The sequence below is a fragment of the Tenrec ecaudatus genome, chromosome 1, assembly GCF_050624435.1.
Source record: "Tenrec ecaudatus isolate mTenEca1 chromosome 1, mTenEca1.hap1, whole genome shotgun sequence".
NCBI lineage: Eukaryota > Metazoa > Chordata > Mammalia > Afrosoricida > Tenrecidae > Tenrec > Tenrec ecaudatus.
In genome coordinates, this window is record NC_134530.1 from 111,984,538 (window position 1) to 112,056,626 (window position 72,089).

General features: G+C 42.8%; 1 pseudogene; it reads right to left on the reverse strand.

Annotated features, from left to right (window-relative positions):
* Positions 1-6,534: 6,534 nt before the first annotated feature.
* Positions 6,535-52,035, reverse strand: LOC142433597 (AP-3 complex subunit sigma-1 pseudogene; annotated as a pseudogene).
* Positions 52,036-72,089: the final 20,054 nt, after the last annotated feature.

The window sequence follows — 72,089 nt, forward strand, 5'->3', positions numbered from 1 at the left end:
TGCTCATGAGTCTAGTCTCTCCCAGAGTATGATTTTTATTTATGTTTTTGCTCCCTTTGTCTTGTCCCAGCATCTCCCATGTTCTATTCGAGCTAACCCCTTCTTTAAATATGCCTACTCTGTGTATCATCTATATTTGAGTTAATTTGAAACCAATCTATATAATCTTGGTTGCCTAGTAAAGAATTACTTCTCAAGAGACTCAATTACGCTAAAAAGTCTCCACAATTTTAGTTCATTTACTCTTTGGGGGACATCCAATCTAATTTTGATCATCATCGAATTGCTTTCATTTATACTTTTTTTTTAGTTTTATCAAAGATGATAGACACCTGATGCAACCTAATGATATTCAGACCAGCAGAATATCAAAAATGACTCCCACATAAACAGAGGCTTCAGTTTCACTCGGATCCATCAAACGTCTGCTTGTACTGTTTTATTAATGACTTACATCAAGACACTGGAATTTGGCGGTGGAGTCTATTTTTCCTGTGTATATCTTTACTTTCTGCTGTTTCCATTGCATCTTCTGTCCTTCCTTTCACTGCCCCCTGTTTCTCCTACACACACACTCAAACATACACCTACAGTCATATAAGTACAAATAAACAATTCCTCAGGGAAACAAAGTTTTGAAAATGTGTGTGTGTAGGCAGACTCTCATTTATTTGCTTATTCCTTCATTGGTGGCTTTCACATAGTTGGCCTCAACGATTCTGTAACTCGAAACCACAAAGCTAACTTTTAGATACTGCTATAAACCAAACATCTTAAACAAAGAAAACTATCTCACAATCATCTTACTTTGATAGCCAAGTGCAATGCTTTCAGGAAGTGCATCATTCATTTTTATGGACTTGCAAAACTCAAGATTACTTCACCAGCACCATCACTTATCTCTTTATTTTCCAATTTTCAAAATTAAGTTATATTTCTATTTTGGTATTCTGATTAGCTTACTCTGAAGCCAATGGCCATGCTAGCATAGCTTTCTCCACATGCAACTTTGGATATCAGAAAGTAAGTTGTACTTGACCTAAATCAAAACAATATTGAAATGGACGCTTCCCCAAATGATGAAGCATCAGTTATTGGCTGGCCATTGTGATAGGTGCATTGCCAGTCAGTAAGAAGCATGTAGTCCCTGTCCCCAGAGTGTCCATACTCAAGTGCAAAGGGGGCGTCCCGTGGGCAGCCACAGATGATAAAGTCAGTTGCTATGGGGACACAGTTGTTTAGGAAGGTAGTTCTGGGATAGTCTGCCAAAAGATATGCCACTTAAAGTGAGGTTGGAAAGATGAATGGCAATTGGTAAGACAAAGATGAGACCAAAGAAGTTCAAAGAAGAAAGAGTTGCACATACAATGGTTTGGGGATGACACAGCACGTTTCCACGGTGGTGGTTTTTTATTTTTGTTTAACCTTTGCATATATTCATATCCCCTCTATGTTATGCAACATTCAGTAATATAATTGTATGTATATTTTACAAATCTCCCCCCAGATGTGTTTGCCCAATGTGGTTGCATGATTTGATTTTCAGTGAACTAAGAACAATGAAAGCAGAAAATCATCGTCTCCCTTCGACTCTTGCTGAGTATAGAAAATGGAACTCATTCAGATGTGCTAGGGGCAGTGTTATGGGAAGGAGCTGTAGACAAAATCCATTAAAAGTGGCTTCTCTTTTCTCTAACTGAATCCCTAGAGTTTATTCTCAAAGGTATTCCCAAGGCCATAAACTCATGAACCTTACTACAGGGAAACACCTTCCTAATACTTCTCGGAAGGCCAAGGAAAGAAGCATTGTGCATGTGCGCGCGTTCGGCTGCTCTTTAAAAGGATGTAGTAAGTGGGTTTCACTGTACTAGGAACTCTCCTGGGTTCGTTTTTTCTGCTACACTGGAGCTCACGCTCATATCCGATTTTCAGTGCATGATTGCTCCTAGTTATCTCTCAGTATTCCTGCTTCCAAGGTTCATCTGTTCAGTCCATCTTCCTTTCTCTGGGTTAAGGCTGGGTCAGAAGATAGATGCAGACTGTGAGTCGCTTCCTGAGTGCTTCAGAGCCCAGGCTCTGGTGCCCCGTGTGCATGAGACACACGGGCAGAAAAGGTTAGACCCAGACTAGCTTCGCAGGCTAATGAAACCACTGATATTTTCTTTGCCAGGTTCCTATTCGCATCCTTTTTGCGCTCCTAAAGCCTTTCCAGGGTTTGTTAATAAATGTCACAGGAAAAGAGAGTCCTAGGCTCAATTAAGTTTGGGAAATATTAGCTAAAGGAAAGCATGCAGGCTTTATTTGGTTTGCTTTGAGTGTGTGTATTTCCTAAAATGCCTCTGCGAGCCCTTAATGTGCTCTTCAGCACTATGGAAATTCAAGAGGGAGAGGTTGTATATGAGCCACACCGATCTTACTTATCCACTAAATATGTTCTCCTTCATAGCATCCATTATTGATTGAATTTCGACCCTCCGTGATATAAGTCGAAATCTTGGCTGATATGCCCATAAATAGAGTGGCTCAGTTATGCACATGATTAGATAATTGTCCGCTACCTATAAGGCTGAAGGCTTGAATCCACCCAGAGGGGCCTCCAAAGAAAGGTCTAGCACTCTACCACCCCCAAATCAGCCACTGAGAATCCTGTGGAGCACATTTCCACGCTGGCATCTGCAGAGTTGCCTTGACTCAATGTTGACTCCAAGCAAATGGCTTGAGTGTTTTGTTTGTTTGTTTGCTTCATGCGGTAAATCTGATTCTATTTTGACATCGAAGGTTCTTTGTTGTGTTGATAGTGCCATGTCTGAGCAAGGCAGGTCGGGAGAAAGCCTATTCACTTCTGAGTTCTAGAAGGAGCAGAATGGACACAGAGTGCTAGCTCAGGGGAAGACAGCACCTGGAGGGTCGCCCACAAGCAAAGAAGCCACAAGGGTCACTGATGGGCACGCAACGTAAGAGAGAGGCTCACCGAAGGAATCAACAGGGCTCTGAATTGTCCCGTTAATCTTGGTCTCTGAGCAAATACCTTTCAGTTCTCTAAAGCTACCCTTGGAGGTATCGGTGTTAAGGCAGCACTGGGCAACCAAGAGGGGGCATCTTGCAGGGTCAGTGTTTCAACAGCCACAACTTGGAAAATACAGTTAGACACGTTTCCTTGGTTGCCTGTATAAGGCCAATTTGTTTGGTTTGGTGACAACCTGTCCCTCCACTTACCCTACATTCTGCTTTTCTATTCTGTGCCCCCTTTTAATTCTTCTCTCCTCCCCCAATTCTATTTTCAACAAGGTTACGTAACCATCAAGTCCCTGCCATAGTGCTTCCTACGTGTCAGGCTCTGCAGATACAGCTAGAAGTGATCACTTCTGAGCCCTGTTCTGGTGTGTTTGACATTGGAGAAAGGCAGTACTAAACAGTGAAGCAACAAATACGCAAGTGCACGTTCTCCACCGAATGATGCAAACCGGGTGCAAGTCAATTTGGTACGCACGAATCAGGTTATGTGGGGTAGGTCGCCTTCACCATCACAAGCTTTCCGGTGGGTGAACGTAGACTGCTCTCTCGACAATCTTGCTGCTAGGTTATAATGAAAGCAAACCTCCCACCAAGTTCTGCCACACAGACAAAAATAAAACGTCGTAGCCAGCAAGCACAGGACAGTTAATACAGGGGCTCCCGTGGCTTCGCTGTCCAGTTCATACAACCACACCATCTTGTATGCAAGGCTCCGTCAGAACAGAAGTAACAACATTACAGAAGGGAGATTCTGAACATGGGAGATTTAGGGATCAAGCCTTGCGTTCCAACCCCCCAAATAAGTGGTTTCCGAGTTTCCCATAGTTTGTTTATGCCAGGGTGAGGGTGCGACCAAAATATTTTTGACATATACACCTTTAATTTTCCCAACGAGAGCCCATTTCTATCATTCATCATGCTAATTAACAAGGCACTAATTTTACCAATAAAAACCCACTTCTGACATTCACTATGCTAATTAGCAAAACATCTTTATCAAGAGAGACAGGGAGTTGAAGTGCTTTGAGTAGTCTCCTCTGGTGTGTGGCCTTTCTGATGCAGTGTGGGCTAATAGCCTCCCACCATCCTCTGGGGCAGTGAATTCCTGATTAGAATTCCGCTGCACCTGGGGTGTAACTCCAACCAACACAGCCGCAGAGCACAAGGTCTACGCTGATACATTTTATGTAAATTACTGCGTGGCCTTTAAGTCCTATAAAGAAAATAAAACAGGTGAGTAACTTGGAGTTTATTTGAGAAGGTCTCTCTCTGGGAGGAGGATGGGAGACATTTCGCCTCAGGTACTTTGGACATATTCCCAGGAGGGACCAGGCCCTGGAGAAGGTCAACCTCAAAGGAGAAAGAACTTCGCAGAGATGGAAGGACCCCCAGCCCCCACCCCGAGCTACAAGGATGGGCTCTATCAGAACAGTGGCCCAGGACAGGGAGCTACGACCTCATCAGCCAGCACCACCAGTCAGAGTCTTTAAAATTGGATTCATTAGATTAAGTTACGGTGGAAACCAATGGGAAATTCCGTGATCTTTTTGGACCAAAATTCCAAACTCACTGCTGCCGAGTCTGTTCTGACTTGCCGCGACCCGAAAGGACAGGCTAGAACTGCCACTCTGGGTTGCGGAGCTCTTTCTGCGGAGGAACACCTGCTGTGGGGTTGTGGTTAGCAACTTAGAAACCCAGCCCGCCAAGAGGATTTACGAGGAATTAGGAGGCAGAGCGAGGATAACAGAAACCAAAACTTAATTCTGGCCTCCGTGCATCTAGGTTGATTGCAATGCCATTGACTAAAACGGAGAAGGTCAAAGGAGAAACACGCTTTGGGGGCATCTGGGTATCAAAGGCGACTCATATCAACGAATAAGATCCTTAACCTAACCGTAGAGCAGAATGCACGTTGTTAGGCTGCATGTTCGAAAGCCATTGAATTCCAAGACACTTTCTTCCACCCACCTTAGTCATTTTTTCAAGATCCATAGAAATTGCTAGAAGTAGAGTAAAGCCATCGGCAACATTAAGCAATCCATTCTCTTCAGAGGTTTTAAATAAGAAGTCCTGTCCTCCTTTCCTTAGGAATCTAAAGCTCGGCGAAAACTGAAGTCTGGTTCTTCATGTGAGTGTTGGGAAGCCCGACGCTGACTGTCCCAGGTGTGAGGTAGTGGCTGAGGGCGAGAGATAAACAGCCCTGGAACGGGAAGCTGCAGACTCCGAGTCTGGCTGTGCTCCTGACTGGCGCCCTCACTTAGGGTAGGTGTGGAAGCCTCTGCTCGCTCATTTGGAAGGGAAGCATCATTGTGCCTATAAAGTGAATATTAAACAAAGTTACATATGTTAACATTTTTTAAGCTCAGGAAAATTGCTACAAAATATTAGATACTAAGTTTCTCGCAATCTTTTAAGCATTCTGAATAACGCAGGCCTCGTTTGTGAGTAAATTAAGTATGAAATCCACTAACTGAACAGCATGCAGGTTGCTCTTTTGACAGCCCTTCAATATATAAAAATGACCAGGTTACCCAAAATGTGTCCTCTCAGCCCTCCAAGAAGAATACTAATCCAGCTTATTTCTTTGCTAAAAAGCATTTAGTTCAGTGGTACCCGATAATCTCACTGTTGAAAAATCACCTGGAAATCTTTCAGAGCACCTTTCCTCAACTATACCCTACAGAATCTGTAATGCGGGCAGGTGTTCCCCAAACGGTATTTAAACAGATGACTCTCTGGTCATTGCGATGGACTGCTCCCCAGAGCTGTGGCTGAGAAGCCAGTCTGCAGACCAGAAAAAGATGCACAGGAGCCATGCGACCCAGTAGTCCAACTGGAGGAGGAGCTTCTTTGTCCAACCGGACACCAGTGTGCCTTTCGTTCCCGGGTGTCATGGCCACCATCGGATACCTGGGCCGAAATAAGAAAAAAAATCTTAATAAAAAGTAAGAGCCAAGACTCTTGGTGGCATGAATATCTCATGGATCTCATGTGTACATCAGGAAAGAGATTGTAGATGCTAAATGATCATGAAACGACCCTTGTCTAAAAAAGCTTACCCAGAGGGGAGACATACAAGAAAACAATAGGATAATGTTGAAAAGAGGCAACTTTTGAAGCCATTTGAATGTCAGCTCCGCCCCTTACCGGCTGTGCGGTCTTGGGCAACTTCCTTCACCTAACATGAAATCTCCTCATCCAGGGAGCGGAGCTAATGATACGCTCCTTGCCTCCTAGAGTTGTTGGGGTTGCAAAGATAATGCACGCACAATGCATAGCACGGTGCCTGGAACATAATTAAGTGCTCTATAAATAACGCCGTGATGGTTAACGTGTGTTGAGCGAGAAGTGAGCGACAGGTATGGCGGCAGCGCCAAGGAAGGCACCAATCCAAACTGAGAGGTAAGAATGTTTTCTGTGCCTGAAAGCTTCCTGGAGGAGGGGTTGGCAGGACGGAATTGTGAAGATCGCAGGGAGATCCCCCAGGGAAGACGAACAAGGGAGTCCTGCGCAGATGGTTCAGTTAGTCCTGAGGTGGCACGCCATCAGGTCATTCAGCATGGAGGCAATGAAGAGTCCATCCAGGGAGATGAGGGAACAAGGCTGGGAGCAGGGGCCAAAATCATGGCGGAAGGACATTACATACGGCTAAGGCGTTTAGAGTACATCTCATAGGAAATACAGAACCTTTCAAAGACGTTTGTGTTTCCTCCTAAAGGAAATATAAAGCCTTCTGAAGCAGAGGAGTGACATGATCAGACTTGCGCTTTCAGAAGATGGGAATCAACAGTGTGATCCAATAGAATAAAATAGCTAGGAGTGGGGTGGGGGCGGCACTTACAGATGTGAGCAATGTCTAGGAACATGTTCTGAGCTAAGTGACTTTTAAAACAATTTCCATTGCTGATTTAAGATCCTTGGCACAGATGTGAGAGAGTATTTTTTTTCTGACAGAATCTCATTTCTGCTCTAAATTCTTTATATCCTTTTGTTTGCCCTCATTTGTGTTTACACCACCTGTCAATTTAGTACAATCTGTGATTTTAATGTGTTTTCCCCCCCTCTTCCAGATCATTATTAAATGTGCTAAATAAAACCAGACCCCTCACTGCCTCTGGCACTTCCCTCTGAATACTTCCACCTCGTTCAATATGCTGATTGTTATTGACATAATACCTCTAAACTCCTTGAAACTTCCTTCCTACACTGTCGTCTATAACTGTGAACAAGATAAATAGACAGTGAAATATTTTGCCTTTAAGGAAGTCCAGGGACCATCTTCCTGGGTCCCTTTCATTTGATCCCTCAAGAAGATTCTCCTCTAGCATCCTAGACTGGTGTTACTTGAGGAGGCGCATCCACGTCCGTCCGTCCGTCCGTCCGTTGGTGCTCATTGTTCTTGCTCGGTGCTCTTCAACGTAGGCATCTTCACGGACAGACCTAGCAATCACTACATGCCTACCTTGTCGCTGCATGCTATGGGCTCAATCCCGATGCATGCGGAGTCCACGGGACGGAGTGGAACTGCGGCATAGGGGTTTCGGGCTACAGTTTCGACAAACACAGATTACTAAATCTTTTCTCCCACAGATCCCCTTTGTGGATTTGAACCGTCAACCTTTGGTTTAGCAACCAAGGCTTAATCACCACACGAGCAGACTTCTGCTTAGAAGTAGGTCATTCCGCATAGAAATTTGAAGTGTGTGTGTGTGTGTGTGTGTGTGTGTGTGTTGGAAGGAAAGGGTGAGAGAAACCACCAAAGCCAGCTCTCGTATCAAAGTGCGTCTTTTTCACTCTCCTCAGTGGGTCAGTGATACTTCATTGAGAATGTGGAAATGCAGGTGTCAGTCACCCCTAACCTTTTCAACTCTATCTCCACGGTCCTATCTTAGCTTCCAGTGCTGCTGGGAGTTCAAGGTATATGCAAAGAAGGGGGAGACCCTCCCAATTCCATGGAGGCAATGCTAAAACTAGACAACCCGAAATCAAAAAGCAACAGACACAGCCACTGCAGACCATTGTTCTCCCCATTCCTCTATGTTCCTGGTTATTCACCCCATCAACAGACATTCTGAGTGTTAGATCAACTCCGTGGTTGGTGGGTGCTGTCAGGCTAGTCTTGACTCATAGTGACTCTAGGTGCAACAGAAGAAACACTGCCTGGACCCGGGCCATCCGCACAGCCACTGATGTGTGTGAGCTCATGGGTGCAGCTCACTGTGTGCTGAGCTCCTGCGTGTCGATCCATCTTAGTGAAGATCACCCTCCTTTCTCTGTTGTAAGCAGGAGGATGTCCTTCTCCTTTAACCCTTCCTTTTGATAACACGTTCAAAGTACCTGACACAGTTTTACCATGCTTGCTCCTTTAACAAAACAGTGATAAAATGTATTTTCTTTACTTTGTTGAATCAGAAGGACATAAAAATTATTGCTAAGTAGATATCAGGCAAACAGAAAGGTGCTTTGTAGTCCAGTTACCTTGGAGTTTACTTGCAAAATACATACTCAGTTCTTCAAATAACAATGATGATGGATAACAGAAGGCGTTAAGGAATGCTGGACTTGTGATCCCTACAAACCACCAACATTTTGGGTTGTACATAATTAGGGAACACTTTTCAAAATACTGGAATAGCCAATACACAGAGGCACACCTTTAGGTGGGCTTGGGGATGCAGTTTAGAAAAGGAAAAAATCAACAACACAAAAAAACTATTCAATTTCTTTAAAATCGGGGAGCAAGAAAAGCAACATTGAATTTCATATACTGATTTTGTACAACTTCTATACAGTACCGTGACTTAAATTCAAGAGCAAATGAAGACTCTCCTCCTCTATTTTGAGTAAATAACTGCATGGTAAACTTGATGACTTTCCCCCCAGGATTTTACCTGGGTGTCATCTTTTAATTTTTGTTTAAAAGCGGGCAGGTTTGGCACCTTGATACTGATGTAACCAATGTTAATATTTCTGGAGGCCTCAGGAAGATTCATATTCTTTACAGCTGGTACCGCACAGGCTGGAGCTCCTGCCGAGCCAGCCTCAGATTCCTCCAGTTCATTTTATGCATCAGTGTGCGTAACAATCTCCTTCATGTTGGTCTCCAAAACCATTACCCCCATCACCCTTGTGCAAGAATATTGTGAACCTTATCTACATGGAACATTAAATCCAGTTCACAGACATCCTCAAAACACTGGTCTAATGTTTCTACCAAAAGTTGAACTAGATCTAAAATGCCAAGTTCCCTTTCTGAAGAATCCACACCGAAGACAAAATATAACGTTGGATAATGTCTATACATCATTTCGTTGTCAGATCCTCTTGGTCACAATCCTCCTTTCTAGGAAATTACAAACATTTTCATCTCTCTTGGACACCAAAGGTTACGTCTCCCTGGTGATTGGTTGCTGCGTATCTTCACTGTAGGCCTCGTGGCCCTTGGAGAGCCACGGCTGCCCGTGCTTGTTGAAGATGGCCGGACCGACCAGGTGGGCACTAGGGGCCAGGGCAGGCGGGCACACGAGCCTAGCCTCAGACCCTGCCGGCCTCCCTGCCCCATCTGCTCCCTCCCGCCCCGCTCTCGATTGCTCCGAGCCATGCTTGCTTCTAAGGAGCGTTCTGGCCTTTTTTTTTCTTTCAAGTTAGACCCATTCGTGCTTCTTGCAATCCGTAGTAAATTCAGTATTCTCCTTCAACATCATAATTCAAATCCATCCGCTTTTCCTGGGTCTTCCTTCCTCACTCTCCAGCTTTCACGTGCAAATGAGGTGACTGGAAAACGCATTGACTTGAGACAGTCCTTAGTCCTCAAAGTGTTACCTTTACTTTCTGACATTTTAAAGATGTTAGCAAGGTCTTTGCCCAATACAATCCTTTTTTTTTAATTTCTCAACTATTGTTTCCAAAAGTGGCGACTGGGAATTCAAGTAAAATAAGTTCTTGGGAGTTTCAACCTTTTCTCCACTTTTCATGATGTTGTCTATTGGTCAGGTGTATTTTTGTCTTCATTGTGTTGCCATAGCACCCACACTAAGGCCGCAGCCCTTGATTTTCATCGGCAGGTGCTTCAAGCCCTTCGACTTTTCAGCAAGCAAAGCTGTGTTGTTTGCATATTTCAGGTAGTTAATGAGCCTTTTCTTCTGATCCTGATGCCATGTTCTTCTTCATATCGTCCAGCCTCTCAAATGATTTGCTCAACATACAGATTGAACGAGGATGGTAAAAGGATAGAACCCTGACATATACCATTCCTGATTTTAAACCTCACAGTCTTTCTTTGCTCTCTGTGAACACCTGCCTCGTGGCCCGTAGGCTCTGTATGAACACGAGTAAGCGTTCTGGAAGTCCCATTATTCTCAATGATATCCACCAGCTGTTATGTTCTACATGGTCCAATGCCTTTGACTAGTCCATAAACACAAGTAAACACCCTTCTGCTGTCTCGCCTTTCAGTTAAGATTCATCTGCCCCCACCAATGACATCCCTTATTTCATATACTCTTCTGAATCTGGCTAGAATTTCTGGTGGTTCCCAGTCAATGTACTGCGAAAATTGGCTTTGATAAATCTTCAGCACAACTTTATTTGTGTGTAGTGTTAATGGCATTATTTGACCATCTCTTTATGCTGCTGGATCACTTTTCTTTGGAATGAGCACAAATATGGACCATATCCAGTTGGTTGATCAGGCAGCCATCTTCCTGATGTGGGAGCATAGAAGAGGGTGCGCTTCCATTGTTGTATCTGTTTGTTGAAACATCTCAACTGGCATTCCTTTAATTCCTGAGTTTCCTGATAGTTCTCTGGGGAACACAAAATAATGGACAATAAAGTCCAGGTCTAGTTATGAGGAATGGTAGGCAGATGTAATCCAAGACTTTTTTTAACCCTTTACTTTTTCACCACAATCAAAATGACCTCTGAAAGTGGTTCTAGTGTAGATATGAGTGTGCCTTCACATATAGAATTGGGAGTTTCAACGTGGTGGGAGCTTTGTATTCCATGTATTAGTCACACCACTCCTGATCCCACTGCACACCATGTCTCATCCATCCCCACACCTAGCCTTTTCAGCCACAAGTGTCAACCAGGGCAGCTCCTACCCAAGACCATGAAACATGAAAGCAAGCCCAACAGTTGACAACTCTCACCAGCCCCTTGACAGAAACTTTATAAACTGCATTTCAGTGGTGCGAGGCAAAAATGAATGAGGCACATGCTTACCCTCCACCAGGTGTCCAGTGCAGTAACCAACTGGTTGCATAGTTGCCCCAGATGAGAGACAACCTGAGCCCCGCTAAGCAAAACTACCGAGTTGTAATTGTGTGAAATCTGCATCCAGTTTCTGGTCAAGAAGTGTTTCCTTTCTCAGCTCAGTTTCTCTTTTAAGATTCTGCCAATTCACCTTCAGATCTGTGAAAGGCAAAGTGCTTTCAGAGAGATTGTATTTTTTAAATGATTGACTGTATTTAACAAAGCTGGTAGCATAGCGCCTGTTCTTTAGGCAGCTCGGGAGAAAAGCAACGCTTTCCACTCCCAGTAGGAAGTTTCTGGTCTCGGAATCTCATGGGGGCAGTCTTCCCTGTCCTATAGGAGTCGCTATGAGTCAGAACTGACTCTATGGCAGTGAGATGAATGCAAGGTCTGTAATTCTATGAGCCCTTTCACTTTTCCATCTGAGACAGCCTTTAATGCTGGCTTTCACGGAGCATGGACATTTTACTGGGCAAGTTCATGAAACAAAGTCTGTGAGACCCTTGGAAAGACACAGCCGCCACCCGCACACGCCTTCTCAGTTTAGGTTCTGAGTGCAGATCACCCCATCACCAGCAGAGCACGGGCCTTGTTCATGGTCTAAGCTTTCCGTTTCCAGTCCCCACTTTCCATTTGATTGCTTGCTCTCCATCTGGAATGTGTACGATCGTGAATTTAGGATGACGTCATTGATAGAGGCTGCACAGCCACACCAAGAAGCTTTTCCTTTTGAGAGGCCGCTGGGCTGCTGAGTAGCACCAGGAAAGCAACCGAGCTCTGATGTGACGTCCATGTGGCTTTAAGTGCCGTTTTTCAATTGCAGGGACAGTTTCTATAGCATAATCCGAAATATTCCCCTAGAGTCACCTCTGCAAACAAACACACTTCAGTAAGCAGCCCTTTGTCAGGGTCATTGCAACTAAAGCGAACAACACAAAAAGTCCACGCTCTCTTATTTCTGTGGGTGACCTAATGTTGCCCTTGAAACGGGGAAGGCCCAATGCCCAAGGGCAGAACCGTGGTTGATTGTGGACCTTCTCGTTGGGCAAAGTCCTCTCTCATTTTCAATTGCTGAATCTTTACAGCTATAGAACCAAAAGCTTTCTTGTTAAAGCTATGTCGCCTTTCCCCCCTCCTAGTTTGCAGCCTCGGGACCACAGGAAGAGAAAAAGATCTTTCAATAGTTATATTTCTATTAAGAGATTTATCTTTATCATAGGTAGAATACATTATGGCACTTGACTTAGACATTGGGCTATTTGAAAGCATCAGGTAAAAACCTTAAACAGTGAAGTTTTAGTGGGGGGAAATCAGTTCCGGGTCCCCGTGAAATAGTTTTGTGGATTTGCTGCCCCTGAGTCACTTGTCATGACTCATAATACACTGTTCCCAGTCCACTCAGAGGCTCCTGTCTGAACAAGATTGACTATTACAAGAAGAACAGAAAGTTTCCCGTGTAATGTCACTATTTCTTTTACATTCTGAGAATCCTTCCCCAGGCACCAGCATAGTTTTAAAGGCAGAAAGGTGACCATATTTTTATGACAGTTTTTTTTTCCCTTCCCTTGGTCCGAGGTTGGAGCACAAGAACAAAATAGCTCTTTTTGTTCATTGTACCAAGAAATTCCCTCCTGGATATATCAAGTGTGACTGTTCACCTAGCAAATAGCTTGGACATATCCAGGCATAAACACCATATGAATAAAACATGTTGCCATTGTTGGATACAGTTATGTTTTTGCAAAGACAAGGTGTGTTCCACTGTATGCTATCTGCAGAAGTTCATGATAATCATTCTCAACTGTGACACTTTATCTTATTAACGGAATAAAAATACTTCTAATTATCTCAGTTAACTCTGTTTATTGTGACAGTGTATGCATCATTAATTTGGAGAAGTTTTTTTTTTTCCCTCTTCTTTCTTTTCCCCAACTGTTATTGCAACACAATAGCATGTCTGGGTTGAGTCCTGAATCTATTAAAAGAAAGCAAGCAGGAAAAGACTATATATCCAGTTTCCACATTCCAGGCATTTATTTACCTATCCTCTTTTCCTATTAACTTTCATCTAAGTCTTTTTCAGTGAAAACAGCTGGGGAAGGAGGCTCATTTATGAGTCTTATCTTAATGTTACATTGATTATCAAAATTTTTACAAAATGAACAGCTAGCTCTGTCTAATCTCAATTGTTGCATCAAGTCTACATACTATATAATCCCTCCAGTAAAAATAATCTCACTCTCATAGTAATGTACAGGCTGAGATCAGCACCCTGATGGACACGCAGAGGCTGAAGAAGCAGCCCCAACATTCCGGGTTTCTGGGTGGAATGATTGTAGATTTTTAAAAGATGTCTGCTTTCAAGCCACCTGCGGTGCCCTTAGTAGCTCATTGCCCTGGGCATTGACCCAGTGGGTGCTTCCCTATTCACCCACAACCTACAACAATTTGCACTTATTGACACCATAGCAACTAATTGGTCTTTACGACCTGCAAACTTCCAAGAAGGTCAATTTAAGCCACCTTTGTAGGGTCAGAGCTCAGTGTAAAATTCCTCACATCAGGTGCACCTCCTGTGCACCCTAACCCCACTGGACCGTCCTCTGAAGCTTTCTTAGTTGCCTCAATGAGAAGGCGTTAGACATATCCAGTTTGAGGTTGAAAGATTTTGATAGAATGCCATTACATGCTTTCTAAAACAGCATGAAATAAAACACTCCACTGTCTTCTAGAAAGATAAATTGATTCATTCAATATGTTCTTCACTCCCGCGCGCATGCGCGTGCCGTGTGTTTTATTTTCTTGTGTATGTCATCCTCCTGTGGCCTGTTGGTACCACAAAAGCGGCATCTGCAATAGTATAGGGAAAAGAATGGTCCTTTTTTGGTTTTTTTACCAGCCATGTGGCCTGGAGCAACTTACCCTCGCTTCCCTGTGCTTTTGTTTTCCTCTCTGAAAACAGGGGATGGAAACACAGAGTTGTGTGGGGGGTTTAATAACGGACCAAATGGAAACGGAACCACAGACACCGCTATCAGGTTGAGTGAGGCTCATAGTGACTCCGTGGGACAGAGTGGACTTCGGAGATGGTTCATCTTTACAGAAGCAGACTACTTCCTCTCTGTCCCGGGGGAGCGGGGCTGCAGGAGTCCAGCTGCCATGCTTTCAGTGAGCGGCCCAGTGCTTAACCCACTGTGCCACCACGTGTCCTTAATAAGTAGACCTAAATTAAAATTTTAACTTGGAATATGCTCATTAATAATATACATTAGTTAATATTATTATTCCTGCCTTATATCTTAGGCCACAAAGGGACAAGGTACAAAAGAAGTAGAAACAGTTTTCTGAAACTAGAAATGTCCTACCCTATTCACGTAATCCCCTGAAAGACGTATGCGTGTTAGTGATGATAGAAGAAATCATTGTGGTTGTACATGGCCAATACTTTATTTCAATATTATTTTTTCATATGAAATTTAAAATGTAAAATGTATAACTGGCACATGAAGTAAAAGGGTTTCGTGGATCATTTTATTTAGAGTGAAGCAAAGTAAAGGCGTCAAAATAAATATAATTACAGTCATGACGGTACAAGAAGGAGCACACGTGAGGAAAAAATCAGTCGTGTATCCTTGGGTGCCTCGAGTTTCACAGCACTGCACTGGTCCACAGCATTGCCAGGAGGAGGTGCCGTGTTTCAGTCCTCGCATCCCTTGGGCTCACAAGAAAGTAATAAGACTAGGAATAGTATTCAGAGAAGGGTCAGAGAGAAAAAGTTTGGACAGAATGCGGAGTTTATTAAGGAGATACTTCCATAGGCCCTCGCTGCTCATCTGAGGGCGCCGTGGGGTGCCGAGTCAGGGATTTCTCTGGCTACTGGTGGACCTACCATAGTGGGCGGCTTTCTGGCATGCTTTTTTTCTATTGGCTGCCTTCCTGTAGCAACTTTCCAAGCTGATCTGGCAGGATTCATGCTGTACCCTGGCCAGCAAGATGTGGAAACCAAGAATCAAGTCAGCCACTGTAAGGGTATCTTGAACACCCTTACCCTTTCAGGATCTCTATCTCTTCCATTGATAAGGAAATGCATCCTCTCCACCTTTTAGTTTCCCTTGTGCTGGGAGGCACGGGGGAAGGGCGCCTCTCCTTTTGTGCTAGAAATTCCTTCCATTGTCCATGTTTTACCTCTGCCTGGTTCCGTCTAGCAAACAATACTATCCCTAGAAGTTTATCCTCTGAAGCAAAAGTTTTGTTCCCCCAAGTGAAGTAGAGGCACAGAAATGAAATAACCGTGTTCCTTCTCAGTTCTATTGAACCAATTAATGAAACTAAATTATATGCCTGTGATATGTCCATCAATTTGTTTAATACTAGGATTCAATAAGAAGTCTGGCCTACGAGAATGAACCGTTTAGTTGAAAGGTTGAAACCAAAAGGTATGAAAGAGAACTCAGAGACTAACCTGTGTGGTAGTATTTAGAAATAGTCCAATCTGTTAAGTTCCTTGGTCGGGGTCATTAGGAAAGGTGTCAGATGAAGATGGAAGCAGGCCTTTGAAGGTTTAGGAAGTGCTGAGTGGCTCATCAGAATCATTACACAATTTTAAGGGGAAAAAAAGAAGAAATGCTAATGTTGTATTACAGACTTCTGAATTGCCACCACTAACTGAGTGGTCCAGAGTATTTCTTTCTTTCTTTTTTTTTGATTTAAATAATTTTATTGGGGACTCATACAGCTCTTATCATAATCCATACATACATCCATTGTGTCAGGCACATTTGTACATTTGTTGCCATCATCATTCTCAAAACATTTGCTTTCTACTTGAGCCCTTGATATCATCTCCTCATTTTTTACCTTCCCTCCCTGCTGCCCCCTCCATCATGAACCCTTGATAATTTATAAATTATTATTATTATTTTGTCATGCCTTACACTGTCCAACATCTCCCTTCACCCACTTTTCTGTTGTCCACCCCCCAGGGAGGAGGTTATAAGTAGATCCTTGTAATCGGTTCCCCCTTCCCACCCCACCCTCCCTCCATCCTCCCGGTATCGCCACTCTCACCACTGGTCCTGAAAAGATCATCCGCCCTGGATTCCCTGTGTTTCCAGTCCCTATCTGTACTAGTGTCCATCCTCTTGTCTAGCTAGATTTGTACGGTAGATCTGGGATCACGATAGTGCCGGTGGTGGGGTGGGAGGAAGCATTCAAGAACTAGAGGACAGTTGGGCGTTTCATTGATGCTACCCTGCTCCCAACATGCTGCTGTGTCTTTTTGTAGGTGAAAGGTTGCCACTTTCTGTTATCTGGGAGGCGAATCACTACCTGAAAATGTCTGCAGACTATTTCTGGGCATCTTCTATGTTTCCGCATAGACAGAATCCCGGATGACCTCCATGACCTCCACCTCCCAGCTCCTTACTGCCCTTCAAAATGAGGGCAGGACCGTGGCTTGCTCCTAGCCCAGGGGTTCTCCACCTTCCTCATGCAGCGACCCTTTAATACAGTTCCTCATGTTGCGGTGACCGACGCCCTCCCCCCCAACCATAACATTCTTGTCATTGCTACTTCATAAGTGTCATTTTGCTACTGTTATGAATCAGACAATGCCCGTGAAAGGGGTTGAAAACCGCTGTGCTAGCCTATCCCATGTGCAAAGGGTTGGTGGTATGTCAGTTTCGTGGGGAAGTTTCATTATAGTTTATCCAACTAGAGAAAGTCTCAACCTGCTGGTGTTAAAGAAGCAAACAATCACAGGAAACCCCAGGGTCTCCTGCGACTGAGGGAGAAGCCAGGCCCTCCATCATCCAGCAGAAAGAAATGCATACTCAACCACCTGAATGAGCTTGGATGCAAACGTTCTCTAGTTGAGTCTCCAGATGAGAAGGCTGCTCAGCCAATACGCAGATCGCAGCCTGTGAGCAGCAGACCCGCTTAAGCCACCCAGCCCTTAGACCCTGTGTGATAAGTATGTGTGTTGTTTTAAGGCACAAGAGCTTGACTACTTTATTAGGCGGCGGTAGAAAATTAAGTCTGATGCTGCTGTTGTAAGGTGCTGTAAGGCTGACCCTGGCCGGATGCCCATAAGAACAAAATGCCACACAATCAGGCACCTTGCCCAGGAGAGGTCATGGAGCAGGTCTGCAGCGTGTTTCCGGGTGCACTTAGATGGGTGTACCCATGGGGTTTTCACTGCGTTCTAGGAGACCACCAGGGCCTTCTATCTTTTCTATCGAAACCTGTAATCTCCATAAGATTTTCCACCCCCCAACCTGTGATTTTCCTGCATTCAGCATCACTGTATGTGTTGTGTGAGTCTGAAGAGGAATGTATGGACTGGTATCGGACATATGGGCTAATATCAGACTCATGGACTTGATCTGGACTGGGCTGGGCTGGTTTCTCAATATGCAATTGCTCTTTGCGATGAAGCTCTTTCTTGCCCACATTTGAGTGTCTGAATTTGTTTCTTGAGTCAGGCTAGACTAACACAAGTACATGGGCACCAACCTTACTGTAAGCCACGTCAGGATGTTTTCTTTTTAATGAGCATATTCTTGTTAAATATGGATTCTGGTTCAGAATCAGGTCTGAGATGGGGCAAGATAATTTAGTTCTACCAAGCTTGCCACTGGTGCTGACACCCATGGACTTGAACTCGAGCTTTGTGAATGAAGAGCGCATCGGTTGGTTGGAATTCATGGTGATCCAGGTGCACATCGCGGGGTCTTTCTGCTGAGGTACAATTGGGTAAGTTCAAATGGTTGAATTTTCATTTAGTAATCAATCCCTTACCTATCGGCACCGCTATATAATTAAGGAGGACTGACCAGCTGCTCCAAGAATGATTGATAGTTTCAAACCTGAAGAATCTCCCCATAGTCCTACAGGGACTGTAGGGTCCTCCTCTCTCCTGTCGGGCGGCTGGAGGTGGAATGAACTCAGCGGCTGTGTGTTTCTTTGGTTGACAAAAATGAGACTAACTTGGCGTTGAGAGGCTGGCTCAGGAAAGATGCAATGGCGAGGCCCAGGAAAAGAAGTCGACAGACAAAGGCAGAAGAAAACGAAGAAGAACTAGGTACAAAACTCATCTGGAAGAGAAGCCAGGCAGAGGAATTTCCAGGGTTTTTGTTCTGTTTTGTTGTGCTTTTTTACCATTAACCTAGAAAAAGTCAAGGTTGACAATAGTACTACTTTACTGTAAGTAGAAGACTAGTCCATTTTGGAAAATGGTGACGAAGTTGATTTAAGTCGTGGTGATTTCATGTAAGTGCAGGCAATCATTGTGGCTGAACTATGTCACCAAAAAGTCATATTAAATTTCTTACCCCAGGTACCTACGAATGTCACCTTATTTGGAAATAGGAGCTTTGTAGATGTAATCAAGTTAAGATAAGGTAATCCTGGATTAGGGCAGCCTTCAACGCAATGACTGGTATCTTTATAAGGAAAGGGAGATTTGCAGACAGGAAGACGCAATAGGGAAGAAGGCCAAGTGCTAACAGGCAGAAATTAGGGTGATGCAGCTAGAAGCCAAGGATCACCAAGGATTGTGGCAACTGTCAGAAGATAGGCACGGCAAGAACAGATCTTTCCTGAGCCATCAGAGTGCGCCTGGCCCTGACAGCACCGTTGTTTCAGATTTCCAGCCTCCAGAAGTGGGAGAGAAGACTTCTCTGTTGTCGTAAGCCATCAGGTCGGCGGCACTTTGCTGCAGCTGCCCGAGGAAATTAATATAGTCATTTGTTTGTGAAAGATTTGGAAACAAATAGACAAACAATATTGAAGAGCACACAAATCCGAGAGAGAGGTGACAACATGAGGATCTGTAAAATAAAGATTGCTTTCAAGCCACTAAGAGAAGAATCATTAAAAGGAAGAAACTGACAGTGTGGTCTTGAGAATCAACCATAGTTAAGGAAACTGAGCACGAAATATGGCAACCCAAAAAAGTCATTCGATATCTTTAAGCCCCGCGATCCAATTCTGTAAGAAAGAAAAAGCAGCATTAGGCAATCTTCCCGTTCTTTTGCAGCTCGATTATTTTATATCCATCATTAAGTCCCTACTCCGGCTAGGCTTTCGGAAGCTAAAAAGCAACAAGAGGAAAGTACAGAGTATCTTTTGTGATCTAATGACGACAATATGAATACTCTTATATTGTGCCTTTCTGGGGAGTTCAAAACGTTTTTACCTGTAATATGCTATTAATCCTAAAGCCTTCACTAGGAAACAGAACAAACATTATCATCATTTAAAGGAGCGAGAAACTGAGACAAGGGAGAGTTAAATGAAAAACATTCTCAGTGCAATATATTGCGTGAGTGAGGCAGAATGCTTATCAGGAGAAACACTGATGACAATAGAGAGCCTGGAAATGCTGGTGGGGCACATGTCCGATTCCAGCACTCTTCCTCCCCCCCCTCTTGTTCTTCTCCCTCCTCTCACTCTTCACAATTTCTTTGCCCTTATTTGCAAAAATTGATTTTGGTGACAGGATATTTGACACTCAACAGAAGAGGTATAGTGGACATGTTGGCGATCAGGAAAATAGGTACTTTTCTTCATGGTTGTTTCTAGTGTTTTGCCTCGAAGGGTTAATGAATAAGGAATAGTTGCGCTCGGTGCTCTATCATTTCAGCAAAGCTGTCAGTTTGCCCCGGTCTTTAAGGACTGGAGCATTATCAATGGTATTTTCCTTTCGGAAAGAAAGCACAGAGCTGCCAAATCTCTGTCGTGAGAGCTGAGCCTCATTTTCTTCTTTAGAAAAAGCCAATTCCTTAAGCTGCGGTCCCCCTTCAAAAGAGACATTCCCAATGTTCTTCAATGAGATGTTACATTGTGCCCTTTCTTTATGGTGCAGTTGCATTCTTTAGGGGGCTGTTACCTAGAAAGTCGAACAACAACAGCCAGCACCAAACAGCCTGTGTTAGAACACGCACCCCACCAGCAACCAAAACTTCCTCTTGGCCATAACCCATCAAGAGCAAACTCACTTCAAAATAATAGCCTGCCTTGCAGGAGTTGAATTCTGGACTCCATGCAGTTAAAAGTTCTTTGTTTTAAAAGCTGTCAGAGAGGAATTTTCTTTCTTTCATTTGCCTTTGAAGAGTAACTCGCTGCTAGCAGTCTCCGCTCTATGTTTTCCACGGTGACACAATAACATTCTCGGCCAAGAAGCAACACCAGAGACCAAGGCAGCAGGGTTGCTACCTGTCAGCGAACTGTCACACTTTCACACAAGCTATAAAATAGGACAAGTGTTACCATCATTTAAAACATGTAAAATCTGACAAATGGGAAAATTTAGTTGAAACCATTCTTCATGGTGAGAGGACCTTTGCGACACCCGAAGGCCTTTAAATTAGGCATCCAGAAAGGCACGGTCACTTCGGTCCTTTGGCCAGTGCACGAAAGCCCACAGCAGAGAGTTAATGACAATGGAGTGACTTAGAATAAAAACAGTTGTACCTACGCTGTACCAGTCGGAAGAGAAAGCTAGCAATTATCAGTGAGCAATTCCTGCCACTCTTCTGAACACCAGGACGGCGAAGGGTGTGGGCGGAGAGGTGAGGGAAAGAAAGCCGAGGTGCAAATAGGCAGAGGGGATAGCTTTGCTCCGGCTTCAATACTTTATTCATTGGAGTGACGGCAACCCAGATACATGTCCACTTTGGACTAGTTTGTAGCACCCTTAGTAATTTGCTATATTAGTTCTTCTTATTATTATTATCATCATTATTCTAGCAATGGGCACTGAGAGCAGGCTCACTGAGAGCAGGTTCACCAAAAACAGAGCAAATGCGATTAGAAAGGCTGTCACTAAACCAGAAAAACAATGTAGACCTGCTTCTGTGGGTTTCCTTCTGGGGGGACTAGAAAGCCTCAGCTTTGACACAAGGAGCACTGGTGTGTTTGAACTGATGACCTTCAAGTCAGCAACCCAGTATATAACCACTGCGTCCTCAGGGCTCTGAGAAAGGTGCATGGCCCCTAAATAATAATAATAAATAAACAACATGCGCCATAAATCTGAAGATAAAGTAAAACTGATTGAGGGCAATTCCCAAACTGAAATTCGGAAAATGTATCCAAACCAGGTGGGTTTTTGATTGTTTTGTCTGTTTGTTCCCCTCATAATCTGAGCTATGGGCACTATGCCAGTTTCCAACTCCAGAAATAGTTGTCTCGTGGAATCATTTCCTGGGTGAATCCAAAAGGGAGAAGCCTCATAAAGAATGCGTCTTTTGGCAAGGGGCTTAAGTGGAGAGCAAATGCTTTGAGAATGATTGGGGCAGGGAATGTATGGATGTGCTTTATACAATTGATGTATGTATATGTATGGATGGTGATAAGAGTTGTATGGGTCCCTAATAAAATATAAAAAAAGAAAAGAGGAGAAAAAAATGATTAGGGCAGGGACTGTACAGATGTGCTTTATACAATTGATGTATGTAGATGTATGAACTGTGATAAGAATTGTATGAGACCCTAATAAATTGTTAAAATTTAAAAAAAATTTTAAAAAAAAGAAAATGATTAGGGCAAAGAATGTACAGATGTGTTTTATACAATTGATGTATGTATATGTATGGATTGTGATAAGAGTTGTATGAGCCCCTAATAAAATGTTTTTTAATAAAAAAATAAATAAAGAAAGAATGCGTTTTCCTAGGCCTTGGGCTGGGTGAGACTTGCCTTCAGTTGCTGCTGTTATTGGTAATAATACCAACAACAATGATAGTTGTGATTTACTTGGGGAAAATGCAATAATAGTTACAACGTGTTGAAAGTTCACTAGGAACCAGATGCCCCACTAGGCACTTTATTTTTATCTTTTTTAATGATCACAACCGTTCCTCTACAAATGCACTCTTATAATCTCCATTTTTCACATGAAAAATCAGCAGCTCCGAAAGTTGAAAGCTGTTGTCCCATGACCATTATGGACTTGTCACCTTCTCAGGAGAAGCAGTCTCTGTGTAGCCAGGAAGATGCTACCACAGTCCGTCACAGCGCTTGCACTGGATGAGAAATGTAAGTCTGGCAACATTTCAGCCCAAACTGAGACAAAGTGTGGAGCTGTGAGAGGGCCCCTGAAGCTCTGGGTTTCTGCAAACTCCCAAATCGGATAGCCTCCAGCTCCGGCTCGCTGCAAAGCCCCCAGCCTGGCACCGGCCACAGCAGTGGTGTGGTTCTGAGCAGCTGGAAGCCGTCTTCGGCCAGTTGATGAGGATCAGTGTAAGTGCTTTGGCTTCTTCTCAGTGGTCGTCTTAGCAAGCCAAGAGCAAAGCCTAATGCATACAGTGCAGATCTAGCTGGATGAATACTGCTGCCAGTCAATCATTAGGAAGCCCGAAGTGGCTGGTCGTTCTTGTCACCCAATGGTGCATTGGAAGCCAAGCCTGGTCATTGACTTCTGACAAATCAGCAAAGACAACCTCAGGGAGCAGAGTTGTACTCTGAGGCAGATGAGGTCTCTGGCAGTTGGAAGAGGCTGTTTATTCTGTTTTTTATCAATCGCAAAATCTGACTCTACAGTAAGCAAAATTTTTATGAGAAGTACTCCCAAAATGGAGGTCCGGAGTGAAGCATCGCCACGGCGGTATGTATGGTGTCTTTTTTGGGGGGGGGGGTGCATGTTTGGACCCGATGAGGAGCTTAAGCAATCAGAGCCATTACATAGCGTTATCTGGAGTTTCCCATGACAATTTTTCACCATGTTATGTAAGTGTCCTGAAAGGCTCGATCTTGATTCATATAAATCATCATGTATCTTACTCTCATAATATTGCTGTGATGTTGGAATGAGCGTCCCAATTTATAGATAAGGAAACAATCTCATTTGCAAAACCTCTAATACCTATTTCCTTAGTAGTAGAATTAGGACTTTAATCCATCTTGCCTAGGAAAGGGAGGTTTTCCCCACCATGTCCAATAGCCTCAGCCCTGGCTTTTCTACCCCGTTCCAGGTAAAATATTTGGGGAAAGCACAGTATTTCTGCATGTTCACATCAATCAATGTACAGAACTGGATGGTACACGACAACACAAATAATAACTTCTCTAAAAAAAGAGTACTTTTTTAGATATAAAAATAAAAAGGTTTAATTCCCAAATATTTATGAACTATATTATATTTCTTTTTTAACAAATAGAAACCATGCAATGTATTTCAGTAAATTTTAACAATTACTTAAAAACGCTTACATTTGGAATACCTGAATCACAGATTGTATATTATTCTCAAATCTCATTAGAGATTTCAAGGAGAAAAGTCATCTTTATACCTAGCAGCTAGCAGAATGTCTGCCAATACAATTTATAGTGCAAGAGTGACCATTAACTCCTACTTTTTTAAAGCACATTTTCTCTTAGAGACCTTGACAGTTTGGACATAGGGCAAAAGCTTCATTTATTGACTTCCAGTTGAAGAAGATGAAAGGAGTATTTTGAAAAGAGTTGTTCATAAAAATAAAGGATGAATCATATATGCCTTCAAGGAGAAAGATAATAATACTGTGCATATGCCAGTTATATATTTTGCTGGTGTTATTATATCTTATTGAATGCCTAAAGATATTAACAAAACACCATTAAACCTTATAAAATCATATCTCAGAAGATATATATAGACAATATTTTTAAACTGATGGTTATGACCACTGAGAACATTTTTACATCAGTGGGTCATGTACAGCATTTTTTAAATGGGATAGAAAAGAATAGATTTCTAAAGGACAGGGGGGAAAGTTAGAATAAAATGAGGTGTATCCGCCTGCATAAATTACACATTCACTGCTATTTCCCCATCAGCTAGAACAAAGAACAACCCCTGATGACCAGTAGGCAGTTAGTAAACAGTTGCTGTTAAATAAATATCTCCAAGGTGTACCACCGGATTGCGCTGGGCAGAGAGGGACTCTCATAATACGCATTTTTCCTGCAAGGCGAGCATCCAGCAAATTGTTCTGAGTTACTACACCCAGTGGCATCTCCTGGAAAGGTTCTCTCTGGTCACAGTGAATTTTTTCTTAAAAGCAGTTTGTCTGGAACCACATTTTCTATGCTGGCAGATTTAATAGATAGCGAGCGGCTGTGAAATGTTGTTTCCTGCTCAGGAAAATCCCCACAGAAACTGTTGTGATGTTAAACACAGCTTACAGGGACAGCACGATGAGAAAAACTCAAGTGTATGTATGAGTGGTTTTCTCAATTTAAAAAAAGTGAAATGTCAACTGATGACAAACCTCATTCTGGACATCTGTTAACTTCCCCAATGGGTGAAAATGTTGACTTGTAGTGCATTTGGAATTCGTTCCACCAGGTCAGACTGTTCACCAAGCTTTCTATTTAGAGGTTCTAAAAAGGTTATGTAATGGTGTGCCATAAAAAGGCCCGATTTGTGGCAGACGGGGGACAGGTTTTGCCACCATGACAATGCACCTGCTCATGCAACCTTCTCAGTGCCCCTGTTTTTGGCAAAAACAGCATGCCTCTCTTTCCTCACTCCCCTTACTCGCCTGACCTTGCTCTGTGATACTTCTTTTTGATTCCGTGAATGCAGAGGGGCATGAATGAAACGCCATTTGGCAAAGTAGAGGAGGTGAAGCAAAAAACGAGGGAGGTGCTGTCAGTCATTCAAAGAGACGATTTTGAAAAATGTTTCCAAGAATGGAATCACAAATTTCACTAATGTATTAAGTGTAATGAAAAGTACTTTGAATGTGATAGGATTGTTTAGTAAAAAAAAAAAAATTAAATACATAGCTTTGAAAAATTGTTTTATTTTTTGGGTACACCCTTATATGACATAGATAGATAGATAGATAGATAGATAGATAGATAGATAGATAGATAGATAGATAGATAGATAGATAGATAGATAGATAGAAATAAAAAAATAAATATTGATCAATAGAGTTCTAGTTCAGATATGCCAGGTTTATCCCGAACAAAATTTATTGAAATATATGTGATAAGTGGATGGCTACAGACATGTTCTTTCAGGCTTGGTCTAATTAGGGTGTGTGTCCCACACACAAACACACAAAGGTCCAATCAACAGGGTATCTTCTGAGACCATCTACTGGGCCAGTTAAATTCAAGGAAGAGAGGTCAACTCACAAGTTTATAGTGACTATTTTGGGACATTCCAAAGTATAATCTTGATCGATTTTTTTTTGAAAGTGAACAGGGAAATCATGAGGGTTTATTGAAAAGAAGTTTTTAGAAAATGGAAAACTGTATTGGTGGGGAAAAGGCCAGCAATTTCGTCTCAGAAACCCCAAGAAGTTTTTCTGCTCTCTATGTTATACAGTACGATGATGAGTTGAAATTGGCTTCACAGTCAGTGTGTGTGTGTGTCTGTGTACTGGATCCCTGGTGGCATAGTGGATACAGGTTGGACTGTGATCTGCATGGTTGGCAGTTTGAAACCACCAGCAGCTCCTCGGCAGAAAGACTGGGCTTTTCATTCCCATAAATGCATACAGTCTCAGAAACCCACAGGGGGTTGCTATGGGTCAGCATTGACTCAGGTACTGCATTGGGTAAATATATTTATTGATTTGCATGAGCAGGGGAAAGTTGAACATTGAATAAGGAGGGCCAAAGAGGAATCAATGAATTTGCATCATGGTGCTGGCAAAGATTTCTGAAAGTACCCCAGACAGCCAGAAGAACACACAAATCCGTCTTGGCTGAAGTACAGCCAGAATGCTCCTAGAGCCAAGGATGGCAAGGCTTCACCTCTTGTACTTTGGCTATGTTGTCAAGGGAGACCAGCCACTGGAGACGGCCGTCATGCTTGATAAAGTAGAGAGGCAGCAACAAAGAGGAAATCCTTCAGCAAGCAGCATGGAAACAATGGCTGCATCACGGGCTCAGACACAGCCCACTGAGAGGAAGACATGGGCCTGGCACGTTTCCTTCCCTAGTATACCGAGTCGCTCTGCATTGAAACCAACTCAACAGCACCTACCAACAGCATTCAGCTAGTAGTTAATATTTATTACATTTATTAATAGATAGAAGTGATATATGCAATACTTTTATTAATCCTTTATGCTAGTCTATACTGTAAAATGTACTTATAGGACAGGATAAAAAGTTGGGGAAATGGTGTGTTTATGTATATACATATAACATCCATGTAAATCATACATAATACATAAAAATGCATCTATAATGTCTTAGATTAGCTTTTGTGGAAATAGAATTGTAGACAAGGATTCTGTTGCATATAGTGTACTGGTAAATTAGTTTGGGGAGATACCAATAAGAGAGGAAGGTAAGCACATTAAGACAGTGGAGAGAAAGCAAAGCAAAACTGGGGTTCCCCCAGTCCAACTACCCAGGCCGGAACCCCGGTGACTTAGTGGGTTACTCATCAAGCTGCTCCCCCTCAGGTCAATAATGGGAACTGTCACTCCACGACTCGAGAGGAAGATGGGGCTATCTTCTCCCTCAACGATCTAAAACCTTGGACATGAAAAGGGCCAGTGCTACTCTGTCCTATGAAGTCCCAGAATTGACTCGCTGGCTGTGGCTGGGGTTCAGTTACCCTCCCAGGCGGCTCCTGTAAGCCAGAATCAGTATCCCATCAGAGAAGGGGATCATCAGGAACCAGAATCCTCCAACATTCCCCAACAATCCTCCATAAATATTAATGGGTAATCATTTGTTTTCAACATCTATTAAGCACAGACTCCATGCCAAGAATTGTGCTACATCCTAACATCTGGGATTATGGTTTAATAGGTCAAAGATCAATTCATTGACACACACAGTTTATACATGATAGAGTACTTTTGCAAAAGGAAAAGGGGCCAATTCTAGCACTGACCAAATGAATTCCTTGGGTGGTGCTCAGTTCCTTTGACTTGGAAGTTCTCCTAGATTTTCTATCTTGATTTGTCAACCACCAAACCAGCCCAAGAATTTAGAGTGAGATGACCTGAGTGTAAAGATACAGGTTGGGTTTGATTAACAGTCCAAAGGAAATCTTGACTGTACCAATATACATTTAAGAGATGTAATGTGTATTGCAACTTTAAGGCTTGCAATTGTAAGAATAATTATATGAAATGGCATCAAACCATGAAAACTATGCTATTGATATGGAAATAAAGTTATATTTTTGAAGAAGAGAATTTAGCAGCATCTTGACAAAACTAACCAAGCAAAACAATTTCTAATCTACTACTGACTTCTACATGTTCTCCTAATTTTAGATGATGTTTTTAATATTTGAATGATTAAAATAATAAGCCACAAAACCTAATTTAGTGAGACTTGTGGACATCCATTAATATTGAAGAACAGTGAACAAAAATCCCCATATATTCATGTTCTTCTGCTATCTTTACTCTATTGTCATTTTTCAGAGTGCAAAGGATTTCTACCAGCTCAATCCAAGCTGAAAATGCAGATTTAACGTGTGACTCATATGCTTTAACACTATCCCTGTATGTGCCCCATGACTAGCCTGGGAGCGACCTCTCACTCCCATCCTATCTCATACCAAATCAATGCCTTACACTGGATTCAAACCCGTCATGCTCCTATCCCACCATGTCCCCTATTCCATTAAGTTTCCCACACTAAGGGCTGAGAGCTGTACCCCCACCCCAGGTATTGGATTTCATTTAAATCAGCAAACCTAAAGGGTTTAGGAATGCCTAGATGGCACAAATAATGAAGCACCTGGCACCGAGCAGAAATCTCGTCTCAGAAGCCCTATACGGGAGCCACACAGTAAGTCAGAATCAACTCCGTGGCGCATAGAGTTTAGTTTAATTGACTTCAGAGGAGCCCTAGTGTCACAGTAGGTTAAGTGGTGGGCTGTATAGGAGAGCAGCCTCTCCATGGAAGAAAAGAGAAGTAATCGGCCTCTGTGACAAACTGGTTTCAGAAATGTTACTGAGGCACTTTCAGGGTTATTGGGAGTGGGTTTGATTTGGATTTGACATGTGTCTCGAGATGTGACTTAAAGGCACTCTTTCCCTCCGGATTCTGACTTTGTGTTCTGTATTATTTCTTCTCACACACAAGTGTACATTCAAATCATAATAGGAAATGATTCTTTAAAAGAAAAGAAAGCCCTCACTGCCGTCACCGTGCCCTGAGCTCTGGTTGTCAGATGGCCTCAGTTTGGTCCAACACTCAGCAGCCCCGTGCACAGCAGGACAAAACAGAGCACACCGTGCCCCCTCCTCACCAAGCTTCCTGCACTCGAGCCAATGGTCACCGCCGGGGGTAACCCATCTTGTCGAGGGCCTCCCTCTTTCTGATGCCCCTCTACTTTACCAAGATCATGTCCTTCTCCAGGGACTGGAGACTCCTGACAACCGGGAACTTTCTATCTTCTCTGTCAGCACCATCATGCAAAAGCATCAATTCTTCAGTCTGCCTGATTCCATGTCCAACTTTCACTTGCATGAGAGACAAATGAGGATACCATGGCAGACCTTAGTCTTCAAGGTAACAATGTTGCTTTTCAGCATTCTAGAGTCTTCGGATACAGATTTACCACTAGCAATGTGTTGTTTGATTTCTTGGGTGCTCTTCCATAAGCAATTCTGGATTGTGGATCCAAGTAAGACAAAATCCTTGACAACTTCAACTTTTTCTATTTATCATAATTTTACTGTTCATGTTGGGTGACCCTGTTGGTATTTGAAATATCAGTGATGTAGCTTCCAGCATCTCAGCAACACACCAGACAGGCCACTACAGTACAACCAACTGCCTGACAAGTTGTCCCGTTCACAGCCCAGTGCATTGCCCACTATGTCATCGAACAAACTCAACACCGTCGAGTCCATTCCAACTCATGGAGACCCCAGGATGTTACAAAGCACAACGAATTGTCAAAATGTGCATTTTGATTCATTAGGTCTGGAAAGGACCTAGAATTCTACATTTACAATTAATGCCAGAGCTGCTAACCTGGAAACCATACTTTGAGTAGCAAAAGTGGAGTCTATTAGTTGTCAAATGTGGTTGTCATAATTACCCACAAATCACATCCCCAGATAGCCAGGCTTTCTTGGCATTGGGCTCAATTTGTTCATGGAGAGTTTTAAGAGCTCCCCAGTTGATTTTACAGGCTAGCAAGGCCTGAGGAAGCCTGGTGTAATATATACCTGATATCAAGTTCTCATAATGAACCTTGATAAGGGCCTTCATTGTTCTGCTTGCCTGTGAAGTGCCAGCTGTCATAGTCTACACACTACACTTCTTGCCAGTCTAGTTCCTCCTACACAGTAATTATCACCAGTCCAGTTTCCTCCACGCCCCCACCCCCTCCTCCCACTAAATCAGACACCAGCGTTCTTTCTTCATTTGCCCCGCTCAATTTTGAAAGATGTACTTGATGCTAATTATAGGGTCAGACTACCTAGATCTTCTGAATATTATTGGCTTTGTGATTTCCTGTCATGGCATTATTCTCTCGTCCATCAAATATTTATTGTGTAACATTCCATAGCTACATAATAAATACTAGATGACATAAATGTAGAAAGGAGACATTCATGCATTAATTCAATAAATCATCATTTATTGAAGTACTTCTGACATATTAGTCAATGATTTAGGATCTGGGGATACATTTAGTAAAAAATCAAAAGAAATCTAAGGATGATTATAAGAGACAATTAGGGAGAAAGAGAATAAGGAAATAAATGCCTATGCTATCTCAAATAATGATGAAAATCATAAAGATAAGTCAGCAAAATGAATGAGTAGAGATTGTGGAGTCTGTAACTTCACAGAGGAACCTCATAGAGAAATGAAAGCTGGGGACAAGGCTGCATACGTCTCTGAGAGGAAAACGTGTCTAAGCCATGAGGATCCACAGCTTGAGCCTTGGCTCAGGGGTTGAATGTAGAGGAGAGGGTGACTATGAAGCTAAAGCAACGCCTTGTCACTGAGTTTGGAGGTTTCCAAAGGAGGCCCTTGTGGGCAGAACTGAGAGACAAAGGGCTGTGTTCAGAGAAGAGGTGGAGGGGGAATTGACCAGATTAGGACTTCGATGCAGAGTGAAGTGGGCAACATTTACCCATATTATTTAAAAATTATCAACATGGCTACGATAGATTTGTCTTTTTAACCAAATAGGCAAATTATTAGTCTCTGCCTTTCTGTCATTTGCCAAATTTTGACTATTTTAAGACATATTGCAAAGGAGTGCCTTCCATTCCATATTGTCCTCTAGTCTTTTCCAGCACTTCAATGGTTAGACAACATTAAGTTGGTTAGTCCTAGTCCCAGTACACAGCGAGAAATACATTTTTCAGGGCTGCATTTTGCAAAATCTTTGATTTTAAAAATAAAAGTGTTTTATTGTGAATTGGGTAAAAGCGTACAGACAGATCATTACTTTTTTATTAACAACTCTTACTCACTTTCTTCTCGGTATCTCAGTCGTGGGAATCCTTTCCACCACTCCCTGCCTGCTTCCTTTTTTCATTTTTCCTTTTTGCCTAACCCTTTTGAATGTTGGCTGTAGAGAAATCCTGCCCTTTTAATCTGAAATTGGTTGATTGTCCTCCGGTGTATGTGGCCTACTAGTGTTATTATTCCCATTGTAGAGCTACTTCTTGTTTGGCTAAAATTGACCATGGGGTGAGTTCAGTTCTTTTAAAGATGTGGACATGGGTAAGAGAGTCTCCCATTTACAATGTACACTCAAATGCCTTACACATCTCCTTTCATGCAAATCCAACATCTCAACTTACTATGACCAAAGCAAGACCACTAGTTTTCTAGACTAAATCCATTTCAGCAAATAGAACCACTGCCTGGCCAGTTGCCCAAGTCAAAACCGAGCTTCTGTCTCAGCGAACATTTAGGACTGCTCACATTCAACCTGGCCTGAAATCCTATTGGATTTACTTCCAAGATCTTTCACAAATCAACCACTTTTCAGGACTTTTTTCCATAATGACAAACCTAATTCAAGTCACTGCCATGGTCGTGAAGGTCAGTCCTCCACCAAAATGGAGAAGGATTTGTAAGTGACAGGAATAGCTATGGAGATCAAGAGAGAAGTCTGGACTAGACAATCATAGAAAAGGCTTCCAAATGACAGTGGCAGATAGCATCCTGGGACTGCAGGAGTTGGATCACCCAGGACGTGTATGAACAAACACTGCTCTTGGATCGATTCTGATTCAATATACAGGGCTGAGTGGAGCTGCTCCAGAGGGTTTCCAAGGCCGTGAATATTTATAGATACGACTCTTATCTCTTTCTCCCCCAGAAAAGTTGATGGGTGCAAAATGCCAACCTTTTGGCTAGCAATTGAGTGCTTAATCACTGTGCCAGGGCTTCTCAAGAAAGTCTTTACCAAACCAAACTCACTTCCCTCGAGTTTATTCTGGCTCAAAGTGACTCTAGGTGAGGGAACAGAACCTGACACTGAATTCAGCCCAAGCACTCCAGAAAAGGAAACGGGGAAAGACTCTCAGGAAGTTAGTGGTAGAATTAAGACAAAGTGGTGTTCTAGATGCCATGAAAATAAAGAGCTTCTTCCAGGAGGAAGAAAGAAGCAATATTGTCACGTACTGCTCTTTGATGAACTGCCATCAATACATCACTGAGCAATGAATCTATTCACAACGATGAGTTCTTGCCTGGACTGTGCAGTAGTCTCCCGTTTCTCCTCTCATCTCGTACAGGCCACCATCCCAAACCAACAAAAACAGCAAGAAAACACGGTGCTCTTTCTAAAGCTTAAATATATCAGATCATTTCTCCTTTTATAATTGTGTGGCAACTTAGCGCCTTGACACAGGGAACTGATATTTTACCTGGTTCCTGCGTACCTCTGTGAGTTCATGTTGCTCTATGTCCCCCCACTAGACTCCCACCTAACTCGTTTTCCATTGTCGTCCTACTATGGAAGACGAGCAATGTTGATGTCCTGATCTTACCCTCCACGTGCAGCTACCGGTGAAGAGGCACCAATATCCTCTCTTAAGCACTGATGCTTTACTCAAGGACTTCCTTTAATTCTTCCTGATTTCACTGGGCCTCCACAGATGCCATCTTCAAGCGCTGGAGGCGTTACACCTGAAAGCATCACTCAACTGGGACAAGATTACAGATGGTGGCTATACAGCCTTCATGGGTGTTTCCATCCATACATTGGCAGGATGCTTTCAAGTTGTATTCCAAGTGGTGTCTCGAGGACATAAGCCCCAGTGGGAATGTTCCTTCTTGTCCATAGCAGTAGCCCACTCACAGCACATTCTTTATGAGCTTTTCTTTTTTGACCCACTTTCTCCATTTCCTCCTCAGTGTTTGTTTGATATGACCTCCTCCCTCTCCCCCCCCCCACCCAAATTACATGTCTCAAAGTCCTTACATCAGAGTTGATTTTGGAAGAAGTACATTCGAAAACATATGCCAACCCAGTTCCCATCCTTGGGCTTCTTCAGGTTGTCTTCAACCTGAAAAGTTTATTGTCTCCGATCTTTGCATGCATCCTTCTGCTGAGTGCGCTTCCACCTTCAGCATTTCTTACTCAAAGAGCCTTCTCTGGTCCTGTTTACAGTGTTCTCCACCAGTTACTCCAGCATGCTTGTATCTCCTTGAGAGGGACAATGTGGAAGATAGCTTACTTATTAATCACTTCAAGAGGATATTAGCTGTCTTACATCTCTCCTCTTCACTTTAACCCCTACCTCCACAAACACATTTTTGGACATAAGATCATAAAAACATCTTAAATGACATACTCTCGCTGCTTTTTGCTTAACTCTTAAAACAAGATATACCCAAACTAAAGCAGATAGTTGATCAAGTGTCAATATTTGTAGACTGACTGATCTGTGATCTTTGCTTCTCATACTGGATGCATGTACCAATTATATACCTACTATACCCTGATACCATAGTGCTGGTGCGTGGGGCTGCTAACTGCAACTTTGGTGTTTCAAACCATTCCTCAGTTCAGGTCAGCAGTTAAAACCCACTCTCATTAAAATAAAAATTTTAAAGTTACAGTGTCAAAAACTCACAGAGGCAGTTCATCGCTCTGAGTTAAAATTGACTCGATGGCAGTAGAGAGTAGACCCAGTATATTGAAGTGTGGCATATCTTCCAATATAAGTTTGATCAGAAAATATGTGTGTGCACAATGAAATATTACAACCTCTCTTTTCAAGAATTAACATTTTTGTTTTTACATTTAAACAAACATATCTTATAGAGTAACATGGGGGGGGTTCTCATGGGCTTTCATGATAAAATAAGTGTTCTTTGTCCCTTGCTTTAGGGGTACTTTGATGGGAAAGACTAAAAAACCTGCCTCTAAGGGATTCATCCTCTAATTGGAAAAAGGCAGGCGACTCTGATGGGAATGGACAGCTACACAAGCTCTCCCTATTTTTTTCCCTGTTTTTTCCCTCTTCTCAGGAGCCTAAAGCCATTACCCATACTTCCTCATTTTCTGCCCCAGTTTTCCCCAAACTGAGCCATTCAGACCCATTAATTTACGTTCTCCAGAGATTTGATTTTTTTTTAATCTGTGAACAAATCTGATTGGAAAGCACCAGATTAATCTCCTTAAAGGTGCTAATGTGTATAAAGCCTTAAAGATGCTTTTAAAACATTTTTTCAGTATTAAAAAGAGGGATAGCATACATACTCCTCCCCTAAACTCATTTTGTCCTGAAACTTTTTCAGGAATATTTTGAAAACATGGTGGGAAATATTCCAGCCCAAGATGAAGGGAATGATATTTCAAACCTAGAGCACATGTTCCAGGTCATGAACCATGCTAACTGCTTTTATAGGGGTTTATAGATTTAAAAGGCTGGTGCATTTGGTTTATAGTGATAGTGAAGAATATTTAAAAGTACTCCAAATCTGAGAAACTAACAAAACTAATTTGAGGAACTCTAGCCAGAATGCTCTTTAGAACTAAGGATACCAAAACTTCATCTCACATCCTTCAGACGTGTTATCAGGATGGACTAGCCCATGGGAAAGGTCAGTGTGCTTGATAAAGTAGAGGATTCGCTAAAAAGAGGAAGACCCCCCAACACAATGGCTTGACATGATGGCCGCAACGATGAACTGAAGCGCTTGTGAGAATGGTATGCACCGACCTCTGTTTGGCTCTGTTGTGCCTGAGTCCAGACCAAGTCAATGGCACCTGACAACAAGCAGGTCCCTGGGGGGTCCAAACACTGTGCTCAAGCATTAACCAAACAGTGAGCGGTCTCAAACCCCCCCTCCCCCCTGTCAATTTGATGGAAGAAAGGCTTAGTGGGTGATTTGCTTTGTGAAGATTGTTGTTGCTGTCATCATCGTCGTCGTTGTCGTTGTTAGGTGCTCTCACCAGGAAAATCCCGTGAGGCAGTCCTACCCTGCAATGCATGGACGGGGTCATCAAAAGTCACAATAACAGGAATGGACCTTGGGGGCTTTTTGGTATATTTATAGAGTAAAAGAGAGATTGTTGCATTTAAATTCTTCAAAACCCCTTCATGGTAGGAATTATAAATTTCCATTTCAGAAGGGAAAGAGAGAGAGAGAGAGAGAGAGAGAGAGAGAGAGAGAGAGAGAGAGAGAGAGAGAGAGAGAGAGAGAGAGAGGTGAAATCATTTGACCTCGTTTCCATAGCAGTAAGTAGGTAAGAAAAGATTTGAAACCACGGAAGTCTGGCTGCAAGGCTCTGCGTGACCACTCCGCGCAGCTGATGAAGACGGTGCACTCCCAGCAGCTTCTGCTAAAGCCAGAGAGAAAGTTCCAGATGTCCTCCTCAAAACAGGAATGCCATAAAAGTCACAAATGCTTAATTTTGGAAAGCATTCCTTATTTCCACTAATATTTTGTCATCACTTTTGTATTGATTTATTTCCTATTCTCAGAAATAACTATTTTAAGAAAATTGCATGGAATTTTCAAGAAAACAAAAACATATGATATAACACATTCCGTACAATCTATTTGCCTATTATTTGGTACATTGAAAATGATCTCTAAGTCAGCATTTGAAAAGGAATCCATGCACAATTAGAAATTAATTATAAAAATATTAACTTAAAATTCAATATATAATAGATTAAGTGGATGTGTAATTTGTTGGCCTACAAAGGCGTATTATAAAAGAATCACATTCTCCTGCCTAACAATGGTACCATACAAACATATATTCCAATTTTTATAAAATTTTAATAAATTTTGTAAGTATTACCTTCTCTCTTTCCGGTTTTTCCCAGAGCAAAAAAAAGACCACGTCTACTGTGTGGAGTATATTCCAACTCATAAAGGCAACTATAGAACCGATTAGAACTGCCCCGGTTGTTTGCCGGAGCAGACTCCCATGTTCTTCTGTGTGTGTGTGTGTCTGGGGGGGGGGAGGTTCGAACTGCCGACTGGTTAGCTGCCAAGTGTTCTTTAACCACTGTGGCACTAGGGGTCTTTAACTAAAATTTAGGATTGTATAATGTCAATTCTGCAATGAACCACTGGCAATCTGGTTGAAAATAAATAGTGAAATAATTTTTAAAGTAATAAAGAAGGGTTTTCTGGTGATAGCACAAAGTAAGCGATGTCAGCTAAGCAGCCCAAGGACTGTGGTTTTTCTCTTTCACTGGTATTTCTGCAGCACTTTCTTTCCATCAGGCCTGGAGGTAGTTCTTCCTCCTGCCCCATTTGAAGGCTCTGTGCCAACCCGCTTTATTAGAGTATTCCGTTGTCTTGCTTCAGGAGCTGGACCTTACTCATAACACATCCAAAGCGTATGGGAGGAAGCCTCACCGTCTTCACTTCCCAGGAGCATCCTGGTCACACTTCTTCCGAGACAGATGTGTTCATTCCTCTGGCAATATGTGCTACATTTAATGTTCTTCTCCATCACGTGCATCCATTCAAGTGCATCAATCCATCTTTGGTCTGTCTTATTCAATGTCTAACTGTCACATGAATATGTGTCAGGTGTACCTGAGTCTTCAGACTCACGTCTTTGCTTTTTAACACTTTAAAGAGATCTATTGAAGCAGAGTTATCCAAAGCCAAACATCATTTGATTTCCTAACTGCTGTTTCCATTGGCATTGATTGTGGATGCAAGCAAAATTTAAACCTTCACAACTTTAATCATTACTCCATGAGTCAATGTTTCTAATTAAGCCAATTGTGAGGATTTGTGTTTTCTTTACATCCAGGTTTAATTCCTATGGAAAAATACAGTCTTGGATCTTCATCTGTAAGTATTTCAAATCTTCCTCACTTTCAGTAAGCAAGGTTGTACCATCTGTGTATTGCTGGTTACTAATGAGTCTTCCACCAATCCTGATGCCACATTCTTGTTCTACCTTCCTGGATTATTTTCTCAGCATATAGACTAAACATGCATAGTAGAAGAATTCAATGCTGATGAATGCCTTTGTTATTTTAAACCATGTAGTCATTCTGTTCAAATTATTATCTCTGAGTCTATGTACAGCTTCCACAGCAGCACAATTGTGTGTGCTGAGATTCCCACCCTAAGACGTTAGCCATGAGTTGTTACGCTTCACTCTGCTGAATGCTTTCGCGTGGTCAGTGATGCGTAGGTAGACATCGTTCGGATATTTCCTGCTTTCAGCTAGGATCTATTTGATAACGATCCATAATAATATCCCTTGTTGCCTGCCCTATTCTGAATCTGACTTGAATTTCAGACAGTTACCTGTCAATATACTGTTCAATAACTTCCATATCTGGAGCTATCTGAAAAATAAAGCACCTCATAGAATTCCGGAGAGCCAGCGTGGCATAATAGTGATGAGCTGGGCTGCGATCTACAAGGTCATCACTTCCGACCCCCCAGCCGCCTTTCAGGAGAAGACTTGACCTTCTCCTCTCCTAGAGAGTGACAGTCTCAGAAACCCCAAGGGGCCTTTCCACTCAGTCCGATAGGGTCCTGTGAGTCGGCGGCAACTCTATGGCAGTGGGTTTTTTCCGAGGGTTCTCCTACTGAGTGACTTTTGGCAAGGCACTTAACCTCTGAAATTCTCAATCTTTTCGTCTGTTAAGTAAGGTGGTTAAGATCTCCAAAAACGTAACTAATTTAGAAAAATTCCAAAATTCTCTGAGTCTTTATCTTCACAGTGTGCTTCAGCTCCCCTGGCACCCCCTCTTTTTCTCATCTTCATCTCTATTTTCCAGAATAGACCAGAGGGCAACAGGTTGTGTGTGTGTGTGTGTGTGTGTGTGTTTTGTGTATGTCAGGGCTTTTTGTTTGATTAAGCAAAACTCAATAGATTTTCTTGATAATCTTAATTTATTCTGCTTGGCCATGCCTTCAGTTAATGTAGTTAAAGTGTAAAAGCCATCCTGCAAGCATCTACAGTCACCCTCTTTTGTTTCCTCTCTTACATGATCCAGCAGGTACTACTCTTCTAGGTGAAAATCTTAATAGCAGATTTTTCTGAAAAATCAAATCTTCTAACCATTTCCCCCAAAAATGCAAACTAGAAAAGTGGCCCATGCCCCAACCACTCGTCCACCTTCTTGAGAGTAGTATCATTTTCCATTCAGGGAACGAATCTTTCTAAATACATGCCAGGGCACCTCGACCAACACTTGTCTATCAGTTTGCCATTGGGTCAACATAAAGAAGACAAAAATCCTTACCACAGGACCACTAAGACAAATAGAGAAAAGATGGTCCTTGTCATGGATTTCTTCTTACCTGTGTCCCCAGTCAACGTTCATGGAAGCAGCAGTCCAGATATCAATTGGTGGATAGCATAGCACTGCACAAATGTGTGCACAAGACCTGTTTAAAGTGTTAAGGAGCAAACATGTCATGTGAAGGGCTGACTCACCCACCCGGTTCCTGTGATGCATGGGACAGCTGGGCACTGAACCAGCAAGGCACAGAAACACTGGTGCATGTGGATGACAGTGCTGGCAAAGCGTATGCGCGGTGCCACGGGCTGCCAGAGGAACAAGCCAATCTGTCTTGGAGGAAGTACTCTACCTTACATTTATTATCAAGTGAGATCCGTCCCTGGAAAAGGGCATCAGCGTCGGTAAAGGAAAGGGTCAGTGAACCAGAAGGCCCTTCACTAAATGAATGGACACAGTGGCCGAAGCATCACAACAATTGTGAGGATGATGCAGGCCTGGGCAGTGTTCAGTTCTGTCATGCATGGTGCCCAAGGCCCTTAACAACCAAAGCTGGGGCACCCAAAGAGTGGAAGACAGAGGGACAGACTGGAGCTGGAGTTCACAGAGCACCCAAAGTCCCCGCGGGAGCACTGTGACCTGGAGCACATGCTTCCTGTTGGAGGAGAGTGGATGGATTGTGATGAAGACATTCTAGACCCTTTCCTGCGCTCACATTCAATTTTTCGTTTTTTCAGAGTATTTGCCAATTAGGTAGCATACTCGGGTGACACAGCAGGGTAAGCACTGGGCGACTAGATTGCAGTTTGGGGACTGAGAACCACCAGAGGCATCTGACGGGGGTGGAGGGTGTAATAATAGAAGGGTCAGTGACCTCCCTCTGTAAAAAGCAGCCACTGCAAACCCCACGCAGCATGGCATAGTTCTACCCTCGGTCATCATAAATCAGAACAGAGCAGACAGCAACAGGGTTAGTGTGTGTGTGTGCGTGTGTGTGTGTCAGGGTTTTTTGTTTTTGTTTTTTGTTTTCTAGCGCCTTTCCCTCTAGCACAGAGGTTCTCAACCTGTGGGTCACAACCCCTTGTGGGTAGAACGACCCCTTCACAGATGTCACCTGATTCATAATAGTAGCAAAATTACAGTGATGAAGTAGCAACGAAAATAATTGTATGGGCGGGGGTCACCACGACATGAGGAACTGTATGAAAGGGTCGCGGCACTGGGAAGGTGGAGAACCGCTGCTCTAGCAGAATGTGGTAACACTTGCCCGAGTGCAGATGAGGTCAATAAGCTGTTGGATTTTCGCATTGTAAGCCTATTCTGGGAAGGCGGAATAAAAGTGCGTAGCTGCAACTTAAAGTATCATGTAGACTTACTTCGTGGACAAGGGTTTTCCCTCAGCTCCAGAGATCACCCAAATCACTCACTGCCATCAAGCAACTCATCGCAACCCTGTAGGACAGTGTCGCCCTGCCATTTTGAGTTTCTGCGACTGTACCTCTTCGTAGCACATGGCTCCATCTTTCCTCCACAGAGGTCACGGTCCCCATTAAAGGTCCGGCTCGTGGCTCACTAAGAATGGCTTATTGAATGTTAGAAAACACGTGCTTATGCTGACGGCTACTTGGATTATGTGAAGATCAGAGGATTCTTCAAGGAGCACATGCACTGAACTCTGCTCTGAGAGGCGATGTGGTACAATGGTTGAGCGAAGCTGAGATTCTAGAATCAAACGACAGAATTCATTCAGATTACCAGGAACTCCATCAAGGCATGACGATGTATGTGCCCACCAAATCACCTTCCTACGAGCTTAGGAGAGAGATCAGATAGTGCTCCCCTGCTTCCGGTCCATTCTCTGATGGCTGGAGCTTCCCCTTTTGTTGTTTTACTAATCTTGGTAAATGCACTGCCTCTGAGGAAGGTCTTTGGGCCCGGGATGTGGGTAGAAGCAATGTGGCCGAAGCCCTGCCACTCTGTCCTTTCATTTTCTCACCTGTTAAATGAATCTGAAATGCCAAAGCAGCTTCCTAGGGTTATGTGAAATTAAAATGCCATGCCATCGGTGTAAATGTTTTTATCAAGCTTCAAAATCGAGGCTGTTGTTACTATTAAATGGATAGACTCATAAAATGCTATTTTGAACACTTATGCACCTGAAACGCACATTAACATTCACAGCAATCTTGGGAGGTAAATATTGGTGTTCCCAGAGAAAGCAGAAGCTCAGAGAAATCGAAGAGCATGCTCAAGGTCACACAGCTTAGTCAGCACCAGCAGCAAAATGCACACCAAATCAGAGGCTACAATCCAGATTCTTCCCAGCATGTAAACTGCCTAACCCTTCACAGGGCACCACCATGCTGTTGGTCATTGCTACCACATTGGCCGCAGTTCCTAGCATCGATCTATGCAGAACAGAAGGAAACATTGCTGGGACCGAGCCAATACCCTGCTGTTGCCTCCACTTTGATTCTGATAGGCCTTGTCCAAGAGTATAACAGCCCCTAAGGTCTCTGGGGCTGTGATCTTACAAATGCAGGGTCCCACATCTATTTCCCGTGGAGCAGATGGTGGATTGGAAGTGCCAGGTGTGGGCTAGCAGCCCAGAGCCTGAACCACTGCACAACCAAACCTCCAACACCAAGAATAAATGCCCCAAACCGCCATCCAGCCCATTTCTACCCAGAGGGACCCTATATGAGGTTTCTGAGACTATGAAGCTATAGAAAGGGGCAAGATTGAGGGGGTCAAGGGGGTGGGATGGGGGCTTCAGACAGCCTCAGCTCAGCAGGTGTTTAGTAGCTATATGGCCAGTGAATGTGCAAATGAATTGTGTTTGATAGCATAATTGTGCACATCACAAGATTTCACCTTATTTGAATATGTAAGAGTCAAAGCCATAATAATAAACATCAGCGGCAGTACATAAGATCACACAATTTCACTCACAAGACAGCATGTATCAGTGGCGAAGGTACTGGAATTTGGACTCACAAATTGAATGGTAGGACCGACTAAGCAACCAGGAAGTTGCTATTCCGTGCAGTCTCCCTAGGCTGGTGCCAGTACACATTCTGGGCCGATGTGATAACAGCACATTTCACACCTTCATGTGTGGAGACCAATAAATCTTAGTCCTTCCCGAAGCACAGGCCTGCTTTGGGGTAAAATTGCAGCCATTGATCTGCAGTTGAGCTCTGACTTCGCTTTCGGCCTTTTTCCTTTCACGCGACCTCTGTCGATTCAGATGTGGGTCACTGGGTGGTAAACTGCACAGGCAACCAAATGTGGGAGACGCTAGGAGTGATAGCATTTTAGATTGCTGCTTCTAAACTAGAAGCTGAGAGAGATTTCAGAGCAAATGCTTGTTATATCCTAGAGCCAATGGGGAGGTCAGAACCAAGGCACTGCGGCTGCTAATTTAATGCTGAGCTAGAAGCCCCTCTTCACGACAGGAACGACTGCAACGGGCCAACACAGGGGACTTGAACCACACACCAGTGCGTCTGGCCCCATCATTCATAGATTGGGAAACTGAGGTGCAGACACGGGGACGTGGCTGGGAGTCTAGCTCAGAGCTCCAGCCTCCGGTCCAGGCCTGCAGTGAGCTGCCTTTTTCCTCCCGCCCTCTGCTCGCTGCGGCCGCTCACCACTGAGGCCGTTGACATTTCAGAGCCCAGCACCATAAATCCTTTATGTTGGCTGCAGCAAAACAACGGAAAGACACATCTTTCTTCTCTTAGAACACTGAGCACAAGATCATGCCCAGATGCCATGGTTAATTGTGGTTAAAATGTAATGCCACAATGATGGATTGCACTCGAGGGGAGAGGGGGCTGAAGAGTTCATGGACTCCCAAAAGAGCCGGGTTTCTGAGGCGCTTGGAAGGAAAGGTTCGGGTGGGGGCTTGTACAACTCTTGAGCTACATCTCAGATAGTGGCATGGCTCAAAGCCTGGGTTTTCATTCTATAGCCGTGTGTGTGTGTGTGTGTGTGTGTGTGTGTGTGTGTGAGAGAGAGAGAGAGAGAGAGAGAGAGAGAGAGAGAGAGAGAGAGAGAGAGAGAGAGAGAAGGGAAGAGGTGTTCCTGGGCTTCCTAGCTTGAAACCTTTCAGAAAGATATTTAAGGGTTTAATTTCAATTTGAATGCAAGCTAGCTCAGCACTTGCAGGGATTCTGACTCATCATCCTGGACGAGGCAGGTGTGTGCACACACAATCCCTTAAATGCTCGGAGTCCCGGGGAGCTGTCTACTGCTGGGAACGCCTCGACCACATAGCCCAGCTCAGACATCGCATTAGGTCATGCTTAGTGACACACCAGGCAGCTCACCGTCCCAAACTAAATCACAAGTGAAAGGATGTTTATTTTGCAGTTGTCCCACATTTTCTCTGCCCCTCCTCACTGAAGTCCCTAGATCCACAGGACTCGACCATGTAGTTCAAAGACATCTTAATTCTACACCTTCTGGATGTTGTTGCTGTCATTAACTTCCAAGGAGTCATCCTTGTCCTGCATCCACATGGCTGGTTACAGGTTAGATCGCTGTCATCCATCGTGTTTCCATTCGTTCATGACCCAGGCCTTTCTTCTTGTGCCGTGTCAGTCCGGGAGCTGGACTGAGACCTGTCATGCATCGTAGCAACGCAGAAGCCTCCACTGGCAGAGGAAGAGATGGGTGTGCACCCAAACCCTTCCTGATCCTTTCAGTGCAAGAGAGCTCAAGTGAAATATTATTTGACTGAAAGAATTCACAACAGGATACAGTCTGAAGAATGCTATCTCCTTGTTCTGCTTGCCCATAAAGACTTGAATTTTAAGGTCCTTTTGCCCTATCCCAGAGGGAGCGCTCAGCGTGTACAGAAGGCATTTGTGAGCTGTCTGGACTTCCTTGGGTACTCCCAGTGTGACTCTTAATCCAGAGGCTGTGCTGAGAGTTGGTTTCCATTCCCAGAATATCTTGTTTCTCTCACTCCACCCAATGAGTTTTTCTTAGTTTCTAATGAGTTCTATTAAAAAAGAATAAAAAACGACAGGGTCATGCCAGTTAACCTGTTCTGGACCTGGTCCTTGTGCCAAATACAAACCTTGTATGATTTACTCCTTCCCACAGCCTTCTGGGGGAGCTGTCCTGATTCTCATTTCAGAAATGAGGGTGAAGAAGCCTGTCCAAGGAGACGGGAATGAGACTCAGCCAAGTCCTCTGACTCCACCCACGTTGCTAACTACTGAAGCTATAAGAAAAAACACCAGTCTCACTCTGAAAGCCCCAGTTTGCATCACACACCTGTCATTAATAGATGGTGACTCCCCTTTTCCTCACCTTCCTCAGACTCCTTTCTCATCTATAAAATAAAGAGATAGCAAATGCCAACCACGCTTGACTAAGGTGAGAATTCAACGTGAACAATCATTTGTAAAGCAGTACCAAATTTATCTCAAGGTTTTTCATCAATACAAATGTACCGTGTGTTCTTTTTCCTTTTTTTAAACACCCCCATGGGAATTTTATTTCTGCCAACATATGAATTTTACAAAAGACGGGCAGGTATCAGATATTAGTGAGCTGGGCTCTCTCCATTGTTCTTCATGCAAGTTTCCCACAGTGCCTTTAAAACATATGAATGAACGATCTTCCCTTGGAAATAAGAGAATCAAGTCAAATGTAAGACGAAGACTTTGTTAATTCAGAATTGTCACGGGTCTGAAGACATACTATGGGCGTGTTGTGACCTCGTGAACAAGTCATCAAGGAGAAGGAAAGTTTTACTTGTAGCCCGGTTTTGACCCAACGTTGGCACTCTTAGGCCTGTTAACACTACTTTAATCCTCCTTGAGCTTCTGCACCATTTCCAAGTCTTCATAACAAAATGACCATGCGGACAGAGGGTTAGATGAGCCCTGTTCCTCTCCCCACCCCCAACTCTATCTTCTATTTTGGGATTTCCCCCTCCCCTCTTGTACCTGGCAGGTTTCCCAAGAAGTGCTTCAGTTGCAAAGAAGGAAAATACTGACAGTGCATAATTTAAATGAGAGAGATGTGCCATGCCACATTTTCATTAAAATTACAGAAAAATCCAAGCTGTGTGGAGTTTAAGGGAGATCAGAATAGAGTCCAAAGTGCTATCATTACATTTTGTAGTGTTTTTTTAGCTCAATAAAGCAGCTGTCCTATATTTGCAAAATAGCTTGGAAATTGTTGGTCGTGGAAAAGGAAAGATGCACACTGGTTGTTTTTGTTGTTTTTTTAATGTGTGTGTATTTTCTTCCTTCATTTCAGCTTAGAGTTCTCTGCTAGTTACAGGAATTAGAAGAAAATCAAAGTGCACAATTCCTATCATCTCAATTAGCATCTAAATCTGAAACCAAAAATATATTGAAAGAGCTTCTAAAAGTGGGCTGGGACAGGGTCTTGCTAACATATTAATAAGTTCTGACCCACAGATCAAATACTCCACTGGCTGATGAGTTTAGTAAAACCATGACACTTGTTTATTACGGTGTTCCAGTAACGGGGGTGGGGGAGGGGGAGGCAATCTGCTAATATGCAGAAAGTCACCAAATAAAGACGTGATCTGGGGGCAGGGAAGAAAAGACCTGAAGCTAATGTGGAGAATAACAACTATTGAAACAATACTGGTTTCTTGGTAATTATTGGTTTACATCACTCTGAGTGGCACAATCGTTTAAGCACTCAAGTGGTAACCAGGAGGTTAGCAGTTCAAATCTGCTTAGAAGAAAGAAAGACCCGTTGATCCAATTCTCAAAGATCAAAGCCTTGAAAATCTCCTGGGACCCCACCCCTAACACACACACACACACACACACACACACAGACACACAAAGGGGCCTAAATCAAATTTTTTTATATTTGCTTATTAAAAAGGAGAAAGAAAACCCTGTGGAGCAGTCTCACTCTGTAACACACGGAGTCACATCAATTAGAATGATTGGACAGCAACTAATTTGGCTTTGGATTTTGGAGATCAACAATTCTTCAAAACCTGAGATGATTATAGTTTGGGTTGAATAAGACTACTACTTTCAGCAACCAGGAGATTTCATGTCAACAGCAGAGATTTTGTTTGTACCAGACAAAAGCCCATTGTATTATATTATCTTAAGATCTAGGTTGAAGGATATCAAATAATAAAAATAATAAAAATCATTTTTGTTCTTTGTGAATCCAACAGAAAATTGTTGAGAATGTTTAGTAATCTCAGAGAAAACAAGCATAAAAGCTAACATTGGTATTTTCACTCATTCTCCAAATAAACGACATCTCTGTGATTTCCTAAGTGGAAATCTGTAACTGCTCTGAACTCCATCACCTTCTGAATTCAAGAGTACTTTCAGATTTGTTAACAAGTGGGGTTCTGCCTCTAACATAGACTTTGAACGTTCCACTGAATCACCCTGCAAATTCTATGTTCTATTTTTTCTTATTTCATGCCATATTTAATTCTGCAAATAACACAAGAACACATTTCTGTAAAAAATATCAAAGAACAGTAGATACAAATGAAAGACCATTTTATTCTCCATTTCCTATGTAACCAATGCCAATAGTTAACTTATTGTAGCTTTCAGTGCTTTATGTTTTAGATATTTTTATATTCGCAAGTTATATGATTTCAGTGTTCTAGTTTGCTTCATAAATAGCATCATATTAGCAACTTTGTTTTCTTTTTTAAATTTCAGTTTTCTATTGTTAATATCCCACATTTCCAGAGTACTGTGAGACACAAATTGCAGTTTAATGAAGTAAAAGCCACCACCCACCTATAAGTCAGTGCTCCAAGTCCCCCTCTTAATCACAACTTATTTTCATCCCCAGAGGACATCGTGTGTGAAAATATTCTATAATGATTTATTTATAAGCAGTCAATATTCAAAATGTTTGCATTTATCTTACAATTAGCCAACTTTTAAAATACCCAAACAATTCCTAGAAAAAGAGCAGGAGGAATTTAATAATAAAATTACTATTAGGAAATATAAAAAATGTTGCAACTATTTCCAATTTCTAGTAACTTATATTTCAACTAACACTACCAAAGAAAAAATAAGAAGGGTTAAATCTAAACTGAGGAATTAATTGTGAATGGAATACTGCATGGTTTTAAATCAAGAAATATGTGCATCAGGATTATATCATTTCACTGTATTAATTCAATCTGAATGCTGAGCAAATAATCCAAGAAGCTGGGTTATATGGAGAAGAATGTGGCATCAGGATTGAAGGAAGGCTTGTTAACAACCTGTGGTATGCAGATGACAACCTTGCTGGCTGAAAGCAAAGAGGACTTGAAGCACTTGCTGATGAAGATAGAAGCTTGCAATTGCAGTATGGATTGCAACCCAATGTAAAGAAAACAAAAGTCTAACAATAGTATCAGCAGACAACATCTTGATAAATGGAGAAAATAACAAAGTTGTCAATGATTTTATTTTACTTGGATCGACAATTGATGATCCTGTAAGTAGCAGTCAAGAAATCAAATGATGTATTGCATTGAGCAAATTGGTTGCCGAAGACCTTTTAAAATGTTAAAGAGCAAATATGCCTCGTCTCTTCGCCTCTTTGAGGCCGAAGGTGTGCCTGACATCAGGCACGGTATTTTCCATCACTTCGCAGCCATGTGGCAGCTTGACAATGAATAAAGACGACTCTAGATGGATGAATGCATTGGATTCTGAGGTTGGCAAAGGACATTGAAAGTACCACAGTGTGCCAGGAGGACACATGTGTCTGTTTTAGAAGAACTACAGCCAGAGCGCTCCTTAAAAGCGACAATGATAAAACCTGGTACGTGTGATAGTTACATAATCTGTTGTCAATTTGAGAGGGTTAAGAGTGAAGGGGTAGAGTCTAGCCTGTCAATCAGGTCATAGCGTGTCGACCTCATTTGGAGGCACTAAGGCAGCTGTTCTCAACCTATGGGTCGCAAACCCTTTGGGGGTCGATTGACCCTTTCACAGGGGTTGCCCGATTCATAGCTGTAGCAAAATTACAGTTATTAAGTAGCAACGAAAATAATTTTATGATTGGGGGATCACCACAACACGAGGAACTGTATGAAAGGGTCATGGCATTAGGAAGGCAGAGAAGCACTGCACTAAGGAAATAAATAGCTTGCTAGAGGCAGGGCACATGCTCAGTCCCTGTGGGACATCCTTGTTGACAAGCCACATGGAGATAGTCTGATGGTAGCCAGAGCCCTTGGAGCTGGAGGAGCCACGTGGAAACCCCCGCCAGTGCTGAGATGCTTCCACCACCACTGGGTCCACAAGGCTTTCCACCCACTGGCCTGTGATCTTCCTGCATTTGGTGTCATTGCATGTGTTTTGTGAGTCTGACGTGGACTTTATAGATTGGAATTGGACTTATGGGCTAATATTGGACTTATGACCTTGAGCTGAACTGGGCTGGGATGTTTTCTTAATGTACAATTACTCTTTATATAAACCTCTTTCCTATACACATATGCGTGTTTATGAATTTGCTTCACTAGTCTACCAAGACCAACACAGTCTAGGGTTCTCATATATGTGTAAGGGAGAACTTTATATCAAAAAAGAATTCCTCACATTGACAGTCGATTATGTAACTGCCACTCCCGGTCTCATATTTTGAGCATGTCATTAGGGGAAACCAATACCCTGGAAAGGGACATAATGCTTGATAAAGTACAAGCAAGATGGAGTGATAATGGTTACAATAATGGGCTCAAACGACAATTGGGAGCATAGTGCATTGTGTTGTTAATGGGGTCACTATAAGTCGAAGACACCCCACAACAACTATTGGGTAAATCTGCTGGACAAGACCTCTTTAAATTGCTGGGAAGTGAGGTTGCTACCTTGAAGATTAAGGTTCACCTGCGCCAAACCCATGGCATTTTCAATTGCTTTATATGCATGTGAAAGTTGGACATTGAATAAGCAAGACTGATAAAAAAGAAATGCAAGATTGAAGAAGAATCAAGGCATTTGACTTGTGGAGGAGAAAAATATCTAAAGTACCATGGACTACCAAAGGGACACACAAATCTGTGTTGGGAGAAGTATGACCAGAGTGCTCCTTAGAGACAAGGATGGCGCGGCCATCTTACACACCGGGGACATGTTTCAGGAGGGGCAGTGAACAGAGGAAGGCCCCCAGCAGGCTGGATTGGCACAGTGGCTGCGACGATGGGCACGGCCCGAGGGATAGCTGTGAGAATGTGCTTGACCGGGCAGGGATTCGTTCCCTTGTGCACAGCGTCACGATGGGTCAAAACGGACGCAATGGCACCTAACCACAACAGGTGCCTGTAGAGACGGAAGCTAGAGAACACTTGGTGGAATCATTTGCTGAAGTTCATAATGAAAACCAGAAAATGTAGATGAATGTTTCATTTCAAGGAAAACATCGAGTACCAAAACTGGTTTCATAGGAGTCTCTGAGTGGCCCCCATGTTTTACAATCAACTACTAACCAAAATGTTGGTGACTCAACTCACTCAGAAGCACCTCATAAGAAAGGCCTGAAGATTTGCTTCTAAAAGATCAAGTGGTAATCTTTAAGTACTATTGTTTAATTTTGCCAGTTTTGACTTTTTTTTAGTCTCCTGAAATTCTAGGCCCCCTTCAAGTGTCATTCTCTCAAAGGTTTTCTTGTATGCCTTGTCATTCACCAAGTTTTGGTAATAATTACTCTCATTTCTCCGGGATATTTAAAACCTTTCCATTGAAACTAAACTCACTGCCATTGAGTCAAGAGTATATTCTGACACACAGTGAGCCTACAGGACAGGGTAGAACTGCCTCTTTGAGTTTCTAAAGAAGAAGCTCTTTATGTTCTTCTCGCCCTGTTTCTCTCCTACGCTCATCATTGCAAATGGTCGAATGCACTGGATCAATTTTCCTCCTTTATACTATGCAGATCTCCATATTCTGGGACTTGCTCATTTCATTTCCTTATTGTTGTCCAGCATATTCGTTTGCCCTCTATAATTCACATAAATGGAACCCTTAACATTGTGTTCCACCCATTGCCCACTAGCTCCTTCTGACACATTACTACTGGCATTGGCTGGAGTAGAACTGCCCCAGAGTTTCTAAGGCTGCGATTTCAGCAGAAGCCAATCACCTACTATCTACCTACCTATCTACCTACCTACCTACCTACCACCTCCCTCAGAGCAACTGGTGGGGGAAGTTCACCAACCTTTCTGTGAGCAGTCCACTGCTTAACCACTACATCACCAGAGCACCCTATGCCCCAGCCAGGTATTTGTCAATAAATCCACAGATATAAAATTTAAACACAAAGTGGTGTTTACCAAAAGAAAATTCAGATACTGCTGTTGTATACTTGTTACACAGAACTAAGTTCCTGCAAAGCTAGATTGCCTGCTGAGTCTCTCCACCTAAATGATTTGTCATCACCTGAAATTCAACCTATAAAAAGGGCAATCATCATTTTCGCCCTCAAGGCCCGGCATCTCTCCTGATTGCTGTTTCTATTAACGGCATCGGCTGCACTCTTCCAGAAACCCAGCCTCGAAACCTTGAGTCATCTTTTGTTTATTCCAACTTCTATCTTCAGTAACTTTGACGTCTCCGTTTCCTCCTTTCCATCTCCACCCATTTTGGGGCCCATTGAATGGTTCTTGCAGTAAAAATCTAATTGGTATCCATTCATTTTCTCTCCTTTAGGCCAATATACATCCTAGAAGATGAAATGTAGTAACTCACACTCTGATCACACAAGAAGCCTGAAGATACATCTAAACAACCTAGTCGTATAAACAACCTAGCCATAACTGCTCCTAGGTATGATCTTCAACAGCCTTCCGGACGCTTATGAACCACTCACTGCCTCAGTAAGCAGGCTTGCCTGCGAGCAGTTTTTCTCCATCTTCATCCCGCTCCTTTTCCTGATCTCTGCTAATATTTATCCAATTGAGTCCGACTCGGTACCTGACACTAGGCCAGGCACATTACAGGTGTGGTGTGCAGGCATTTCATCGTCACTACATCCTGGTCGTAGTGAGGGGGTGTTCTGGGACCAGAATGCCTGGACTCTAATCCCAGTCTGTCAACTGTGTGAGGAGGGATTTGATGGGGAAGTTTGGGAACTTTTCCTGTCTGTCTCGTCATTTGCTAAGTTTGGGTAATAATTAGTCATTTCTCAGGGTTATTTTTATAGAGTAACCTCCTTTATTACATTTTCATCCAAACCAAACTCACCGCCAGTGAGTCATGAGTCAATTCCGACTCGCGGTAACCCTATAGGGCAGGGTAGCACTGCCCCTTGGGTCTCCAGGACTGTAATTCTTTATGAGCATGGAAACCCTCCTCTTTCGCCTACAGAGCAGCTGGTGGTTTCCAACTGCTGACCTTGCAGGTTAGCGGCCCAATGAGGGAACAACTGCCTCGTGACAGGAGGGCTCCTTCGGACCTCTTATGACTTCAAAAGAGGTAGGGGAATTCAACTCAGCATTAGCGCAAGGCCAAATCCATTGAGTCAAAGGTCAGATATGTCTCCACCCACCAAACTATTTTTTAAATCAACTTTAGCACAGTTGTCCCTTCCAAAGCACTCTCTACTGGACTCAATAACCAACTACAAAGGCCACATGGCACTCGTAGAGGGTCCTCTCACTTATGAAGCCAACTAGAGAAGTTAACAGGTTTCAATTCCGAATCAGAAATACTCAGGATTGAATTCTTCAGTCAGGACAAGCTCTTCTCATACATGCCCTCAAGCAGGCCCACCACCTCTCAGCCATGAGACCCTTTGGCCTCTGCTGTGCTCAGGCAAGCATTAAGATTTTCTTGTAACTCTCAGCCATAGCTCCATGGATCAACAAACTTGGCTCCCCAGACCAATGTTCAGCAGTCACCTCTCTCCACAAGCACGTCTCTTGCTCCAAAGCATTCTGCTTTCTCGCTCTGTTGACCAGGAAGCCCACTGTTCTGTCTTGCTCTTGGTACTGCCGGTATGACTGCCATGTCTCTGCTGTGTTTGATGTCACTGTGGTTGTAGGGGACAAAAGAGACTTCAAATTCCACACATAATTTAGGGAGAACCTTTATTAAATCTTAAGCAGGATAAAGGCAAAACAAAGACACATCATTCAGATGAAGGAGGCCATCAGTGCGAGGTCATAATGGCATTCAAGGCTTTACAGCGCATCGATGTCAATAGGACATGGGAAGGCAAAAGAAACTGTCACCAAAGTATGATTTGGCAGCAGATCAGTATATTGCAGTGTCAGGTGGGATTACAGAAGCAGGTATGAGGCCAGGATAGAGATATAATTCTAGACAGAAAAACATCAATCCAGGGCTCTCTGACCAAGGTAATCAGGGTGTGACTCATGACTATTGAATTCTATTACCCCAAACATCCATCAAACACCCCCACCCCCGGAAATTCTCTTAACAACTAGATTGCCCTTCCCTGGACTGGCTAGGGGAATGAGAGTCATCCACTTTCTAAGACACTCGCCTAAGGGCAATGCTGTTCACAGGCAGTTAATGGTCAAAAGGAATTCAGGGGAGGCCTAATTTACTTGGAGACTCAGAAACAGATTTTGAGCTTTCACTGTTACCCTCGACCTGCAAGCTGTGTTATCAGCATTTAAACTCTACTGCACAGCTTTCAGTTTCGTAGGTCAAGGGGACGCCAGGCAGGGAGTTCGAGACCCAGAGCATGCACTCCATTCCTGGTTTTTCTTTCTTACCCGCACGGAGCCTCTTCTTTCTGTTTCTGCGATGGATCCTGTTAAAGCTAGGGAATGGCAAGCTAGGGAATGGCAAGCTGACCATTCCACCGAGGGAATTCAAATACTTTAACAACTGATTCAATGTCCGAATGACCATTTGAAGTATTAAAAAAAAGATACACCAAAAAGTGATTTTTTGGTTTCATACAGTTAATACTTTAGTAAAACAATAAAAGAGGTATACAAAAATAGATTATGTTCTAAAATTTTTACAATATTAATTAAAATTTCAATAATAGCTTACCAAAAACTATAAAACTGTTGTTTAAGACATTTCTTTTTGATCACGTCCACACTTTCAATATTCTTCACTTCTATCTGAGCATCACTGGCTGTGTGATTCATCCCTAATCATCTTTTCACGGTAGGACTAGGGTCCCGTTCCTTTTAAAGTAGGCCAATTAGACAATAGTCATTGTGTACGATTTATATTAGTAATAGTTAGACAACTTCTCTGAAGATATTAGGCTCATCTTTGAAAATCCTTTCACCACTTCTGAACTTACAGCAATTGCCCAGATAATATTTTTCACTCTTTGAACATTTTTCAGGAATCACATAATTCACTCAAAAGATCTCATGGGAATTTTGGGTGAAACACAGAGCTGCAGTGAATGACAGCATGCCACCCCTCTGGTTTTCTGGCACTTTTTCTCTTTATGTTATATGTCTGTTTACCGAAGAAATAAACACCAGGGAATAAAAAAACATAATACATTTCATGAAATGAATAAATATTACAAGCATAGTTCTTTCTAAGTTTTTATATCTATGGATGGAATAAGCAATAGTAAAGGTGCTTAGAAGATGCTGTTGTTCAGATGAATGCTAAAGAAGAGTCTGGAATGTAAATTTGTGATCTCCACATGGGCAACTGCCCAGCCACCCACCTTAGAGAGAACCCTGATTACAAGTGCATTGTAACAACGGGTTCACAGAACTCGACAAAATATTAGGTGTCAGTTCATCCAAACCAGTAGGAACTGTCTGAATCCTGTCAATGGACTAGTCCCGAGGTGAGAGTCCCAGACCCACTCTGGATAATCTCACCCAGGTGGGTGCTCGGCACCTGACTTACTGTGTTAGCGAGCTATGCGGTACCCTTCGTAGGCCGCAAATACCTTGTAGAGTTCCAGCAAATCTTCCTGTACCAATTGCAAAGACTAGAGCTAGGCAAATCATATCAAGTAACTCACTGCAAGTACTGAGAACTCTTCCTGGCACATAATAAAAACAGTTGTCAAATCACGAAGATGCAAACCCTGTCTGTGTCCGTAGGGCTTTGCTTCAACGTTTTTAAATGACTGGTTTTCCAGAAGTAGCTTGCCAGCCCTTTCTTCCCAGGAATGCCAGCCTTTCATCTGGTAGCTCAGCGTGGATGGCATACTCCTGGTCCAGGGCTCACAAATGCCACGGTGCTCATTTCTTATTTTCAATCCTACTATTATTGTGGAAGAGCATGCCAGAGGGCTCCTTCGAGGCAAGGATGGCAGGGTCCGTGATCAGGAGAGACCGGTCCCTGGACAAGGACATCCTAAAGTGGAGGGACAGCGGAACAAAAGGACTGCTCTCAATTAGATGGACTGACACAGGGGCCGACACCAGGGCCTCAGGCACAGGAACAGTTGTGGGGCCGGTGAAGACCGGGCCTGGCTCCAGTCTGTTGGGGATACAGTGGCCATAGTGGGTTAGTCCTGGTATATTAGAGAAACAAATCCATAGACACCCATATGTGTGTAAGAAAGAGATTTAGGTACAAGAGGAATTGAACATTGAGGAAACATCCGAACCCAGTGCAGTCCAAGGCCATAAGTCTGTTATTAGCCCATATGTCCGATACCAATCTATAAAGTCCTCTTCCAGCTCACGAAACACATGCAAATGAAGCCAACTGCAGGATGATCACAAGCCAGTGGGTAGAAAGTCTTTGGGTCCAGTGGCGTTGTAAGCATCTCAGTGCTGGCAGAGCCTCTCTGTAGCCTCTCCAGCTTCTGAGGTCGGGTTGCGTCCTGTGGCTTGTCTTCTGCAATGTCTCCCAGGGATTAGCAGAGAGCAAGAAGCATCTTCCACCTTGAAGGAGGAAGAACCAGGTTTCCCAGAATTCCCAGGAGAAGGCCATGCCCACACAGAGGTCTCATTGGCTATCTCCAGATTGACAGTCTAGACTCCACCCCTACACTCTTCATCCTTAAATTGACAGCAGACTAGGTGACTGCCATAATCAATCGGAGCTCACTGGGTGGACCCTAAGAACAGCATGGTACTGGGGGAGAACAAACAGACCCACCTTGGAGAAAGGCCAGCCCACGTGCTCCTTAGTCAGAAGAACCTGGATGTTTCACCTCCCACCCTCTGCTCATGTCCCCAGGAAATACCAGTGCCTGGAGAGCAGCATCACACTGGGTACAGTACAGGATCGGTCCAGAGGAAGCCCCTCCGAGAAACCCACTGGCGCTGTGACTGCAACAGCGGTCTCAGACAACAGTTGTGAGGACGCTGCAGGAGGCGGTGCCTTGTTCTGTTGTACCTAGGGGGTCGCTGTGGGTTAAAGCCACCTTTCGATGGCCACTGGCACCAAAATTATTATCCCCATTTTCCAGAAGAGAAAATTGAGGCTCACAGAGGTTGAGTCGACTGTTAACGTTCACACACATAAGCCGTGTGAAAACTGTAACTCAGATAAATCTGGGCCTGCCGCCCCAGTGCACCTGGCTAACACGGTGTTCTGGCGCTTTCCTTTGCCGGACCCCTCCCCCTGCCTCCTCCACCGAGCAGTCCAAGCTCCGGGTAGGGCGGGTGACTGGCAGTTCTTCAAGCTGCGTCATGTTTGTTTCTTTCCCTTTGGGCTTTGCCTTTGCCCCAGTAGGTTCCCGCTTCAAATACATGTCATTCCTTTCTTCCTCCTTAAGTATGACCTCAGCTTCTTGAAATTCTACCCATTCCTGAATGTCTTAAGGACCCTCTTCCTGTGTCCAGGAAATCAGCAACTGTGATCTCTCCCTTGGGCTGGCTGAGCCAAAGTGTCCCGATTCTTCACATCACTGTATCTTTCCTGGAAAAAACTCTCCACTTACAGTAGAATTCCGGGTTGCATTTGAAAGTGCCCCTGACATGTTGCCTGACAGCTGCTTGGGGAGCCTCAGAGTTGAGGGAGGTAGTTCAGAATTGCCCTGGGGCTTGCATAGCTGGGGGCGGGAGGGGGTGGATCTCGGAGGCCTCCTTTCTCCACCCACACCCCTGCACCCCAGTCACTCCCTTTTGTGTGCTTCACACACAGGGGTTTAGTGTGTAAACACCAGCCAATAATAAGTCATTGTCTCTCTCTCTCTCCCACTAGATTGCCACCACTTTGTGGGAAAGAGTGTCTTGTGGCCAGTGTGTCACGGGAGCAGAGGGCTCAGGGCCTTGTCAGACAGAGTGGGTGCTCATCAGAGGAGAGTGGCTTCGGTGGGTCAGACTCCGGGCTGGGTGTTTTAACAAACCCTGCCTGAAATAGTTAACTTCTCAACAAACCCGTGAGGTAGATACCATCTCCACTTGAAAGATGGAAAACAAAATAAAGTCTTATCCTCACCAAAGGTCAGAATGTTTTTGCCCTGATTCAAACAAGTCCTGAATGATCAAAGCAGAACTCAAGCCTAGAACTGGTTTGCTGAGACTTTTAACATTTGATGGCTCAGAGTTCAAATCCCTGTCTACCCCTAACCCTGGCTCTGTGCTCTATGAAAAGAGTCTCTCTGAATAGCATCTTTATCATGGGTATAGTCATACCTCTAAACATTGTTTCTAGAATTAAATGCTATGCCCCGATGCATGACTTTCAACCGAGGTTAACTAATGCTCCCTACCACGCTCCTTCCTCTAATGCTCCGTGTTCCCTACCCCTGAATCCCCTTCTGCTACAGGGACTTACAAACAGCGTGCGGAAACACGTTGCCATGTGCCCTACGTGGCTTTAGAATGTTCACAGAGACTTTTCTGTCAGGGAGAAACAAGTCAGGGCTCCGATATGAGCCTGTGCCATAGCACCACCTGTTATATGGGATCTGGTAACTCGGCTCTGCTCAAAGAATTCCTCGTAATCGGAATATCCTAAAAGTAGTACCATTGATCCCTCTCATCTCCTAGATGACAACGTTCAGCCCTGGGGCCCAGAAGAAAGAGTCCTTAGGGACATCAGTTCAAATGAGAAGGAATATGAGGGCATTTGTGTCTGTGTGTGTGGGAGTATATTTGTATGTGTCTGTGAGGAAGGGTAAATAAGTATGTGTGTGTGCTAGTGCATCCCACTGGTTTACCATATTCTGATCAGATGCCAGGTAACAGATACATAATAGAATGTATCAAACATCATTTTAAATGGCTTTCTTTTGCTGGCATTAAGTTAGGTAGTGAGCCATGAATCAATGTTTATTGGAAAAACTGAAGCCCGCACACAATGAAATGCTATTTGTGTGTGGGAAAGCACATTTGCGCAAAGAAAACCATTATTTCAATGCACAAATATTTTCTGAATCTATCACCCCACAAATGCCTAACATGTTCGCTGCCGAAGCTGTTCAGATTGATTTTTGCCCTTTTGTCAGTCTGCTGCTAAAACCGCATGACCATATTTGCTTCCTCCCAAGAAGACGTTCCAGAAATGAATTGAATGTGCTCTAAGAACTTACTTAGATCTAGTGTGGTCTGTTCAAAGCATGTCCAATTTAGAGCCGTGGAAAAGAGACTCAAAGGTCAGGGGAGGGGGGCTGATGACAAAAGCCCACTTCTTAAGTTTCCACTTATTAAATGGGTTCAGCTAGCTTCAGGGCTCCAGAAAGGTAATAGTGTGCTGTTTTCTTTCGTATTCGGTCTACAATCAGCTGCTTGTTTTCCAAGTTGTTACTAGGTGGTGTTGAGTCGTCCGCACTCTCTTGATGACCCCAAACCACTCCCTGGCATTGGAGGTGCACTCTGTGACTCTGGGCAGGTTTTCTCCATGGGAGGTTACTGAAACCTGCAGTCCGACCCTTACGCGCACTGCCTGTCACCGCCGGCGCAAACACCCCTGAGAGTAAATAGAGGATTTGCACAGAGCCACATCCTATTGAACTTCCAAACGAGTTCTTCCCACGTGGCCGTGGAGAGGCTTGCTCCGGTGAACACTGAGAGAACAGAGTTGTTTCCATTAGCTTCCTTTGCCAGATTTCACAGAAAAGGCATCTCTGGAAAAGGTCAAATGTGACGTCCAAGAGGACACGGAAGCTAGCAATGACCAAAGAGTATGAATATTCCAGTACAGTTCTCTTATTCTGTGTCTCTAAATTTATTATCGATGCTAATTAATTTGGTCAATAATCTGTGTTGGGTCAGACATGATGCAATTGAAAAACAAATAAAGCAAAGTTGGGGCTTGCAAGGCATATAATCGATTAAAGGACACAAATAGGCCATATCGATGAACTGCTATTGGGACTCCAGGTGAAATGAGAGGATTCGAGAAAGAGTGTCTAAAAGTGTCAGCACATCAAGGGTTAACAGTATCTGAGTCAAACAGAACAAATCCCCTTCCCTCTTATTGACATATTGTTGGTACTCTTTTAAACATAGCTTAATTCCGTGCTTTCTAAAACTCTTTCTTCCCTTCTCTTAGTTTCCTTATTGCTATAAAAATTCAAAAAAGAAAAGACATAGACCAGTGGAAAAATGAAGGTAGAGTGAAGGGAAGTCCTACTAGGTTGTAGCCATAAATTCAAAAGAAACATTGCAGGTTCTTTGACTCCTACTATCTCCATTTCGCATCTTGCTAATTAATCAGAAAACTACACTCTTGAAAGAGTTTTAGAAGATAAGGTCTTTTAGAAAAAACAAAGCAAAGAATCCTGGGGGGGGGGGGGCAATATCTACGTATGTTTCATTCAACTTAGGGGAGATGCGGTGGAATAGGTTGTTCTTAGACAAAGGCTTGATTTTCAAGTCCTGGCGAACTCACCAAAACGCCGACCAAGTGGGATCAAACCAAGAGAGTGTGGCCCCCTCGGCCTCCTTTCTCACACTACAGGGAAGGCACAGGGTGGGAGCGCAATAGCCAGAAAGAGGACGTCCCTCCACGGGAAGGATGGACAGAGTGGGTGTAACAATGGCTCAGACCTAAGAACAATTGTGAGCCGGTGTTTCGTTCTGTTGTACCTAAGGCCTCTCTGAGCCAGACCCACTCCTCAGCACCAAACAATCACAATTCCCTACTCTGAATATCCTCTCATATTGGGTATATAATTTTGAATATTTACTGGACTAGTAAGGTTTAATTTTCTAGAATACAGGAGAAAGAAAAGCACAGTAATATGTCCTACCTACATGTTTGTGAATACTGCTGGCCAAATGACTTGCAAGACATTTGCTAAAAGGACACTGGTCCAGCCTGTCTTCACCAAACACTCCAGTTTGGTCACTTTGCCGTGTCAGGTTTGATTGATTCAAGGGAGGCATGAATAGGTGGTAAGCATTGCTGCCATTTGGTCTTGTGGATAAATAGATGTCCCATTTGGAAAGCCCGGGCATTTGCTGGCCCTGGTAATCACTGACGTCAAGCGTGTTGTTATTGTTGCTGCAGTAGGGCTGATCTCCTCAGGCAACCTACTGCTGCTTGGCCTGCGCCATCCACGCTCAGTTGAAGATTAGCCAGTTTTGAACTACAGGGCTTTTATTAGCTGAGTGTGGACGTAGGTAACTAAGCCTTCCTCCCTGGTCTATTTTAGTGTGGAAGTTGCTCGAAACTTGTTCAGTATCACAGCTATAAGCAGGTTCCCCACTCTCAAATGGTTTGTGGCTGTTCATGATGTGCATTGGCTGGGACGCCATCCTGGATCTAGTGTTACATGGAAGAGGAGAATGCTACCAGTGTATCATCGCCGCTCCGTCAGGTTCACAAGGGTGGTAATGGAAGAGAAGATGCCTTTACAAATTAGCTCCTTAGTCTCATAATACTTTGTGTATGAAAATTTGGCTCACAAGTTTTTTAAGTATCGAAATAAAGAGTGTGCATATGAAGTTGTTTACTTTGGTTTTCGTTGTTGTCAGGGGAGGAAGGCTGTCTACTTTTCTTTAAAGTTCTCATCAATTCTTGAAGTTCTAAAGATCCTCTTGGTGCCCTTTAGAATTCTTAGAAGTTGACAGAAAATCCAACTGTAAAAAGAAAATATAGTGCTTTTAGTCTTTTTTCATTTGTAACCTTTTAAAAAACTTTATTTCTAAATTGTCCATATTTGTAAAAGTGCTCCATTTTTCCACAATATTCAACACAATGTTTTCTAACTCATATTCAAAGAAATGTTGGTCAAATAAATGAAAGGATGATGATTGTTTTTTATCTTAACAAATATACCAGGTTTTTAAAGTTCATTATATCACAAGGCAAACTACAACCCAGATTTATAATAAAAATATTTTTACCATGTTCTACTAATTAAAATTTATGCCCAAGTCTGCATTTAGGGGCACCCCTTCTCCAAAAACTAATAAAAATGTCTAATCAGAGGCAACCCATAATTTCACACTAGTTTTACTTTAATAGCGTTGATGTGCTTCCTTCTGGAATAATCAGTGACATTTAAAATGACAACAAAATAAAACTCAGCATGTAGTGATTAGGACATGCATCCCATGAATGCTACTAAATCTTTTGGTGAATCAAATTCTTTCTATTCTCAAGAGTTTCCCTAACCAGGTACAGATTCAAGAAATGTCTCGGCAATTGCCTTGTTCCCCACAGAACAATTGAAAAAGAGCATACACCAGCGCTCCCCAAATCAGAAAATCTGTCTTAGGACACCGGTAATTGCGACAATTTTAGACACGACTTCTACCTTGGGTTCTCAATGAGAGCAGTTGCAGTATCACTTCCTCTTCTTTGTCCCCATGTAATCCTAGGGCATCAGTAAACATCGTGTCTCTACTTAAACCCGTCCCGTCTGTTGATTAGATTTATCAGGGAAACTCATAGACTGAAACTGATTCAATATGTGTGGTGTTTTGGGACACAGTTCATGATGTATATGTCCCAGGTACGGAGCATAATGCTGCGAAGACAATAAAAAATGAATCCTCGTTGTCTGTCCCCACAGGGCTCTCCTGGTTAGAGAGGGGACTGTAAGGGAATAATTACCATAAGTACTATTGGGTCAGACAGTAAGACAGGGCTCGTTACGGCACTATGATGTCACAGGGAAGAAAATGATTCATAATGAACGCTGTGTAGGATTGTCCAAAAGGCACCAGAGATCAATGAACAGATGACAGTCGCATTAAGTAAATAGCTTGCGAAGACGTTCCCCGTAGAGACCCTACAAGAGTAGATGAAGAGACTAAGTTCGCACAGGCCACAGAGAAGATGAGCTACTACTTACTGTATGTGATGATTTTTCTTTAAAGACTAACATCAAAAGTAAAGTGATATATTTTTCTAGGAATATGATGAAAATTTCAATTTCATCCAGCCATTCTTTTTAAATCAACTCATACGTACTTCATTTCTTATTCATTGAAATGGGTGATATGTTCGCATGGAGGCCTGACTAACCCTACCCTCCATCGTGAAATGTCCGAGATCATAGAGCTCTGCTTGTCGTGGACAATAGTGGCCAGGGTTCGCATTGGGTCGCCCATCTCCATGAGTCTTAATCTACAAGATGGAGGTTGATATCTCTGTTGAAAACGATGTTAAGTGATTGTCACATTATCTCTGTATGATCAACTTTAGATGTGGCCATCATAAATTTCTGAATGAGAAACCATATCTAAGCATCTCAAATATTAACAATAGTGCAGGGAGTCCTTGACATGGAGATATTCAAGTTACATCCCATTTCTACCTGCAGCGAATCGATATTGTGTCCATAGCCTCCAGGCTAGCGTGTGGTCCTCTGGCAGTCCTGAGACACTCTCATTGTGACACTTCATAGCAAAGGCCAAAGGAAAGAGTTTCTGGGAATGATCTCACCTGTTAGCTTATGTGTTTCTCTCCAGTAAGAAAAAAAGGTTTCTCCCTGAAGCTAAATGGTTGGGCTAAGTATAGCAAGGGTATGGAAAACCCTTCTTACTACATAAATAGATAGGAATACGGATAGATAGATGACGGAGAGAGAAGCCAGTAAAACCTAAGCAAGATCCTGCCCTGCCAAAGTGTAATGGATCCTTTTAAATCCATTTTGAATTTGGAGTCTCGAGGAAAACAAATGCTGCTTCGTGTCACAGCATCTGCTGGAGTGCATTAATTTCCAGTAGAAACAATAGGGCAATTCCATGTGGCACTTAGATGACTGAAAGTGACCAAATTACTAAAAAGATGCACTACTATAAATAGACAATCGCGAAGGCCTGTCGTCTTCAGTGAAATGGTTTCTGTGTCCTCTGCACTTTTCAGTGGCCCTCTGTACTTCTTTAAAAAAGAGAGAGAGTACTGAGATAATATCGTTAAAATGAGGAAACCTTAATGTAACCTTTTCAGTAAGAGATAAAAACATATTGATTAGTGACTGCTGAAGGACATCGTTAAACTCTCGATGTTTGATTCTATTTCTTCTTCTCTTATTGCACTTATTTATTATTTCTTTATTATTTGGTCGCCTGCAGACACCTCTATACTGACCGGCCCTGCTAGTGCAACTACTAGGGAATGTTTCTCTTCAAGGAGGACTGCTGTAAACGTGATCATCAGTTTGGCGGCTCCCATGATGGCTCGTGAAAGAAACATGTCACAGTGAAGACTTGGTTGGAGTTGAAGCAGTTCACTGTGTGTTACCAAACAGAATGTTTGGAGGTTCCTGGAAAGCTTCATTACCATAAATGTCTCAGGCCTGGAGCTTTATTCTTGGCACAGACTAGCCTACAAGGCTGTGGCTAACCATGGGTTTATGGTCAACCACTCCATAAGAGCCTATTAAGAAGGCTAGGGATTGGATTGGAATGCTCCTGTAATTGTAACAGAAAGCAAGGTTTTGTTTTTGGAAAAAATATTATTCTATTCCCCCAAACAAAAGAAAATGTTGACTGGGTGAGATTTGGGGAGAGAAGTCTGAAAACCAAAAGCAAAAGACCTAGAAAGCAGACCATCTATTATGTTTAATCGTATGCACACGGAAATCAAAGTGCAAACTTACCTACTTCGCACGTTAGAATGTTAGAGAGAAGTGACTGGATGTTTGGGGGATTTTGATTGCCTGTCGAGACCCAGATCAGTTTATAACTCTCACAACAGAAAAGGTTGTGTGATACTCACGGTACTAGCAAATCAAAGCATTCGTAAAACCTGTCCCTGGTGGGATGGATATTGTTGGGTGCATAAAATCAGACAGGGATTATTTAATGTGACCTTTCCCACACAACAAGAGAACAATTGTTATAATTCAGGTTTGTTTTTAAAGCATAGTCATTAAAATTCTGCTTATAACACATTTTTTCTCCTGAAAATCTTTCCCTTTGTGCATCTGCTTTGGCCATTAATCCTCTAATTATGTTCCTGTATATATTTAATTTTTTATCTCCTGTACAAGGAACCGTAAAATGAGCATTTTACATAAAGATGGTTTTATATAGCGACGTAACAGCTGCTATTGACTAAACAACTTCCCTGGGACTGTCTTTTGTCTGTCAACAAGTTCTCCTTATCACCTCTGACACACTTGGTACTTTTCACATGGTTGCCATTATTCCTTTTTTAAATGAAAAAATTAAATGCAATTCTGGATACTAGCAACATTTACAATTTTTAAACATGTTTTACCTTCCTAGTATGCTTTACAGTGAGTATGGTTTTGAGAGTGCATATGCGTATGCACGTGTTTTTTTTAAAAAAGTCAGCATTCTATAAAGAGCACTGTCAAAATATAGAGGCATAATTAATGTAAAATTATAAATTAATGTCTTGGACACATCTACTTTCTAAATATTATAAATAATAAAATTTGCATCTACTGCATATTTATAAGATCTATATTATTTATGCGCTTCTGTTGTAAGATTTAGTTAACTTAATTTAAATATAGTGTCTAAAACTCCATAAATCATAATTGAAAATACACTGGACTTTAAAAGTTTTTAAAATCATAATTAGTCCTCTTTTTCCACCAGTTACGTTTTTAAAAAAAATCAACTTCTAAACAATTCTAACACTATTCAATGAGAAAACGACAGGAACACCTAAGTTGCCAGTTTCACCATGGGATAAGGTGTTCCACATACACAACATTTCCTGACAATTGTAGCTTTTCACTCCCGCATTCAATGAAAATCAAGGGATAATCGAGAAAGGTGGCTTATAAACTTGAAAACCCCATCCAGTGTATATCCTGGCTATCAATGTGCTACAAACCTGATTTAGAGATGATTTAGATAAATTGCTTCCAGAAACTGGCCGTGTGTTTATTTTCTTTCCTTTCGCACGGTCTACATGGAAGAGTCTTGTCTGTCTTCTTAACTGAGGCTTGTACGAATCAGCATTCACTGGGAGATCCCCGCGTTGTACAAAGCTCTCCTCGGCCAGGTCTCGCCCTCTGTTCGTGGCTGGACACGGTTATGTTCTTTTGGCTTTAATTGTCTTCATTTTCTTTCGTTTTTATCCTTTGGGTTCTATCTTCTCCCACTGTGAGACCATCAGTCAAGTTGGCATTTTCTCATCCCTTCTGTATATTACCCCCTTCCTTCTGTCTTTTAGTTTGCTGCTAGCTTTTGTTGTGATTTGAGAAAGCAGAACAGGAAATTCACCTGAATTGAGTCTGAAGAGTGAATTGGTCCGGCTGGGTAAAGGTCCAGTAAGTCCCTGTAAAGGGAATGTGCTTTAGTGTAGGACACTGAGGGAGCGAGTTTCGACTATTAAAGCATGCATTCATTCACAAATATTTATTGAGTGTGTTCTTTGTTCAGGCACAGAAGGAGGTAGACTAGCCTGGTGACCTCATGAAACTGGATGGCCCAAACTTGGGGTTGGTTTGGGGAAGTGCTGTGAAGAAGACAAGCAGGATGGTTGAAAAAAAAGCATTAAGCTGAAGGCACCCACGTCAGGAATGGTCTCTGTTTCAACTGAGACCTGCGGGAGGGAGTAAAAGAGAGGTCCAGCAGATAACGAAGGTCAGTGTTGTCCGAGGCATTTGGTTAGGGTCTAGAATCTTCTAGCCGGGTGAGTGGGATTCTGCATGGTATCTAGAAACCCCTGATATTGGTCACTGTTCCATTTATTTGGAACCTATTTCACCTTCTAGGATGCGGGTCACTCTTCTCTAATTTCTGAAACGTGCTATTCAAATGTGTGTGTCGCGTACCTTTCTTGCAAGCGGGCCATTTATACTGACTTACCCGAAGGACAATTTCCAATCCTTGACTCCTCTGCTCTTGGTCTGATGGTGGATCTCCCACTGAGGGGAGTTGGGGCGGTGCTTGGAGATCCCGGGAAGGACCCTGCCCTCTGCCTGCCTGGCAGACCCCTCTGGCCCGGAGCCTACAAGCCTCAGTGTAGCTGGGAGTCTCTCCCCGAGCAGGACTCCGAATGAAGGCAGAGAACACAGAAGAGAAGGGCATGCCATCTCACCGAGCAGGGCCAGTAGGAGGGGTGGGAAGAATTACAAGCTTTATTTTATTTTATTTTATTTTATTTTATTTTTGCAAGACTGGACTCTTTTTCATAAAATATCAATGTTCTAGCCACAGATTGATTTTTAACAATAACCATACCCCAAACATATGTGGGGCTTGGGCAAAAGTACAAATAGAGACTCTAACTTGAAGCCGGCCCTACCCTCTTCTTGGCATGTGGCTCACCTCCATTTCTCCCTTGTCCCCCGCCCCAGACAGCCGCACCCTGGGAGGACGAGCCCACGGGAGAGGCCCAAGTTGGCCCTGAAACTAGGCTCCAGGCTGTTTGGACAAGGAATTTCTGGAAGCACTTGCTCTTCCCCACTCCTAAAACGCACTGCCTTGGATAATGGGGAAACCAAAAATGGTTTTAAATTGAACACGCATGGAGTTAGACATGAGAGAGTTAGATCTCCTTTAAAGCTTGTTTTTAAAAATCGGTATGTTTCAAATACATGTGCACAACAATCATGTGGGATGACCTTGTTAAAAATGCAGATGCTGAGCCATTACATCTGAGATGCAGGTGAAGAGGCCACATTTCTAACAAGCTCCCCAGGGCTGCCGGACCAGGTGAATCTTACTGGTTTCAATGGTCTGTGACGTGCTCGTGTGTGCACATACTGCTTGCTTGAGATGACAACTTTCAATAGTGTGAAAGTGAAAAAGAGAGGGGGTAGAGTGGGGAGAGAAAGAAAGAGAGAGAGAGAGAGAGAGAGAGAGAGAGAGAGAGAGAGAACATGGCATCAGAAGTTAAAAAGATATATCTTTTAGCTGTATTATTATTTCAGATTCTTGTCTCAGATGACGTCCCCTGCAACAGTCTTCTATATCTATTTCTCTTCCATATTAATCCCTTATCAATGATGTCCCCATGTCTTAGTTTTGAATTGGGTTTCCTAGTGTGGCTCTGGCAGGCTTCGCAAAACCCTGCAGATTTTCCAAGATACCTTTTAGAGCCAGTGGAAGACTGCACGTCTCCTGGTGTAGAAAAGAGTTTTTGATTAGATTTTAACAGCTGTCATCTCTGAGATTTCCCTCTCTAAATCATTCGCTGCTTTCAACAAGCTCTTATGCGTTGCTTTCTTAGATGGTTGCTGCTGCGGGTGCCCTTCCAACTACTCGCGTTCACTGCGTCCTGTGGTATGGAACCAATACATATTTAAGCACATCTTTACAAACTGAAAGGCACTTGGTTCGGACTTTGGCCCTGGTATTTTCAGTGCCATAATGACTGTTTTCCTTGCGTTGAACAAAATTCAGCTACGGGAAGGAGGGCAACGATGCCCCTGCTTGCTCTGCTAAAGGCAATTTTGAAAGCTGCCGTAAAAGTTACTTTTTATTTTCCCGAGATGAAATGCACTCTCAAGTATATGTGTTTTCAAAAGCAACTTCATGTCAATTATTGAGGTTTCTGGAGTTGTGGGAAATGGCAATTAAAAAATGTGAGCGTTGGAACAAGGTTACATAGTGGAAAATGGACTAATTTAATGCTTTAAGGATGAATATATTTCTAGATTGTGTGATTGTTCGTTTAAAAAAAATAAAATGTGAACTAGTCTACTGGGTATTGGACTAAACCTCCCTATAAGAATTTATAGATGATTAACTGAAATGGCAGTTTTCTTGTTAGTCGTGATCAAAGTGATTTGGGAATGTCTAAAATCATGTGAAAGTTGATTACACATTTTATTGCTGGCACCACGGTGACTGGCCACCCATATGATGGAGCAATTGTGACTCTATACTAGTTCCAATCAGCCTCAGGGAAAGAGTACACTGGGTTGAGGCCTTTAGAAAGCATTTCCTTGCCTCATTTAATCAAGTGACTTTTATAATTTTCCAGCTTGTAGCCTTATTTCTTTCACACGAGAAAGAAAACTATCTTATTTCGGGCATCTAGGAAAAACATACTATCTACCATGTAAAAGTTTCCTTTCAAGCCACAAATTCTTCCATTTTCAGCTATTCTGCTGTGCAGGCCTTCAATGAAACCAAAGGCATGCACAAATAGTCATTTTATGAGATCTTTATCTAATTAACTAATATTTGTCTTTGACTTACCTCTCAAAATCCTATCGATTTTTCAAAGTCCTGTCAAATCCATTTTCTTCCAGAAAAATCCCTCTTTCTCTAGTCAGTGAGGCTGTGTCGCACCAGCCGTGTGACTCAGAGGCTGTGCGTGCCCGGTGAGCTGTCTTTCCGGCGGTATTCGGAGGAATCAGACGGGGCGCTTCTTCCAGCAGAAGCTGACTGGGCTGTACGTCGTCCGCCTTTGCGTGCTGGCTCACACTTTCCTATCACGCTCTGTTACTCTTCCTCATCCGACAAGTTTCTGCCTTACACAGACTGCAGATTCCCCCGGCTTGGCTGTGTGTGTGCTTGTAGAAGGTGAATTCCTAGGGACTAGAAATTATGATTTATTTGTTTGTGCCATTTTTTTTATTTTTCAAAATCAGCCTAAGCCATTGCCTTCTAATAATTGAGGTATATTGTCATCATGTTTTAATTGGCTCTTTATGGGGTCCACGAAAATGGAAGAATGCATTTGGGTGTGATGCACTTTATTCAATAAGTTCACCAAATCTTCTTATCAAGCTTTTAAGAAATGATCTTATAAGTGATTTTTATGAATTATTAGTGCCCAGTAATAGGTCTCAATTTAAAATTTAAATACAATTTCAAGGAAGTAAAATCCCATTAAAAACATATTTTATCTAATGAAACTCTCTTTATATAGAATTTTTAAAGTAATGTTTTCCTATTTGTTAAGTTTCATTTAGTATTTACCTTTCTTTCATAAAAATAAAATTATGGTTACTTAGTGTTCATTTCATAAGATTTATATTTCTAGTATGACAAGATACCTACCTTTGTATTCAGAACAGTATTGGTATTAAAAACAACAACAACAACAACAACAGTGTATTAGCCAAAGTAATACATACTAAAAACAAAAACATAATGAACGGTCTCTGTTATAAGAAACTAAACAAAAGAGGCCAATCGAAATTCAGAGCCATCCGTAAACCATGCTTATCCTCGGGCTACACTCTCGGTCTTTCACAATAAATATATGTATGTTTATGTATTTTCTGCTCTGGAGTCCCTTTACTTTTAATAGGTGATTGTGTTAACTTTCCATTTTCCCTATTTCTCAGAAGATTGTTGTTAACGTGCCCATGGGCCGCTGAGAAAATAGATTCTCTGGAGTATTGCCACTCCAGGATGACATCATGATAATGTCCCCTTCCAATCCTGGGAAATCATTTCCAGTGATGCTCTCGGGCTCTCAGATGAGAAAATAGTCTTTCAGACTCAGGCATTGAGTCCAGGACCAACCCGACCACTTCCTACTTGCAGGACCTTGTTGTTGAATACAGACCCAATTCCCTAGTCTGAAACAGTGGGAACTATCATACGCTACATGTCATGTTTGCTGCAGTGGTTAAGTGCCATCAAGTGGGTTCCTGTGCACAGCAGAACAAGACGCTACTGAGTCCTGCATTATCTTCCCGATTGTTCCCATGCCGGAGCCCATTGTTGCAGCCACTGTGTCCGTCCATCTTGTAGAAAGCCTTCCTCTTGTTTGCTTGCCCTCTACTTGACCAAGCACGATGTCCTTCTGCAGGGACTGGTCTCCCCTGACATAGAGTTGGCTTAAGGGTTCTGCTGCACACACAGCACTTACCACTGTGGCTAGCAGGAAACTCTCCTGCAATGGAGGCTGTGTCATGCAGGGAGAAGATCATGTTCTCCGCGCCACACATGGCCATTCCTCAGTTCATCAGGCATGTGAGTTCACGAGCTGGTGTGTCTCTTCACCAATTGTTTCTGTTTTTGTTTACTCCCAGGCAAAGGGGATACCAGACTGTAGCAATTAGGAGAGAAAGTGAGAACCTTCAATGTTAAGAATATATATATATATATATCAAAGCAGGACTGAATCACTGTATCTTCCAGAAGGGAAAAAGGAGCAAAACGCGTCTGCAGGATTAAATTCTGAAAGCATTTCTTAAAAGGAATTTTTGTGGTAAGGGACAATGGAAAGGCACCAAGTTACAATAGAAACCCAAAGGCAGGCCTTATGGAAATCAAAAGAAATTGACACTAGCAGCACTTTGTTGCATCAGGGGGAGGTTTGAAAAGAGAGCACCATGTATTTACCATTTTGCTTGATCTACATATCAAAAGCATCATCCCCTGTATATAGAAAAATCCTTGCAGGAAAACGTTTCATATGAATAAAACAAAAAAGGAAGAAAGAATAAAATAAAAAAGGAAGAAGAAAGTGCTGGAGGCCATATCACTACCCCCCTCCCCCACCACCCTTCTCTTACACATCACATCAGGCCCCATGCCTTCTTCTCAAATCACCACACTAACAAAGAATCCAGGGGACACAGCATCAGATGATCAAGGAAAATTAAAATAGCCTCAACATAGAAAAAATATGAGTTTTTGTTGTTTCTTGTTTGTTTTCTACCTAATATTCTGCCACCACTATGCTTGTCAGGGGAAAAAGACATTCTGATGAGCTAACTTCAAAAATATGTTTATTTCGTAATACATTTTCCTAAGTATTTAAATCACTAATTTTGCAATTTTTAAAGCAAATGTTCTATGAGTTGAAACTTGAGCGATTAACTATTTGAAAATCTGTGGTATTCAATCAGATTCTATCAGACTCTGCCAGGGAAAGAAATTTTTCTTAGAAAAGAATTTTTCTTAGCAAAGAATTTTTTTTTTACAAACTAGTTAACAAAAGTTTAAGTTGTTTGTTTTTTTTAACATCAAAGAAATCTATCCAGGCATTTAAACCAGAACTCATAAACAGCTTTAAGGGTGTGTGTGTGTGTGTGTGTGTGTATGTGTGTGTGTGTGTGTAGGATTATTGAATTAAAAATGCAAGTTCCAAATTTGTCACAGGGGGGTTTCACTGACACTACATAAAATCTGCAGAAACTGTATAGAGAACACTTTGGATTTGTACACAGAAAATTCAGGTCCACATTCCAATATGATAGTGCTCTACTTGTGAGACGGAACACCTGTTGTACCTTGTCTGCGCTTCATGTAAAATGAAAATGCAGCTATCTATTGCTTTTGTCAGGTTGTTCTTAATGATATTTGAACAGGTTAGCATAAGAAAACTACTCAGCAAAAAAAAGAAAGAAAACTACTCAGCATATGTGTTAGACAGTATTCTCTGAAACAGTGGTTCTCAACCTTCCTACTGCCGCGACCCTTTAATCCAGTTCCTCATGTTGTGCTCACCCACAACTATTTAATTATTTTCATTGCTACTTCATAACTGTGATCTTGCTACTGTTATAAAGTGGGCCAAAGGGTCCTTTGACCCTCAAAGGGGTCATGACCCACAGGCTGAGAACCGCTCCTCTAAAACCGGCCTATCACAGCATAGTACCAAGAATATTTCGAGTGCAATAAAGATGTGAGTCCCACTGCCCTGTAGGAGCATCGCCATTTAGTCACCTGTTCGAGTTGACCTCCCTCTCCCACCTGTCCCAATGGATATGAAGTGCGGTCACTTCCACCTCCCCCAAACCTCTCAAACACACCTCCTTTGTTTTCTTCTTCTCTGGCTCTGACTAAATTAAGGTCCTGATTACTTCAGACCTTCCCTGAAATAATGACCTTGTAAGTCACTCTCCCTCACTCTCAGCCGCTGCCAACCCTTCTTTATGTTTCTTCTCTTTCTAGGGAATAAATATAATCATATTATCCTTTTGCTTAAAAACTTTTAATGACTTCCTGATGCCCATAAGGCAGAATTGAATCTCCCAAGGGTGACATACAAGGCCTTCGTCGTTAGGTAACTCACTGCCATCTCCTCGCCTTTCTCTTCACGCACCCTGTGAAGCAGACCCACCGTGCTGTCCTTGCTGCGGAACTCCTACCGTTGTGCTCACGCTTCCTTTGCCTGTGATGAATCTCCCACCCTCCGATGCTCCTGTGATGAATCTCCCACCCTCCGATGCTCCTGTGATGAATCTCCCACCCTCCGATGCTCCTGTGATGAATCTCCCACCCTCCGATGCTCGCCTGAAGACACAGTTAAAGGCAGACCTTCCACACTCAGTCTTCTCAGACTACATTTCCTGTGTGGACACAATTATTTCCATTATGCCATATTTCCTTAATTACTTGTTTAGATGTCTGTCTCTCAAGTGGACTGTGAACTTTATTGGATAGCATAGAGCTGAGAAGGTGGTAGTACTTAAAAACTGTGTACCGTGTCCTGTGTTAATGATTGAGAACCACAAAAACTATTTTAAAAAGAAAAGACATGATAGAGCCACTCATGAAGTAAGGTATCCCAAAGAGGTCGGTTTGGACTTTTTGTGTTTTGCTTTATGGTCTATTTCCGGTGTCTGTCGACACGAGCAAAAGAAACAGAGTTGAGAGAATGAGTTAGAGAAGCTGAGAAGAAACCAAACAAAACCCCAAAACCCCAAGAACCACAACTCTTTTGAGTCAATTATATTGATATTACAAGCAAATGTATCCTTGGCTGACATTTTCAAGTTTAATAGTCTCAATTTACTCTGCTTGTTTAGACACAGCATGAATGTAAAAAAAAATTTCCCCTAGAAAACACAAGTTTTAGAAAGTCTCTGCCTTCCCTTGACAAGCTGGCACAGAGGGGAGATCAGGATAGGTGCAAATAGCGAACGAGCCTTTGTACATGACCTCACTGGTGACTCCCAGAGAATTCCCATTCAGACGCTCTGTACCTGGGCTCCCCTGCCCATAAAAGAGCTGTGACCTCTGTTTTCACGATGCTGTGCATTTAATGAGGACAAGTGGCACTGCCGTGTGCCGGTGAGGGGAGGGAGGGACCTGTAGTAGGAACCACGCTTCGCTCATTAGCTTCCCTTAGTGCCTAGTATAGTTCTAACAATGAACAGCAGGGGAGGGGGGGGGGGAAGAGAAAAAGTTCCTTGCTGATGATGCAATACTAAATAGAAGAACCCGTGTTTCCAGTTCTGCCCTGTCATAAAGGTGCTATTATTCAGCATTTATTAGGTACCCACAAAGTATGAGGCATAAACATGACAGGTAGAAAACACACAGTCCCTCCCCTCTAAATCACAAAAGACAAATGCACAGCCGAGTAGGTGGGCCTGGAAATTGCTTCCAAATGGCTGTGGGTTGGAGGAGTAGGAGCAGGACACCTGGAGGCGAGAAGGGGCACGGGCTGGGCAGGATGGAGGGCGAGGACACGGGAGGTGGGAGAGGAGTTAATGGTCATAAAACCCCTCGGGAGGAGGTCAGGCCAAGTTCCCGGCGCAGAATAGTCAACAGTAGAGATGCAACGATGACAAACCCCCAAGGGACTAAAGAGGGCAGAATGATTTTCTGTTGTTGCGCTGCACCCTGTTAACGTGGGCACGGTCTCGAGATTCCTAGGCTAGCAGTGGGGAGAATTGACACTCGTTTAAAAGTAAGACTCTCCCACCACACTAAATGAATGGTTCTGCCATTTATTAGCTGTATGTCCTTGGGTCCTTGGGTAAGTCATTTGATCTCTTTTAACCTCAATTTCCTCACTTATAAAATGGAACAAGAACGCTTCAAAGGATTCATCTGAGCATTAAATAAGCTAAAGCGTGTACATGGTGTTCATGTGGCGCCTCACACTCAGCTGGGGAGGCAAATCCAGAGTCACAGAAGTCTTCGTCTGCAGTTCTAACCTCTGGTGTCCCAGGTTCCTTGCTGCCTCCGTTTCTGTGTGGCGGAAAGAACATGACACTGTCATGAAAGAGAGGACC